The 72,089-nt window shown below is 41.5% G+C and overlaps 1 non-coding gene and 1 pseudogene across 1 annotated transcript; both read left to right on the top strand.

Moving 5' to 3' along the window:
* Window positions 1–21,741: 21,741 nt before the first annotated feature.
* Window positions 21,742–52,563, top strand: LOC127199619 (heterogeneous nuclear ribonucleoprotein A1-like; annotated as a pseudogene).
* Window positions 52,564–53,272: 709 nt separating this feature from the next.
* Window positions 53,273–53,403, top strand: LOC127199677 (small nucleolar RNA SNORA17). Its single transcript, XR_007831955.1, has one exon. It is a non-coding gene; the product is annotated as a small nucleolar RNA SNORA17 (small nucleolar RNA).
* Window positions 53,404–72,089: the final 18,686 nt, after the last annotated feature.

The raw sequence follows: 72,089 nt of genomic DNA on the forward strand, positions 1-72,089 counted from the left end.
CAGAAGTGGATATTTGTTCTCACTCCCTTGAACATATTCATGATTTGAAAGCACAGATATGTCCTCATTTCTTTCTGTGTGTATGGAAAAGGGTGAACACAGGAAGTAAAGGAAGAAGGGTATAAACACAACAAAGGTATTCACAGAACCTATAGGGACTATTTACCACTGGTGCCCACACATCAACAACTGTAAAAGAGTGTTACACAGTGAATAATCAGGACAAAATCCCCCAAAGGTGAATCAGCCAAGCAAACTTGACCTCCCATTATCTGTGCAAAAACCTCTAGGTAACATCTGGTTTGGTGTATCCCTGGTGCTGACACTGAACAATACATCACAGTGTAGAACGTGTCCGTTGTAGGCAGGCAGGGTTGCAGATTCTGAGAAAGTAGTCAGGATTTTAAAACGCCTACTATTAACCACAGTGCAGAAGACTCAACCACAAAAAAAAAAAAAAAAAAAAAAAAAAAAAAAAAAAAATGCACCTAGCTTGGGTGCGTCCATGGGCTCTGCAATCCACTCTGGTGTTCTCATCGAGAACCAGTTTGCATCGCAATTTAGTCTCAGAATGTGCGAGACTGGGGCAGGATGATTAAGGCTGTAGAGGGAGACCCTCTATAAGTGAGTTTGGATCCTGCAGTCTTATATAGTTTTCCCCCTACACACACCCATGCCTGCTAATATATAGTTCTGCAACTAGGAAGATTATTGCAACTACAGAAATAGTTTCTTCTTCTTCTCCTCCTCCTCCTCCTTCCTCTTTTTTGTTTTGTTTTCTGAGATAGGGTTTTTCTGTGTAGCCTTGGCTGTCCTGGGCTCACTTTGTACACTAGGCTGGCCTCAACCTCACAGAGATCCACCAGCCTCTGCCTCCCCAAGTGAGAAATAGTTCTTAATTAGAGCACCCAGGAAGGCAATCCTAGAGAAGTTATAAAATAAAAATTAAGTAAAGGCATGCACCGTAGAGGAGAAGCTATTGTCCCTTCACTAAACCAGTGTAACTTCTAACTGCATTTTAACATATAGCCACCGACAAGCACAGCTCTCAGCCCTCATCCAAAGCTTCTTTGTAACAGGCAGAGATCATCCACATCGATACAACAGGAACAGAGAACAACCAAAATATGGGGTTCTCAGAACCCACTGATCTACCTGGAACACAGCTGCTACTCCTAAGTGTCAAGGAGCACCATGGAAGATGGACTGGAAAGATCATAAGAGCCAGAGGAACAGGAAGTGGGCTGAGAGATGTGTCTTCTAGGTATGACAGGAGATTTGCTCCCATGAAACCTCAACAGTATGGTCACCTAAACAAGGTTTGCACAGTGACATCAACAGTGGGCATGCTCATGTGGCTAGGGGAACTCTCATAAGGCCCTCGCTTAGATGAAGAGCTACAGGAAATTAGTGGCTGTTGAGAGAGAGAGAATCAGTCTTCTCTAGCGATTAGGACCCCAGCTGGTTATCAAACGTCAAGAAATCAACTCTAAAAGCACATGCACCACACACACACACACACACACACACACACACACACACACACACACCACCACCACCACCACCACCAAATAGAAGCAGCAGGTTGTATTTGTGTGTGTGTGTGTGTGTGCATAAATGTGCAGCAATAATTCAAAAGAATAGATCGTAAATTTGAGAGGGAGTTGGAGGACATGGGGAAAGAAAGGGGAGCAGGAATAATGTAAATGCAATGCTCGTGTATGAACTCTCCAGACCAATTTAAATGTTTATAAATGGGAAAAAATTAAAGGACAACAGTGGGAAAGACACAGTACTGACCTGACACTGCAAAAGGAGGGCAGGAAGGAACAGGGGAGTAGGTAGGGGGAGCTGTAGACTGACAGGTGAGAAGCTCAGCGAGGTTTCAGCCAGGACAGGGACACAGCAGAGCTCAGAGTCCTGCGGGCGGGTTCTGCACCAGCTGGCATATATACATATGCAGAACATTTCAAGGGGTTCTTTGCCTTCTAGGTTTAAATTTTCAGACATTTTGGGCAAGCCACTCCCTGGTAGGCACACTCTTATTATTGTCCACTCGTAAGTCTCACATCAAAAACCTTAGAGCAGTTCTTAAAGAGCGAGGACCCCAAAGCTGAGGACACCCCAAAGCTGCACAATCTGGATGCTGTCCGTTACTCTCACAGACAGGCTTTCTTGACAACACTCTCAACGGCACACCTCCAGGGCCGCAGAACCAAAACAAGCAACTCTTGCTTCTAAGATGAGTGGTCCACTTCTTTCTGCATGAACTCTGTGAGCTTTGTCTTCTTGAATGCAAGAGGACGTCACTTTCTTCCCTTTAGAAGTTTTTAGGGGTGGACTGAAAGCCTTTTGCTTGTAAGACTGTTTTACTTCAAGGACACCCCTACGTACTATGTCAATAAAGAGTACAAAGCCATGCCACCACCCTTCAAAGAGCTGCCACTTGAGCACAAAGCTTGCAGTAAATATTACTGGCTTGAAAACCAAAGCAGCCATTTCTTTCTTTCCATACTTAATTCTGATAAGCTTCTCCCCACTACTGACCCAAAGAAAGGGATAGAATACATCTAAAACTAGTTATGTACTTTATAGAAATGTCGTTTTTAAAATACAACAATTATGTGCTGCTTTACATATGAAAATCAATGATGAACTACAAATACAACCCTGCAATGTTTTAGAGAAAACAGAGCTTATTTCCAGACAGGAGGGCCAGGGGCAAGTTGCACGGAACATAACATTTAACCTAGTTCTTGAAGTATGAATAAGTTTAGACCCATGAATGATGAGGTGAGCAGCGGGCAGAATTATGTGCTCAAGAGCATGGAGCCAAGAAAGCCCGGTAGGTTAACAACTAAATGAAGCAACAGAACAACAAAACCAAAAACAAATGAAAAATTCCTGAAAATCAACACTTTTTAGAGCCAAAGAATTGAACAACGATCCTTTCAGGCAGCAACTTGCTCCCTAAGCTTTAACTCTCACATGCCGTTCCCAAGTTAATCATGGGATCCACTTTTCTTACCCTTTGTTCCTAAGTGTCATGTCAGAGGAATTTCTCTGAAACGCAGACTTGAAGATGGTCTCCTGCTTCTGAGGACCATTCTGCCTCAAGGGTAAATTTTATTAGCATGTGTGACACACATTAGAACCCACAAAGTATAGTAGCTCCCACATGGAAGGCAGAGTGTTTAAAAATAAGTGCAGGAGGTGTCATTAGTTCAGGTGGTACTTTGACACCGCATCACTGCTCTAAGAACGAGCCCATTCTCTCCGTACACCGCTCCATTAGTGATTTTAATTGCACGCTAAGCTTTATAATTTGTTGCTGTCACTTAGGTTCGTGTACTGTACTAATATTTATTCTGCATATTATATAACACCTCATTACATTTATTGCCCGCTTTTTATAAACTTTCGCATCCGACTTGCACATTAGAAACTAACTCACATATCAATTAAAGGTAGTTGAACACAAAGTCCTCCATTTGCTCAACAATTTTTGACTGAATCTTTGGAAGGAAAATAGAGGGGTTTTTTTCCTAATCAGAATAGATGAAATAGGTGATCAATAAATAGATGATAGATAGATAGATAGATAGATAGATAGATAGATAGATAGATAGAGGTATATGATAGGTAATAGACATATAGATATCTCCTACTGTTTAGTAGTTATGCTTTTATAACTACTGAGTTCAGATAGCATCCTAACGTATTTGCTCCTTTTCATGCCCTTCACAGAGCCTTCAGTGACATGATAGCTAATTGTCTTCACCTTGCCTGGACTTGGAACTGCCAAGAACATGCACTTCTGGATGTATCTAAGTGTTTCCAGAGAGGTTAAAACAAAAAAGCAAAACCCTTTCTGAATGTGGGTGGCACCATTACCGGGCTAGGATCTTGACTGAACAAACATGGAAAGGGGGAAATGGAGGGGCATCAGCTTTTATCTTCTCTCTGTCTCCTGCTGGTCTCAAGTTCCTAACACCTTGCTTTTCCCACCATGATGGACTAAACTCTCAAACCCTGAGCCAAAATAAACCTGGCCGCGCTTAGGTTGTTTTTGCCAGGGCTTTTATCACAGCAGTAAGGAAAGTATCTATTCCAGCTGGTAAGTGGAACCAGAATATGTGCCCTGTTTTAACTCACAGCCAATGAGTGAAGGCTGCCCCACTTTCAGCATCTAATGCAGTATCTCACGTAGAGGAGATCATCAAAGTCTTACGGAGGAAATGAAGATGTCGTATGGGAAGACTGGCTCTCTGAACATCTGTATCCTCTCCTCTTGCATCCCACGGTACATCCCCAGGAAGCCACAGAGGTGGTAGAGTCAAATCCAGAATGAATGGCACAGCAATGACAGATTTCTCATCATTTGTCCCTGCATATCCTGGCCTTGCCCATCTAGTCCCTGTAACCCTTTGACTGCTCTTTTCCAACCTTGCTGTTTAATGCTCAATGCCTGCTAAGATTTGCAACATGCATAGTAAGAGCACATGGAAAGTGCAGAAGCAATTTCTGAAATGCCTACCTTTCTTCTTCTTTTGTTGTTTTGCAATTAAAAAAAAAAAAGCCATGTAATCCAAGCACTCAGTGAGGCAGAGGCAGGTATATCTCTGTGAGTTTGAGGCCTGCCAAAACTACACAGAGAAACCTTCTTCTGAAAAAACAACAACAACAACAACAAAACCCATCCAAAACATAATTATGATAATTATGTGTCCTATCTTCTCCACTAACCCAAAAATGTAATGGAAAAGTTTTGGTTTTTCTGGGCCACAGACAGGCATTGGCACTGTGACCATTCCTTAGATGATTGCTGTCTTTTTTTTTTTTTTTTGATGATTGTTGTCTTAACAAAGATATAAGTGCAGACACAGAGACCCACAGCCAAAGAATGAGCAGAGCTCTGGGAGTTCTGTGGAAGAGTGGGAGGAAGGATAGAGGGAGCCTGAGGGGTCAAGAATACCACAAGACCTACAGAGTCAACTACCACGGGCCTATGGAGGCTCACAGAGACCAAACCACCAACCAAAGAGCTTGCACAGCCTGGACATAGACCCCTGAGCATATGTAGTTGATGAACAGCATGGTAAACAGTGGGATCGGGGCCTGTCTCTGACTCTGCTGCCTGCCACTGGATCCCTTTCCCCTGGCTGGGCTGCCTTGTCAGGCTCTAGTGGAAGAAGATGCTCTTAGTCCTGCTGTGACTTGAGGTGTCTGGGTGGGTTGGTACCCCTTGGGGGAGCCTACCCTTCTCTGAGAAAAAGGAGAGGAGGGGAGGGGGAGGGGGAGGGGGCACGAGGGCAGGGCCAGGAGGACAGGAAGGAGAAGTCTGGGATTAGGCTGTAAAGAGATTAAATTAATAAATAAACGGGAAAAGTGTGTAAGTGATTATTTTGAGGCACTGTTACAATGATTTTTTTTCCATGGTTGAGTGGCTCCACTCAGGCCATTGTCTCTCTCCTTGCTGATCTGTTTTGTAAAGGTCCCATGGCACGTGGGCTGATTCACGGGAGTCTCCGGAAGCCATATTAGGGTGGTGCGCCCTGGACTCCGACATCAAGCACAGCCATTCTTTCCCAGCCTCCCTGTGCCTCTGATCCTTGAGCTAACAGTTGACGATGAGACTATACACACCAAGGTGACTGGTCAGGTTAAATAAAAATGTGTCACCATAAAATGTCTAGCATAGAAGAGACACGCAGCAAGCGCTCGGTTTTATCCCTGCGTTACTACGTTTCTTTTTCTTATTTTCACTCAGCATCTTTTTGAAAATGCCCTAGAGTGATCTGTCACATTCATACGCAGTGACAGCATTCCTAGGAAGCACTTGACTCCTCACTAGCAACACTCAAGTCAGGGAGAGTAGGACCAAGCAATGCAACCCAAGGAGGAGCCAGTCTGTTGCCACTGTGTATTTCTAAAGGTGACTTGTATTTTTTACAATAAAAAGCCCCAAATCTAGATAATCAATGAATTACTACTACTGTAAAATGTCGAGGTTTGTTATTGTTTGTCTTTGTTTTCTATTTGTAATTTTAAAAAAATTTTTTTTTGCCTGAGTACATGTGGGTGCACCACGTGCATGCTTGGTGACCAAGGAAGAGAATGTCAGATCCCCTCTAGCAGCAGTTACTGATGGTTGAGAGCTGCCACGTGGGTGCTAGGAACTGAGCATCACTGTCCTCAGAACAAGCATTAAATGTCCCTTGACAAAGGACCTTCATCGGTTCTTTTTCTCTGCCAGTTAAAAGAATTAAAAGGCAGGACCGCTCTTGGTTACAACAGGTAGCAGCAGAAAAATCTCAGACACCACAGACAAAACCAGCACTTGAAGGGAGGTGAGTTGGAGGTAGGGAAACACACACACACACACACACACACACACAAACACACACACGCATGCATGCACGCACATATAGCAGGCACATGGAGGAAAAGACCATTCACAAAGCAGGCTTGGGAAGATGAAAAAAATCCAATCTCTTCTCAAGAGCTCTGTTAGCATACCTGCCTCTAGGTTGCTTAGCAACCCCTGACGTCATCACCTGCCACAGCCAGGTGTGTGTGCTTCAGCTGCGCCACAGATAAGTTTTCTGTGTCTGAAGAGTTTTCCTCTCCTAATTTAGGGTTGGTCAGCTGGAAGAAGGAAGGGATGATTGATTGGCCCAGAACTGCTGTGTAACATTCCTGGTCCAGACTTGGTTTAGCTGAGCTGGTCCTTCAACAGGGTCCTGCTACTGGGAGACAGTGTAAGCCTCCAGGCCTTTGTTTTTGGCTGCCAGGCTCTTTGTCTCAAGTCAGGAGCACAAGAAGAAGCCAGCTTTCTACCTAGCCATGGCTCCTCTCCCTATTTGTCTGCCTCCCAGGGCATCCAGCTCCTCAGTCCCTCTGCGGACGGGAGCCATCTCTCCAGACCCAGTTTGTCTTGTTTTTCTTTATACTTCCTATTTTAAAAGCTAGACAGAGGTAATAGAAGAAAGAGAATTGGTAGCATTGATAAATGACGCCATTTTATTTGTAGTTAAGCACAAATTTAACAGAGTGGGTAGAGGGAGAGTTGAGCTTGACAGTTCAGCACATTAGTATCTACACTCATTAAAACAAACAAAAACAAAACAAAACCTACCAGTGGAATGGAAGAATAGGGGGATGGAAGGACCCACAGGGTTCAGGAGCCCCACAAGGAGACGGTCAAGGCTGTCCAATCGGGATCCAGGAGAGGCCTGCACAAACTGCTGCATCAACCAAGGACAAAGCATGAAGTAAACCTAGACCCCCTGTTAGTAATCAGGCAGCAGTAGAGCCATGCCAAAGGCCCTGAGGACCATGGGAAAACAGGTAACCTCAGAGCCACACCGAAAATACGTCATAAGAGCATGTCACCATCATAGAAGCATGTCATTGTCACCAGAAGCATGTCACCACCAGCCCAGGATTCAGGTCCTCTAAGCCACGTGTGCACTTTCTGACAGGTCACTTATAAAAGTGGCTCACCCCATCCCCTCTCTCTCCCTCTTCCTAGTGTCTCCCCAAAGACCATCTCTGTATATCCTCCCCCCCCCCAATAAAGTCTACATGGGTCTGCCACGTGGTGTGGTTTGTATATCTATTGCATAGTTGTGCTGTAAACCCCAACACACTCTGTTCAGATCCAGCCAATGGACATTCTCCATGGTTGAGGGAAGAGTGGGCACTGCCTCTGACAGGAACTCTAGGAGCCCTGAATTGATCACTTCCCCTGGGTGGGGAGGCCCAGGGGCACACAGAGGAAGGGGAAGCAGGCTAGATATTTCAAACCCAAATACACTGCTGCTTATAAACCTGGAAATTTCTAGCAAATGTCACGTCTACCAATGTAGCTCACCTAGGATATAGAGTCTCGTGTACACTTAGGTCCACTCGAAGCGCCAGAGAGAAGCAAGCTTCTGGTCCTATTGAAAGCAGTGCGAGTACTTTGGTGTCCTGTCTTGCCTTGGAAGCAACGAAAAGGCTATTCAATGATTTGGCAAAAAATAAATAGCTACTAAAATCTTCAAGCTGTGCCCTCCTAATGTTTGTTTTGGTGGTGGTTGTTTCCCCACCACTGCTGTTTAGAAGCAAAGTTTGGTTTGTTTTTTTTTTTAAAGATGCCCAGGAAGATCTGAGAACCAGACCTCATCACAATAAAACACAATGCCTTCAAAGAAGAGCTCTCCCCACACACCTAAGCAAACATCAAGTTCATTGTCCCAGGGGTGGAGCAATCTGTGACTGTAAAGAGGAACGTGTATCCTCAAGGCCAGTGAACCCCGGCCACAAGCATAGCTAATGACTTGTTTTTACAACAAACCCCTGCTTTTCCTTTTATCCCCGAGACCTTGGTCATTCTGACATTTCCATATTTGATGCTACCCTAGCAGCTAATGGGTGTTTTCAGATGGAATAGCTAAGGAAGAATTTTAGAATGAAAGTACAAGCACAATGAAGCTTTTAAATACACTTTCAACTATTGTTTGATCTTTTTTTTGCGAGGAAAACTTCTTAGGAACTCTGAACTATTTCTTTCATCTCTTGCTCCTTAGGTGACCTGTTCATTTTATGTCTATCTCCATCATGCATATCCATTGCCAAAAAACCACACATGCTTTGTTTGTTTTACCAGTTCATTTTCAACTGGAATTTAAATTCCCCTTCATTTTATATGATGTCAGGAAGGCTCATTTGCTTGTCTGGCTTGACTGGCAATTAGGGCTATTAGCAGCGCTCTACCCAAGAAAGTTCTGAGCTGCGGGGTAACATTTATAAAGAAGAAACCCAGGGGTGTTCCCACACAACCTGCTCTCTCCATCTTGGAGTCTTTTGTTGAGTCTTTTCCTTTTAGATTTTACTTCCCCAGAAAAGGGGGTAGCAACAACTGTGGGCATCCCACTGCCTTTCATTAACACTGCAGTGATGGTGATCAAAGCCAGCCAATCAGAGGCGTGCTTGAAGCTGTAGTAGCTCCGTTTGAACGGTTCTGTACACATCCTCTGCTCCTTGTTCCAAAAATCCCTCTAGAAACTGTAGATTTGGTTTCCAGTTCCACATCTCTCACTGAAGGAGAAATCAGGAGGTTTTCAAAAATCAAAAGAGGACATTGCGGGGAGGCGGGTTTCCTGTCTTAACATCTAAGAGCACCACCATTTTGTTTCTTCAACCTTGGTCCTGCTTGATTATACATAAGACTCCAAAGCGCTAGCCGCCAGGACATGTTCTTTGCCGAAAAAAGACAGGAACCTTGACTCTTGAAAATATACTAGAGGCCAGAACAGGGGCCCACGCTCAGCTTCTAGAAAGGATGAGATAGCAACATCCCCTAGAATTTACCCAGAGCATTTTAGTTTTGGAAATTTTCTTGCAGAAAAAATGTTTTAGTAAGGATTAGAGAAAATGCCTAATAAATGAACATAGGGTACATTTTTTTTTTTTAATTCTTTGGTTTTATCGTACTTTGGTTAATCAGCTTCCTCACATGGTAGTATATATAAACTGATTCTGGGATTCCCAGGAAGGTCCCACTGTAAGATGACTCCCTGTAACTTTTTTGTCTAACACTTGTTTATCCTTCATCATATTTACATCTATCTATCTATCCATCCATCCATCTACTCATATGGATTTAAGTGTGCATGCCATGTAGATAGGCTAAATAATGTTCAGTGTGTGTGTGTGTGTGTGTGTGTGCGCGCGCGTGTGACTGCACATGTATGTGTGTTGCTGCACACATGTGGAACTGAATAGTATTAGTGTGTCACATTTGCCTTTGTCATTCATCTTCTTTAGCTTTCTTGATCTAGTTTCTATACTTTTCATATAGTTTATTTTTTAAAGTGGCCATAAGACATAAAATTTGGGTGCTTAAGAGAGGGTCATTGAGGGCCTAGGTTCAAATGCCTGGGATTTACATAAAAAGGAGTTGTGGTACACACTCCTTTAAGCCCAGTCCTGGGGTAGAGAAGGAGGATGACATAACTGTGTTAGTATTGCCAAGATGGTAAGCTCCAGGATGAAACTTTGTCTCAAAACCTAAGGCAGAGAGCTACAGAGGAGCCAGTCTTGGTCTCCATGTTCATACACACACACACACACACACACACACACACACACACACACACATTGATGAGTGTGCCCACAGGTACACATGAGTATTACACACACACACACACACACACACTTTTTAAACAAATTATAAAAAAATTCAGATACGAAGTTGGTATATTTTACTAAGCAATGAGTTTTCTTTACCTTATTAATATAAAATATTTGATGTAATAAAAGCCATGGCTAATCACCAGCTGACACATTATTTATTTATAGGGGCTCATTTAATATAACCATATAATTTTGTTTAGACTTTTTTAAATGATAAAAATATTAAAGATGGTCCCCACTGTTTCTTTTCTGTGACCTCAGAGAACTAGATAGACTTAGATAAAGTCAAAACCATCCATTTCATACATTAGGAAGAGTCCCAAAGTGGTGCATGTCAGAGCCGAGGAGAACTGCATCTCTACTTCCTGGTCCTGTATCCATCATAACACAATGACTTTCTGGGTCTTCTTCTCACAAGCAAATGGCACTTAATAAACCACAGTGGCAGTTATGACAATGATAACATTAAGATGTTTAGAGTAAGGCTAACGTTACTAAGTATACCCATTTTAAAAGGATTAAGTCAAGCTAGCCAAGCCATTTGGAATCAATGATGTCACATGATACAGATCAAATGACACTTTTAGAGATTTCATTATTTTAATTGGTAGCAGATTGACTTTTATGACACTTATGGGTGATTTGCTGCACTAAGGAACCACTGAATTCTTTGAATCACTCATAATGCATTGCAGATAAAAATTAGTAACTTTTGGTGAGAGTGCTTTAATTAATGTGTCTGGTTAAAGGCTTTTGGGCCTATTTGTCAAAGCTAGCACAGTGGGGCAGAACAGTGACTGACAAGTGTCCCACACCCCAACCTTACAGCTTCTCATTAGCTTGTTATGACTCACAGTAAGCTGAATGGTGACTGACCAGATGTTACAAAACAGCGGGTCACAATGATTACAGGTTCTGCCATCTTGTCTCCAGAATTAAAACACTACGAGGAATGTGAACTTTTTGTTTTGTAGTCTTTCTCGGGTGATCTTTGAAATGAAGTAATTAATTAGTTAATCACGCAAAATGTCTGGGAGATGCACAGGGAATAAAACCCTGGGCTGATGTTTATAAAAAATTATGTATAAAAATATGTTTAAAAAAAAAAAAGGAAATGAAAACCAGAAGCTGGTATGATCTCTTTGGAAGGATCAAGTCCTGGTGGAAACCATTGGGAAGAGTGTTGGCTCCCAACTCTGAAAGGAGCCCTGGCTGTAAGGAATTTCTGTAAGACCAAATATGAAGATGATTCAGGAAAAATACACAAACAAACAAACAAACATAGCTGCTGTACGGCTGGGAAGAAGCAGAGAGGATAAAGGCCCAAGAGAGAGATGGCACAGCCATTAAAAGCACCCATTGTTCACTCCCAGGTCCCAGGTTAGATTCCCAGCACCTACCTGGCGGCTCACAACCATCTGCAAGGCCAGTTCCATGGAGTCAGATGCCCTCTTCTGGCCTCCAACGGCACTGCATACATGTGGTGCACAGACATGCATACAGGCAAAACACTCTCCACAGAAAATACTCATCAATACTAATCTTATAAGTCTTGAGAGATGTCATTTCTCCTCTTTTATTGAAAAAATGTTGAGAAATCACAGCTACTTAGAGCTACTTGGAAGAAGAGCCAGCACTGAGCAAAGTTGATAGAGCTGGGCCCAGAATACCTGTACCCAAAGGCCACCTATGCCCTTGTAACACCAATGGAATCTCTTTGACTCACTGAGCACCTGTGTCTTTATGAAGTGACAGGACACTGGTGGTTTTCAGATGAGACTGTGGGAGTCTGAGGACTTTTGGTAGCAATTTCTCAGTTAGCAGTGAATGGTTGAAAGGAAGTCCCAACTACTCCCAGCTCCAGCCAGGAAGTTGGTCAGCCTTCTCATTACCTTCCAAACACCGTTGCTGTTGCCAGAGTGTTTTGAAATCGCTGAACTAACAAGGGTTCAGAAAAACCAATATGACATCATGTACCCAGGTGGGCTGATAAATATTTGCTGGAGAGGAAGTCTAGAAAGCCCGTGTGGTCCTGAGACGTATAAGAACACCATCACTGCCATGAGAAGATCAGGTGCAGAAGTGGGGACTTTGTGCTGACCTCCAGTGAAGGCATCTAGATTGTTCCACTAGCCAGGCAATACCCAAAAATGTAACACAGAGGCAAGAAACCCTTGAAAAAGGGTCTGGGAAGATAGTCCAGTCAGTTGAGTGAAAGCTGAATCATGACAAACACACATACATGAACAGCACACATAAATACATGCAGGAGTACATGCATGCATAAGCAGGCACACACATAAGCATGAATACATGAGCATGCGCACACATAAGAACATGGCAAACACATGTCAAGATACATGAACACACATAAATATATGCACGTATGAGGATATGCACATACATGAGCATGCATGCACATGAGCAGTTGCGCACACATGAGCATAGCATCCATGTGATAACGTGCACTCATGAGCACACACACATGAACATAATATAAACATGTGAACATACATGAATACACACATAAGAATATGAACAGACGCATAAACACATTCACAAGTTCATATACTCACAGTCATGCATACACACGATCAGGAACACATATGAGCATGTGCACACATGAGCATAACATGCACATCAGTATGCACAACTGTGAGCAGGCACACATATAAGCATAGAATACACTTGTGAATACACGCATGAGTACATTCACACGTAAGCACGCACACTCATGAGCAGGCACAGGCATGAACACACATAAATATACACATGAGTATATGCACACACATGAGCATGCACACACATGGGCATAGAATACACTTGTGAATATATATGAATACATGCATGAGTGCATTCACACATAAGCATGCACAAATATGACCAGGCATACACATGAGCAGAGCATACACATTTGAATACACACAGGAGTCCATGTACATATCAACATGTACACATATGAGCACAGGATATACATGTGAACACACATGAATACACACATGACATGTACAAACATGAGCCTAATATACATACAAAGAAACCCTAGGAATTTAAAAGAATGTAACATAGAGACAAAGAAACCCTACTTATTTAAAATTGCTGCTTACTTTTCTTTTTTTAGTCTTTGTAATTTTTTTAAAATTTATTTAATTATTTTATGTGTAGGGGTGCTTTGCCTACACATACATATATGTACCATGTGCATGCCTGATGCCTGCAGAAATCTGAAGAGCACGCTGTATCCTCTTGGACTGGAGTTAGAGAGGGTTGTGAGCCAGTATGGGTGCTTAAAATCAAACCGGGGTCCTCTGCAAGAGCCACAAGTGCTCCTAACCTCTGGGCTGGGTGACCCCACACATCTCCTGACAGTTTAATTTGCAATAATACACAAGCAGTTCTTGCTAAACAGTCAGATCACGTAGAGCTAAATGAAGCACAACACTTCCTGTCCGCTGTCCAGTCCCGTCACACCACTTTTCTCGCCATAGGCAACCTGTGTTTTTTCATAGAACTTTTTAATATGAAAAATATTTTATTATGTTTATCATTTACATGTTTATGTACATAAAATCTCTTTAAAATATACAAATGAAACCATACACATTAAAGTTTTCTCTATTTACTAATATGTCTGGGAATATTTTCTTGTTCCAATTAAGTATGCCTTGTCATTCTGTAAACCATTAAGGAGTGTTGCCCTACATTGCTTTCTACGGCCGTGATAAACAGCATGACCAAAAGCCACGTGGGGAGGAAAGGGTTTCCTCCATCTCGGAGCTTACAGGCCATCACACGGGAAGTCCAAAAACTCAAGGCCAGAACCGAAACAGGCCACGGCAGAGTGCGGCTCTTGGTTTGCTAGTGAAGATACGAGCTCTTACTTCGTGCACCTGCCACACGGCCTGCCCTACGCTATCATGTCTCCCGCCACACTGGACTCTAACCCTCTGCAGCCATAAGCTAAACTAAATTCTTCTTTCTATAAGATGCCTTGGTCACAGGGACAGAAAAGTAACTAATACAAATATTGGTAACAAGTAATTGTTGACAACCACTTTTACCCATTTAAAATTGCAGTGAAGAAATGACAACATTTTCAGTGGAGGAGGCCGAGCTCAATGAACTAAATAACATATATCCATTCACCAAATTTTTCCCTTTATTTTTGGGCAGTTTCATACATATACAAAGTACTTTGTGATGATATTCCTCCATTATTCTCCAGGATCCCTCTTTCTTTCCTGCATCCTCTGGTTCTTCTCACCCAGTGGCCACTTTGTCCCCCAGTGGCCACACCATTAGGGAAAATAAAACCCCTCCATCCAGAAGCCATCAGCAACACACATGTAGCATGCAGCGGTGGCCATCAGGCCCCTGGGAAGGGTTGAAGCCTGATGGGAACTTCCTTTATTCACGATGGAACGTTGGACAACCCGATTCACAGGTGTCATCGCTATGTGCTCAGTTGCTAAAGCAATGTGACACTGGCACAGCAGAGCTCCATGGCACCTTTCCCCATCTGCTGGCTCTTGACGTTTTTCTGCTCTTTCTCCCAGCTCTTAACTTCTTTTCACCCTCTCTTCTGCGATGCTCCCTGGACCTCGGTGGTGGACAGTGATATAGATGTTGTCTGAGACATTTTCTACAGCAGCGCATATATATTTGTTGTGTTGTTCCTGAAAGGATCTCATTCTGTTACGTTTTTAAATGCATGTGTGTTAAAGTTTATTCCAACTTTTAGTTGCCTTCAACAGTAAGCATCATTGTATACGCTTCTTAATATACGAACATTTTCCCCTAAGAAGACTATTGTAAGTGGAACGGAAGTAACAGTGGAAATGTCAGAGAGACCAGCTGCATGTCTATACTCACTGGTCAACAATCATCATTGCTAATTTTCAGTTTCAATGACGTTGATAATGGGCATCTTCATAATTTTTTTATACTTACTTTATACATTGAGTGTTTTGCCTCGGTGAATGTCTGGGTGTCATCTGTGTGCCTGGTGACTACAGAGACCAGAAGAAGGGTCAGTTCATTTTATGTCACCATGTGGGTGCTGGGAATCAAACCTGGGTCCTCTAGAGGAGCAGGCAGTGCTCTTGACCACTGAGCCACCACTCCACAGCACTCCATCCCCTGCGTCTTGATATTTTAAGTGCATAATGACCACCAAGAGAACTGCCCATCCCCTCTAGTTTTTGATCACTCACATGTGTGTCCAAGGAAGCACTATGGAAATAGGGACCGGGTGTATGTTTATTTTTTTTTACATAACTTATTTAATTTTATTTCATGTGCATTGGTGGGAGGGTGTCAGATCCCTTTGGAAATTGGAATTACAGACAGTCTGTCAGCTGCCATGTGGGTGCTAGGAACTGAACCCAGGTCCTTTGGAAGAGCAGACAATGCTCTTAACCACTGAGCCATCTCTCCAGCCCCCAGGTTTATGTTTATAATTTCTTACTTTTCTCTGGACTTCATCATGCTAATTTGATAAATTTCAATTCTGCCTGATTCCAGAGTTATTCTGAATGTTCAGGAGGAACGTGGTAGATGGAAAAGATAGGTTAAAACTCTTAAATTCTAGATAAATGATATTTTTTCCATAGTTCTGAAACTGTACAGTTCCTAATTCTTTTCTTTTTTTTTTTTTTAATTTAGTCACTTTACAATCTGATCCCAGCCCCTCCCTCTTCTCCTCCCAGTACCACCCTCAGTCTCCCTCACCTCATCCTCTCCTCCCCTTCTTCTCAGAGAAGGGGAGGCCCCCAAGGGATACCAACCCATCCTGGCACCTCAAGTTGGAGCAAAATTAAGTGCATTCTCTCCTACTGAGGCCTGACAAGGCAGCCCAAGTAGGGGAAAGAGATCCAGGGGCAGGCAGCAGAATCAGAGACAGCCCCCACTCTCTTTGTCGGGGAGACCCATATGTTGACCAAGCTGTACATCCGCTAGAAATGTTGGCGGGGTCTAGGTCCAGACCCTGCTCTTTGATTGGTGGTTCAGTCTTCGTGTTTCCCCAAGGGTCCATATTAGTTTACTTCTTGTGGTGTCCTTGACTCCTCCGGCTTGCTCTCTATCCTTCCGCCCACTCTTTCACAGAACTCCCCAAGATCAGCCTATTGCTTGACTGCGGGTCTCTGCCTCTGTTTCCACCAGCTGGTGGATGAAGCCTCTCAGAAGACAGTTATGCTAGGCTGCTGTCTGCAACATAGCAGAATACCATTGATAGTGACAGGGGTTGGTTTTCTCTCATGGAGTGGGTCTCAAGTTGGGCCAGTCATTGATTTGCCATTCCCCTAATCTCTGCTCCATCTTAATCCCTACACTTACTGCAGGCAAGACAAGTTTTGGGTAGAAGGGTTTATGGGTGGGTTGGTGTCTCTCTCTCTCTCTAATGGAAGCCCCATCTGGCTACAGTACGCGGCAAGTTCAGGCTCCTTAACCCTCGCTTCTAGGCTGGAAAGGTCACCCCATAGACTCCTAGGAGCCTCCCCTGTCCCAGAGATGCCTCCCCACCAATTTTCATTCTCTTTCTTGCCTCTCCCCCTCCCCACACCTGATTCCCACCACCATTACCTTCCTCACCACCTCTCTCACTAAGCTCCCTCCCTGCATCTACTTCAGACATCTATTTTATTTCCTCTTCTAAGTGAGATTCAAGTATCCTCTATTGGTCCCTCCTTGCCTTCTTTGGGTTTATGGGTTCTAGCATGGTTATCTTGTACTTTCTGGCTAATATCCACTTATAAGTGAACATGTACTATGTGTCTTTCTGGGTCTTGGTTACCTCACTCAGGATGATCTTTTCTAGTTCCATCCATTTGCTTGCAAATTTCTTGACTTCCTTGTTTTTGATAGCTGTGTAGTATTCCACTGTGTAAATGTACCACATTTTCTCTATCCATTTTTTGGTTGAGGGACTTCTAGGTTGTTTCCAGTTTCTGGGTGTTATGAATAGAGCTCCTATGAACAAAGGCAAGCACGTGTCCTTGTGGTACAGCTGAGATCAAACACTCAAATAATGGCACGTGCTGGTAAGGATGTAGAGCAAGGGAAACACTTTCCCATTGCTGGTGGGAGTGGAGACTTACACAACCACAATGAAACTCAATCTGGGGGTTTCTCAGAAAATCTAACTCAAGACCCAGCTATACCATTCCTCGGCATATACCCAAAAGATGCTCCACTGTACCACAAGGACACTTGCTGGAAGAATCTATAGCTGAGAGTTTTGCTAAGCAAAAGATGAATGAAGTGTAACGCTGGTCCCTTCCAGACCTGCCTCAGAGCTTCCTCCAAGAAGCCCAAGACAGGCGAGAGGACAAAAGCACATACTTAGTTCCGGTCCTGTCCCTTGCCTCATCTGGTGATACACGAGACGGCTTACTCTTTCCGAGACCCTCACCTAGGTTTGTGGTTTCACCCACGTGGGTAGGGTGAGGAATCCCACTCCTCGGCTTCATCCATTAGCAACAACAATGCCATCTGGTCACCGGGGACCAGCCAGGCATATAATGCCTAGAAAAGCAGCTGTCTTTCCTTTTACCTGAGTCAGAATTACTAATTAAGCAGCTGATTTGCCTTTAGCTATAAGTGAAATTTCAAGCTTCGGAACCTCACGCTGACTCCTTTCTACCGGTACCACTTTTGTAGCCAAACCTCTCCACTTACCTAATCTTGTACTTTTCTCAAACAAGGTTCAGATGCTGCTCTGACCCCCAGCTGCTTTTTAAAGGAATGGCTGCAGTAATTCATATATGCCTTTCGAAGACACCTTACCTGCCATTTTTTCACTGAGGTAAAACTAAGTGGCCTGTTTAGTCTCCTCTCCCTGATGCAGGCCTCTAAGGGCCAACAAGAACATTTTCTGTCACCCTGCTTTCTGTCACCTTCCTGAGAACCAGGGCAATGTGACAAGGACTCTAGTACTGCCCTCCCTCAAACTTTATAAACCCCTATATGAATACAAGTTGACTGTCTCAGATGTCATTTGCAACATAAAACGAAAGCAGTCACGCTGACTCCGGCCCTCGGTGATCTATACAATCTGCAGTTACACGTAATGTCTTCTTGCTGGGTATCCCGTCTGGTTCTCAGTGCCTATCACATCAATTGTTCCACAGACAGAAGATTCATCCCTTCCCCTCCCCGGGGAACTCTGGTATCTCTCCTCTCAACAGAGGCATTCCCAGTTTGGTGAAAACCACGGAAACTGTGTCTCCTCCACTTTCAGGGTCCTTCTTTGTTAGGGGCAGTTTTGAGTGTATATGTAACACTTGGATCCCTTCTTTACATTAAAAGGACGCCCGGAGTTAAGAGTGCACAATAGGCATCAGGAGCCACCTGCTTAGGAACATTCATTACTCAGGACAGGGGCAATGGAACCAAACTCTACATTCTGTGGTGTAGTCAAGTCACTTTCCCCTGGATAATTTGTCATATACTTGCCAGGTCCCTCATCTTAACCAAGAAAATCAATGTTATGCCTCTTTTTTAAAAAAAAACTATTTGTTGATTCTTTGTGAATTTCACATCATGCACCCCAGTCCCACTCGTCTCCCTGTCCTTTTGTATCTGCACTCTACCTTTGCAACCTCCTCCACCAAAGGAAAAAGAAATATAAAATAAACAGCAACAACAAAAAGTATCACATGAAAGCTGCAGTGTGGCCCACAGTATACCCCTTTGTCTACACATCTTTACTTGCAATTGTCTTTTGCAATGAGCCATTGATCTGATTTGAGGCCTCTGGCTTCTTCTACACAATCAACACTGGACCCTCACCAGGACTCCTCTCGGATAACCTGTTGTCACCCTGTGTCATGGAGATCCTAAAGCTTTGGATCTGCATGACTAGCCTTCTCACGAGCTCCAGCAGCTCATAAATGGGGCAGATGTTGACATGGGCCAACTGGAAGCCCTGGATCTAGGCCTGGGTGGTACTGAGTCAGTCAGCCCTCCAGCTCTCTTAGACCTACAACAGCAGGGTGGCACTGTATCCACTGGTGAATGCCTCCAATTCAGCCCTGCCATCACCTACTTCAATGGTGGTAAGCATTCTGGGACACATGTATGAGTACTTGGAAAGACAAGGCACAATGAAAGATTCAATGCACCCTAAGCTAGGTAGCCAGATAGATACAACACAGGCCCACTAGGTCACTTGGGAATATGAGGTCATTCTATCTGTGAGCACCAAGTCTTCGTCTCCATGAATGTTTTACTGGGATGCCAAAGTTATCATAGTGCTGTGCAGAGTGGCGTTTTAGAGGCAAAGTCAATAGGAAGAGCGTTGTCAGCCAGTGCTCCCAATGAGAAGCAAGTTGCAGTGCCCCTCCCACTTCACTTTGTGGGGATGGCTCATTGGTTAGAAACTCACACTACTACAGAGGACCCAGGTTCAGCACACAGCTCAGTAGTCATCAAGGGGCTCACCACTTGCAACTCCAGCACAAAGGAAAGCATCTTCTGTCATATGTGTATAAGCCATATACAAACATGTATATATACATACAATTAAAAATAAAAATAAATATGAAGAAGGGGGAGGAGGAGGAGGAGGAGGAGAAGGAGAAGGAGAAGAAGAAGAAGAAGAAGAAGAAGAAGAAGAAGAAGAAGAAGAAGAAGAAGAAGAAGAAGAAGAAGAAGAAGAAGAAGAAAAAGAAGAAACACCACCTGTGTGAGGAAGAGCCCCTTGGGCAGCACGTGCAAGGTTGCTGATGTTAGGGCCGGCTGCTCAGCAGCCCACACTTGGAGCCACGAAGATAAGAGCATGGCTCCCACTGCTGAGAAAGCTTCTGACTATGGCAGAGAAAAAATTGTCAGACTTCAGACCAGAGTGAGACGGAAGATGGCAGAGCCCATCCTGTCAGTCTTGTTAACAAATAGAGCATTCACTGCCTCTCCCACAGAGGAAACAAAGCCTTTTATACAGCAGAGATGGGATCAGGATCTCAAAGCTACCTAAGATGATGTGAAAGTAGGAGGGGACTATTTGGAAAGAGAGAGAATAGTGGGCCAGGCACGCAGACAAAAGAGTATTAAGGGTACAAACACAGTCGAAGTACATTTGTATAAAAATGTCATAATGAAGTGCATCATTCTGAATAATGAAAATATGATGATAATTTTATTGAAAACTAAGGTTATCAATTTGTTAAAGCTACATTTTTAAGCAGAGAAATTTTGTCATTAGCAATATGGACTATAGACAAAAAAAAAAAAAAAAAAAAAAATGGTGCCCAAACCAACAACAAGCTCATGGGACATGCCAGGAACACTTAGTCCTCTCTACTATCAATCACCAAGGCACACCAACTAGTCCCCTGGTAAATGGGAGCTGAGGTCTGGAATGAGATAGGTTGAATTTCCCATGCCTTATTGGAGAATGGTATCCATCATATCTAACAAGGGCATTTGTTATCTTCTGGTAGCATCGAGCTAAAGAATACCTTTTACTGATCCAGGTCTGCGGCCCCAAGAGATTCTATCTGAGTCTTACAAATTAAGATCATTGGGTCAGGCAGTTGAACTGATGTATGTATCTCTACTTACCACAGGGGGTTGGGGGGGAGAAGAAGAAATTAGATGTGTTTTGGACCTGCTCTTTTGTTTTTGAGTGCACAGCACAGCACAAGAGTTGAAGGGTCTTATCAGCCTCTAAAGAAAAAGACCCTAGCAGACACTTGCAGATGGCCAGTGTGACTAAGTTCCAGAGCGGGTTCTTTTCTTCCTCACTGCCTGCTGCCAACAGAGGAGGGGCCAGAGCCAGACAAAGCAGGCTTGCTCTTTCTGTAGGGAATTATTATCAAGATTATTTTTTGAGGGAATAATCTTCAAATTCTCAATTTATTTCTCAGCAGCTGTAGGGCTTCTTTTAGGGTCCAGAGATCCAGAATATTTCCTCTGATGTCGAAAGATAAAGTACAGGGGCATTGCTCTCAGACTGCTTTCTGTACAACCACCAGTTTAAAAGTTCAGTTTCAATAGTTTCAATGAGAACCATCCCATCATCAAATTCTGTGAATCTTTCTGGCCTCCCACTCACAATGGGCCGTATACTTTATTCTTTAATATACATTAATTTGGCTCCAGCAAGATCGCCACTGCCCATCTCAGCACTCAACTTGAATAAAGAAGAAAGCATTCAATTCCCCTCCATGGCAAATTCAGCCTTCACAAGTCCGTCCTGCCACTCAGTGAGGGCCCCTGTTGTAGAAACTGCTTTGCAAATGTTTTGCTGGGGTTTGTTGCTAGGCAACGACTAAGGAAACTTTGCAACTCCCGCTGAGAGATTTAAGAAAAAAAAAAGTGCCTGTAACCACTTTCATATTAAAAAGGAGGGGAAAAAATAGGGCAGCCTGCCTGGCCTTGATTCCTCAAGATTTACTCCATGCTCCTCTTCCCTGTCACAGAGAGAAAAAAAAATGGCCACTAAGAAGTGTAAATGTAGAACCTAAACAGTGGGCTAGCATAAGGGTAGGTGGAGAAAGCAAGGAATAGCCAGGACCAACCCATACGCCCAGGAGTTTCCTCTGCTGTACATATGAGCAAATGCCCTTTGCTGGAGACACTGGTCTGAAGCTGAAGTCAGCTTCAGAAACCCTTGGCCCTAGCCAACCTCCAGCCAAACAGCAGGGGTTCCTGGGAAAGCCTCGGGGCCTGTCTGAGGCCTATCCCATGTCAGTGATTGATGAGGACAAGTGTGAGAGGTGACACACTGTGAAATCAGACTGAGTCACAAAGAGTTAATCCTTGGGCTTCTTCCAGACCAGTCTTTTGAGGGGGAAAAAATAATATTTATTCCTTCTTTTGTTAATTTTTGTATCTCAAACAGCAATCTTGATATTTTATTAACCAGGCAAAATGCCTTCAGGAAACAAACACGCACTGTGGCAGTAGCTGTTTGCCCTTCTGTTAGTGTCACTGATTTATTTTAAACTCCTGATTTAGTAAGTGCTGCATTGCAGCCAATAGAACGATAAGAAGGGTTGTTTCTGCGTATAAATGTCTTTTCACAAGTTTAAATTTTTACCTATAAATCACAGAGGAGGAAAAATGCCCTGGAAGAACAGCAACTTACCACATTGGCTTCTTTCTTCTCAAAAACTTGGAAACAGCTTGGGAGGAGAGGTCCGCCTTTGTGCCCTACACTGGCTCCTTCACTTACGCTGGTCTCCTGCTGGGCCCTCTCCTGGCAGGACGGGGAAGGGCATATGTGTGTTGGACTTGGCTACACACACGCACGGACGGGCAGGCGAGGTCCTTGTACTTTCACACTCTCCACAGCAGATGCACCAACTTTAGCCGGAGTCTCTTTAACACTTCATTAATTATTGAGCAGTGCCAAAAGTAATTATTGGGCTATGCCTGGAGTCCTTTTCTCCCACATCAGTAAACAGTAATTTAGAGAAGGGGGTTTATAACCGTAGGGCGAGAACCGTTTCCCCCCACAGCTGTGTGGTGAGGACAACAATGATGCATATGTTTCAACAAATGAGAAGGTCTTCAGCCTGGCTCTCGAGCAAGCAGGGAAGTGACGGCCAGGCCAATCATGGAGTCCATCACGCTAATTGTGTCACATGATTTAAGAAGAGCTCATTTGCCAGCATGTCTGTTCTGACTTTGTGCTTCTGCCCTAATTTAATAATAATAATAAAAATAATAAAAATAAAATAATACCTCAAAGCCATGAGGAAATTAGCTTCCAGGGTACCCCAATATGTTGTAGTAGAAACAGGCTAACTTTAAAGTAACACTTTCCCTAAGTTAGTAAAGGGTTCTTCTCTTTTGTCACTGCTCAATGTAACACTGACTCTCTACCCTGTCTTCACAGACATTGTTTCATAGCCACTAGAGGCCTGAACCAACACTGGGACTTGGCAAACCAGAAGCCTTTCCTTTGTATTTTCTTTCTTTCTTTTCTTTTCTTTTTTAAAATTATTTTTTATTTTTTTTGTTTTGAACATTTGGTAAATCGTTCGTTTGTTTGTTTTTGTCCCTTGTATTTTCAAAGCCAAACAAATAGAGAAAAGTCTTGCTGGAGTGGTGTTCATCTCCCTATTTGGGCTGGGTAAAGGCTTGCTACTTTAAAAAGCAAGCTCTTGACAGTGATGGATACCGGAGGTTAGACGCTTATGGATTGCAATGCTTTTCCTATATCATAGAATGCCTGAATTCCCTCCAAAGAACTTCCTCTAAAGTAAATTATTTGGGAACTATTTCCTTGGAAGACAGCTCATTTCCCTCAAAAACATCTTCCCATCTTCAAGTTAGGTTGTTTAACCTGAGACATCATAGAAATCTGTACTCCCAACTCCTAGCCCCCCAACCCTCACCTCCAATTCCCCTACCCTATCCCACGCCACCCCTGAGCCTCTGCCCACTGGTCTCCCCAAGGAGATGCAACATCCTTGGTAAACAGGTAATGGGAACTAGCAATCTTTTTTTTTTTTTTTTAGACAAGATTTCTCTATGTTATCTTGGCTGTTGTAGAATCACTTCCTAGACTAGGCTGGCCTCAAACTCATAGCGATCTGCCTGCCTCTGCCTCCCAATTGCTGGGATTAAAGGTGTGTGCTGCCATGCCCGGCTCAGGAACTAGCAATCTTGAACCCACTAGGTTTTTTTTTGTTTTGTTTTTTTATTGAAAAATAAAATCATTCATATTACATCTCAATCGCTATCCCATCCCGTGCATCCTCCCATTTCTCCTTCCCTCCCTTCCCCATCCCCCTTCCCTATGACTGTGACTGATGGGGACCTCCTCCCCTTGAATATGATGCTAGGGTATCAACTCTCTTCTTGGTAGTCTGCTATCCTTCCTCCAAGTGCCATCAGGCCTCCCCATCAAGTGGACATGGCCAAATAAGGGACACCAGAGTTCGTGTGAAAGTCAGTCCCCAGTCTCCACTTAACTGTAGAGAATATTCTGTCCCTTGGCTAGGTCTGGGTAGGGGTTTGATGATGACTGCACATATTATCCTTGGTTGGTGCCATAGATAGAGCAGAACCCCTGGGCCTAGATCTGTCCATCTTAGTGTTCTTCTTGTAGGTTTCTAGGACCCTCTGGATCCATCTATTTCCCTATCTCCTATATTTCTCCCACCTTTGGATGTCCTCACCACTATCCCATTTTCCTGGTAAGTGAAGACTTTCACGAGACATACCCCTTGGCCTAGTGTCCAGATATAAGTGAGTATATACTATTTGAGTCTCTCTGCTTCTGGGTTAGCTCACTCATTATGATCATTTCTAGTTCAATCCATTTGCCCACAAATTTCGGAAATTCCTTGTTTTTAATGGCTGAGTAGTATTCCATAGTGTAAATGTACCACAGTTTCTTTATCCATTCTTCTACTGAGGGACATTTAGGCTGTTTCCATGTTCTGGCTATTATGAATAAGGCTGCTATGAACATGGTTGAGCATATGTCCCTGTTGCATGCTGGAGCCTCTTCTGGGTATATTCCAAGGAGTGGAATAGCTGGGTCTTGAGGAAGCCCTACTCCCAGTTTTTGAGATAGAGCCAGAGAGCTTTCCAAAGTAGCTGCACTAGACTGCATTCCTACCAGCAATGAAGGAGTGTTCCTCTTTCTCCACATCCTTGCCAGCATGTGATGTCGCTTGAATTTTTGATCTTAGCCATTCTGATGGGAGAAAGATGGAATCTCAGAGTTGTTTTGATTTGCATTTCTCTGATGACTAAAGACACTGAGCATTTCTTTAAGTGTTTCTCAGCCATTTGATATTCCTCTGTTGAGAATTCTTTGTTTAATTTTGAGCCCCATTTCTCAGTTGGATTATTTGGTTTGGTGGTGATTAATTTCTTGAGTTCTTTATATATTTTGGATATTAGACCTTTGTCAGATGTAGGGTTGGTGAAGTCTTTTCCCAGTCTGTAGGCTGTCGCTTTGTTCTCTTGACAGTGTCTCCTGCCTTACAGAAGCTTCTCAGCTCGATGAAGTCCCATTTATTAATTGTTGACATTAAGGCCTGGGCTGTTGGTGTTCTGTTCAGGAAGTTGTCTCCTGTGCCAATGTGTTCCAGGCTCTTCCCCACTTTTTCTTCTAACTGATTTAGTGTCTTCTGGTTTTATGTTGAGGTCTTTAATCCACTTGGACTTGAGTTTTGTACATGGTGACAAATGTGGGTCCAATTGCATTTTTCTACATGTAGACATCCAGTTTAGACCAGCACCATTTGTTAAAGATGCTATCCTTTTTCCATTGAATAGATTTTGCTTCTTTGTCAAAAATCAAGTGACCATATGTGTGTGGATTCATTTCTGGGTCTTCGATTCGATTCGATTAATCCACCGGCCTATTGCTGTGCCAGTACCATGCCGTTTTAATTACTGTTGCTCTATAGTACAGCTTGAGATCAGGAATGGAGATTCCCCCAGAGGATCTTTTATTGTATAGGGTTATTTTTGCTATTCTGGGTTTTTTTTGTTTGTTTGTTTTTCCATATGAAGTTGAGAATTGATCTTTCAATGTCTTTAAAATATTGCATAGGTATTTTTATAGGGATTGCATTGAATCTGTAAATTGCTTTTGGTAAGATGGTTGTTTTTACTATGTTAATTCTCCTGATCCACGAGCAAGGGACATCCTTCCATCTTCTGATGTCATTTTCAATCTCTTTCTTCAGAGATTTAAAGTTTTTTTCAAACAAGTCCTTCTCTTGCATGGTTAGAGTTACTCCTAGATATTTTATATTGCTTGTGGCTATCGTGAAGGGTGTAGCTTTCTTAACTTCTCCCTCTGCATGTTTGTCATTTGTATATAGGAAGGCTACTGACCTTTTTGAGTTAATTTTGTATCCAGCCAATTTGCTGAAGGTGTTTATCAGCTGTAGGAGTTCTCTGGTGGAATTTTGGGGGTCACTTATGTACACTATCATATCATCAGCAAATAGGAACCCACTAGTTTTTAAACTCTTGAGTGGTTAAGAAACTCCTACTAGTATGAACTCAGATAGCCGAAGCACAAGTCTTAGTACTGGTTTTTGTCTTGAAGAGGGACCAGGTATCACCTTGAGAACCACAGCTCTAAGACGCTCAAGCTCCAGATGTCTCCGGGGCTTTTATTTTATTTGCTAGTTTACATCAGTTCTGACAAGGAAGGAACCATTGCCAATGAGTTCCATAGGGCCAAGTTCACTGTTAGCTCTCTGTGCTCATACTCAGCCTTTCTGTGCCCCCACCGTCCCCCACAAAAAAACACTTAAAAAAAAAAAGATCTGAGCCGCCTGCTTTTCCTCCGCACCACTAGCTGCTTCCAATACAACAGCTCCAGGGGCTGGAGAGATGGCTCAGAGGTTTAGAGCGCTGTCTCCTCTTCCAGAGGTCCTGAGTTCAATTCCCAGCAGCCACATGGTGGTTCATTTTCTCTTTCCATTTGTAATCCCTTCCCTTCGTTATTCCGTGTCTCTGATTAAATGGCACTTCTTCAGAGGGGCTTTCTCTGGCCAGCTCTCCTAAAGCTTAGCCCCGCCCATTACTGTCCCCACACAGCCTTATTCCTCTACGCCTTCATCATGACCGACCTTATAGTACACATGTATTTCTCATGCATTTACTTTTGTCATCTCTAATAAGACAGTGTGACCTACCACTTCCTCTGAGCTTAGTGACAGAAACTCAGATGTGGCCAGTGCAGTAGGGCTGGACATCTTCAGGAAGCCTGTAATGCCTGCATAGGCCTTCCGAAGCATTCGGTCCCATCTCCTCACAAGGGTTAGGTGTCCCCTGTTTTGAAGAGTAGACTTGTACTCTGTTTTCCTCCTGTTACAGAGCACTGGGTCTCGCTGTTGAATGTGAGCATATGCTGATCTCACAGCTGCTGGGCCAGGGTGTGACAAGCCACTCTGATAACTGCTCTTTGATGATGTTTGTTCCAGACTATCAAAATTATCCTGAGTCTGAATTCTGTCATTAAGAATATTGCCGTTTCAGGAGCTTTCTCTTATTCGTTTTCTTTTCCTGTTGACTCATTTCCTTGTTCTAATCATTAATGAAAATATAGACTGTGAAAAGGCATTAAAATAATGTTTGTACCTGGGCAAAGTAACTCCATTAGCGGTGTGACCAACCTGTCAAACACTTGTGTTCTTTTGCTTCCCTTTCCTCTAGGTAAAGTGGAGAGTTAAGTAATATTATATACTATCTAGTGTAGCGTCTTCTTGTACATGCCAGAATTAGTCTATCACTGGGCACACAGTCTGACTCAGAGCAGACACATGCAGCAGTGTTGGTTTTTAACTACGTTCTCACCCTTCCTGATGCTGCAGCTCCTTAACAGCTCCTCATGCTGTGATGAAACCCTACCATAAAGTTATTTGTGTTGCTACTTTATAATGGTAATGTTGCCACTGTTATAAATTGTAATGTAAATATATGATATACAGGATATCTGACATGAGACTCCAAAGGGGTCACAACTCACAGGTTGAGAAGCACTGGACTAAGCCAAGGCATAGTCAGGACAAGGCCATCATCCTGAAATTGCACAGTGAGGCCATCATCCTGAAGCTGCACAGTGAGGCCAGCTTCCTGAAGCTGCACAGTGAAGCCATCATCCTGAAGCTGCACAGTGAGGCCATCATCCTGAAGCTGCACAGTGAGGCCAGCTTCCTGAAGCTGCACGGTGAGGCCAGCTTCCTGAAGCTGCACGGTGAGGCCAGCTTCCTGAAGCTGCACGGTGAGGCCAGCTTCCTGAAGCTGCACGGTGAGGCCAGCTTCCTGAAGCTGCACAGTGAGGCCATCATCCTGAAGCTGCACAGTGAGGCCATCATCCTGAAGCTGCACAGTGAGGCTATCATCCGTCCATCCATGAGGCTTCTTTGCAACTCAGTTACTTTCTTGAATGGCTATGGATGCATCTACTGGTTTGTCTCTCCCATATATATAGTCCCTCCCTAAGTTCAAGAAAAACCAGGCATGGTGGTAATCACCTATGATTCCAAAACTCAAGAGACTTGGGCAGGAAGATTTCGAGTTTGAAGCCAATCTGTTTCAAAATAAAATTAAAAAAAAAAAACCTCAAGAGAGACTTCAAGGTGGAGTAGCAGACACTGTGCTCGATGCTACCTGTTGAGCTACCACGCTTTCCGATATCCCGCTTGACGCAGGGAACCCATTGCTTTCTCTCCGTCTATTCACAAGCCGTCCTGCCGTCCAGCATCGATGCCCGGCTTGTCATTAAGCCAGCGCTCCTCCCACTCTGAAGCTCCGTAGGTGCTAACCTTATGTAGTTTCCTTTAGTGCCCGGGATGGGGGCTCAGAGCAGGAAACCAGTACTGTCTGCCGCTGCCAAGACGCTTGCTCGTAAATTTCCCATGAGGCTCAGCTTGCAAGAATATTCCAGAACTCCACAGTCTAGTCCCGCCCTTGACAAAAAGTAGAGAGTTGTACACTGACCCTTGAGAATATGGATGAAAAACATTGTTCCCAAGTCTCCACCGCTCTGTCCTCTTTCTGTCACATTTCAAAGTGGGGAGAGCAGAAGGCCCCTTTCTGAAAAAAGATTCGGTGGGATTCCTTGTTCCACTAGGAGCTGGGGCGTAACGCCGCACTGCCCACGTCATTGGGACAACTCAGCCCAAAGGCAAGGCATTTCCCATCTGCCCTGGGACCCATCCTTCTTGAGCCAGGCTTTCCGTAACTGGCTACTTACCAGGAATCCCATCAGTTTTGGTTTTCTCTTCTGGGTTCTCACGACCTCGCATTCATCCCATATTTGGGGCCTATATCTGATGTTCTTTCCTGACTTCAGGAGTCTCAAGTAAAGAAACTGCAATTTGTTTGTCTGTACATTAAAAATGAATCAATCAATTAATATAAAGCTGGTGTGACTAACATTGTTTTCGTTTGCACTAGCTAAATGTCTATAAATCAAGCGGCGGAGTTTCCTTGATTGCTTTAAACAGTTCATCTTCATTTATTTGGTGGATTCTTTCTTTATGCATAAGTCAAAAAGTAAATTTTCTTTTAGGAGTTTCTGAATTATAGTAACTGTTGGAGGTTCGTGGGATACCACTGGCTAGATTTGATTTATTTATGTGGCTTTTGAAATATGTGTTCATTTAGCCTCAGGACTTACCACCAAAGTATACAAATTCTCCAACATTTTGAAAATTAATTAAATGAAGTAGAGGATAAAAAATGTTTTCCATCACAATGTAGTAGCTTTTTTATTCTTCTTAATAGATTTGACTTCGATAGAAAGAAGTCTGGGGGCCAGAGAGATTGCTCAGTGTTTACTGCTCTCTCATAGTACCGTTTGGTTCCCAGCACCACACAAATCCCACACCCATCAATAACTCCAGTTTCAGGGGATTAGTCACCTCTTCTGACCTTTAAGGGCTTCCGCATACATGTGGTGCACACATATACACTTGAGCACAAAGATACAATTTAAAAAGTAAATATTTTATTTTATTTTATTTTATTTTCCAAGACAGGGTTTATCTGTGTAGCCTTGGGTGTCCTAGACTCGCTTTGTAGACCAGGCTGGTCTCTCAAACTCCTACCTCTGCCTCCTTGAGAGCAGGGATTACAGATGTGAGCCACAAATAAATGTTTTAAAAGAAAATAGTTTGAACATTTTATTTTTACTCTGCAGTCATAGCCCAAGTCAGGTTACAGGGACCATTGCTACACTGAGCCATCAGCAGTTATGTCATTGCTCAGAACCTGTGGATCAAGGCAAGAGAACACAGCCTGCAGACCTGTGAGCAGTCAGGCCCATCAAAACACTAGCCACATCCTGAAAGGTACCACATGACTTTTTACTATTGTACTTTGGGTAATTTTATTCACTCTAAAGTCAACTTCAATCCAATTGTAGATTGCTATAAAAGAATGGTAATAAAGTCCTGGTAAGACAAATCAGCCAATTGATCAGAAGAGACAGCATTGGAATAAAACATAAACTCTTGTGCTCGGTTGAGTTTTGACAAAGGTGTAGAGAAGACAGAAAGGGGAAAAGAATCAATAAATGGATGGGAAAACCAGTTATCTACATGCAGAAGAATGTGGTGGGTTCTTCATCATATGTTGTATTAAGAAATCAACCCCAAAGAGATCACAGACTACATATTAGGCTTGAAACCTAGAAAAAAACCATAAGACAAAAGTTTCATGACATAAGAGTGGACAACTATTATTTTTTGATTATAATATCCAAAGGAAAAAATGTAAAAGATATCTTAAGTATGGCCCCATAGAAAACAAAACTGAAAGTAGATAGTGAGATTGCATCAAACTGGCCGGCTGTGCACAGTTACAGAGATAATAAACATGGAGTCAAGATGCACGTTGGAAAAAGTATTTGCAAACCATTGTGGAGCCATATGGGGACTCTTCAAAACCAGAAGTAGAACTAACTATGACCCAGCATGTCCCAACTGGGTGTGTGTATAGAAGAGATAAAATCGTAATGTTAAAGAGATAATCGCATCCCCATGTTCACTACAAAAATATTCACCATGCCTACAACAGATGAACAGTGAAAGAAAATGTGGCAAATATGCATAACCACAAAGGGGAAATCGTGTCATTGGCAACATCTGAGGCGACTTGTAAGAGAAATGATGCCAAGCACAATGAACCAGACAGAGACGTACAAATATCATGTGGTCTCATTTACACGTGAAGTCATAAAAGTGTTGGCTCACAGAAGTCAAACATAGACTGGTGACTAGCAAACACAGGTGGGAGAAGGCGTGGGAAGGCATTGTAAAGAGTATGATGCTTCATTTAAGGGGATTCAAATTTAGAGACTGGTTGACTGCCATAGACATATGTAATAGTCATAGTAAACAGTAGTATGATATACAATTCAAATAGCTAAATCAAATTTTAAGTGTTTGCACTGCAAAATATATATGGGAGGTAATAAGTATGTTATGGCCTAATATAATCCTTTCATAATATATACATATATCAAAAGATCATACTGTACCTCATAAATATGTTTGTAAGTTGTTTTTATTATTATACAAGATGCCCAAGGGTAGATAATTAATAAGAATATAAGTTTAGGAGCAAAGAGATGGCTCAATGGGTTAAGGTCTTTGTCTCCAAGCCTGACAATCTAAGTTCAGTCCTCAGAACCTATGTACTAAAAAGGAGAAAACTGACTTCAAGTTGTCCTCTGACCTCCACACAAACACACACACACACACACACTAATTAATTTTTATTTAAAAAATTAAAATTGAATTTGGCTCATAGTGTGGAGGTTAGGAAGCCTGTAGCATGCTGCTGACATTACTCAGCATCTGGTGAGGTCCACATTCTTGAACTCTAGAGTAAAGGAGAGAGAGGGAGAGAGAGAGTAAGGTGCTGCTGTGAGCAAGATCCCAATCACAAAGCCACTATTAACACATGGTGATATTATCTGTCACAAAATGGCAAGGAAAAAATCTGTTAAAATTTACTACTTTCACGATAATCACCGAACTTGTGAGAAAAGACAACAAAGTTGAATTTAACCAGGAAGTTTATATCTGATGATATTTTCATTTAAGAATGTAATAAAAAAAAGAATGTAATCAATTTCTTTAAAGTTCTAACTATAACTTGAGTAAAATTCTGATTTCATACATGAAGATGATAAAAAAAACTTTTCCAAACCTTCTTAATGAAATCAAGGAACAAATGAGCAAGTGATTCAGAACTATAAAATTTTCCTCTCTTAATACCCAATATCTTAAATAATAAATAACTTAAAAAGAAGTTTTAAAAACAAAGAAAGAATAGCCCCCAAACATACAAAGTATGTCATCCTTTAGAATTTAGCAAAAAGTTTAGTAGGTAAAGAAGGGCGATTTGTCTGTGGCAGATCCCTGCATCTAACTAGAGCTGCCATGGGAAGATTCCACAGGGACCAGCCCTGCCTACCACTACTCACAGCTCCCTCTTTGCTGCATCCAACCTCCCCACCCAGGCAGATTTCCCATCTCCATCTCCAGGATGTAGTCCTGTGAATCCTCCTGATCACGCCAACCTGCCAGAACTAGTCTTGGTCCCACATCAAGGGTCCTGGTCTAGTGTGGCCTCCCTGCCTTATCAAGACAATCTCTAGGCTCCAGCCAGTACCATTTCTGCCTATCACCCAACCCATGAGACTCTTCCATGCCACATTCAACTTTTCCACCAAGACTCCATGCTTGGACCAGGGAACACTTTCTGTACACCAGCCCAATTTCATCTGACTTCATTTTACCCAAGTTATGTCCAGCCAGCACATCCTCTGTTCTACTTTAACCGCCACTGTCTGTATCACACTTAGAACTAACAACAGAAAAAAAAGTTCACATGCCCAGATCTCATCATGAAAATAACAATATGAAAAATCAAGACAGTATCTTCTCTCCAAAACTTAACAGTGTTGTAGAGGTGTTTGCCAATGGGAATTACCAAGATTAAACCCAGGACACAGAATTTAAACAATCATAAACTTCATCAAGAATTCAAGGAGTTGAGCCGGGCCTGGTGGCGCACGCCTTTAATCCCAGCACTCGGGAGGCAGAGGCAGGCGGATCGCTGTGAGTTCGAGGCCAGCCTGGTCTACAAAGTGAGTCCAGGATGGCCAAGGCTACACAGAGAAACCCTGTCTCGGAAAAAAAAAAAAAAAGAATTCAAGGAGTTTAAAGAAGACACAAAGAAACGGCTCAATGAAATTAAGGGGAAAGAATTTAAGAAGAATAAACATCTGCATGATAATCAAGAAAATGTAAATATAGGCTGATGTGAATGATGAAGACAACCCAGGACTTGATGGAGTTCAATAAGGAGACAGAAACACTGAAGAAGACTTGACCTGAGATGAAGATGGAATTAAAAAGCCAATATCTCACCAAGTAAACTCAAAGGAAAACACTAAAAATAGAATGAATCAAACAGAAGGAAGACTATCAGGACTCAAAGATAAAGTAGAGGATTTAAATCAAATAAGCAAAAATTATTTTTTAAAAAATTTAAACCACAAGAAAGGAACACAGAAGAAATATGGGACACCACGGAAAAAACAAACCTTTGAATTATAGGTGTACTTGAGAAAGAAGCCCAAGTCCATGACATAGACTGGATTTTCAATAAGATGGTGCAAGAAAACTTCCCCAAACTAAGGAAAGGCACATATATACAAAAACAAAACAAACAAGCAAACACAGAGCACCAAATAGACAAGAAAAGGTCCACATCATATTATAGTTAAAACACTAAATATACATAACAAAGAAAGTGTATTGAAAACTGAAAGAGAAAAACACAGGTCACATAAAGGAAACCCCATTAGTATAATAGCTGATTACTCAATGGAAATTTTGAAGGCAAAAGAGCCAGGAACAATGCATTCCAAGTCCTAAAAGACTGGACTAATATGGGCAGCAAAACTGTCTACCATAATTTAAGTAAAAAAAAAAAAAAAAACCTTACTACAACATAAACAGCCTAAGAAATTATATCTAACAAATCAACTCTAAAGAAAATGCAGGAAGCATTATTTAGGGGTAAACAAAGATTGTGGCAAGAAGTATGAAGCCAAAATTATTAAAGGACAAAAATACCACTGAGAACACAAAGAACACCAAAAACCAACAACACAGTGACCACAATAACAAAAATATTTTAAAAAATAACTTTAAATATACATAGCCTCCTTTTTTAGCTTTTGTTTTTGTTTTTTTCCGAGACAGAGTTTCTTTGTGTAATAGCCCTGGTTGTCTTGAAACTCACTCTGTAAACCAGGCTGGCCTCGAACTCACAAAGTTTCACCTGCCTCTGCTTCCCGAGTGCTGGGATTAAAGGTGTGTGTGCCACCACGCCCACCTTCCATCTATTTTGTGTGTGTGTGTGTACACAAAACACATACTAGTTTTAAAGATAGATAGTTTTAAAGATAGACACTGCACAAAAATATTGTAATCAAATGGGACCAGGAAGCAAACAGGTATCACTACCCTAATTTCCAACAGAGTAGACATCAAACTAAAACTAACCAGAAGAAGTAAAAAAGGTCACTGAATTCTAATCAATGAAATAGCTAACCAGAAAGGTATTTTATCCTAAATATACAAACTCAAGGGTGACCAATTTAATAAAAATTCTGCTACTGGATTTAAAAATGGATATTAACATCAATTCATTAATAGTAGGTTATTTCAATAATCCACTTTTTCTAATAGGCAGGTCATCTGGGCAAAAATAAACAGACAAACATCAGAATCAATTGACATAATAATTAATGAACATAAGAGATATCTACAGAATATTCTACCCAAACACCAAAGAGTATATACACTACTCAGGAGTACATGGAAACTTTTCAAAGATAAAACACATCCTGGGATGCAAAACAAATCCTTATAAGTTTTCAAAAATATTAAAATCACACATATTCTGACTACAATAAAATACAACCTAAAATTAACAGCGAATAAATCTTTAGTAAACACACAAACTTCTGGAGAGTAAAGAACTCATTCATTACTGTATAAAGAATGGTATAAGAAGAAGTCAAGAAAGAAATAAACATTTCCTGGAACGAAATGAAAATAAAAACACATTATAATGAAACTTTTCAGACACATTAAAAGAAGTCCTATGAGGGAAATCTGTAGTTTTAAGTGTCTACATTTTAAAAAATCAGAAAGGGAGAGGTGTCTGGAAAAGCCACAAGGAATAATACTATTAAATATTCACCCTCCAAAAATGCACGCTACATGTAACTCAATATATAATTTTACATAGAATTTTGATGAGCCTTTTATATCTGGCCTGACAGTGCTCTCTCCAACAGCCACAGATGATCTAAAAAAAAAAACTCCAATACCAAACATGAGAAGCCTCTTTTGAGTTGTTAGCCAGGGCTGTTCAAGAGACTCCGAAACAATACAGCCGATGCCTGGTGCCCTTGGTTACCTCATAGCGGTGGAAGGTAAGTCCCTGTCATTGAAGACATTACCTGCTTCGGGCAGGATTCAGAGGCTCCTGAGATGGAATGAGCCTGAAAGCTGAACTCCATGAGGACTAGTTTTCATACTACCAGAAGTTGTCATGCAACCTTCCAAAGATGGGAGGCAACCAATGATGCTGCCTGGCTATGATGCCTATGAAGTAAATTAGTGACTAACCCTAACAGAACCTTAATCCTAAGGTGCAGTAGTGGCACGCATACCTTGGTGACAACTAAGAGGTCTCTAATTGGACTTAAGACCCATCAACAAGAGGGAAACTGTGCCTGGTATGGGAAACCCATTTTAGTGACTTTTTAAAATATTCCCGGCATTTTTTTTTTTATTTCCTCGGTATATAACAGCAAAGGGTGAAACAGCACAGGATTAGAGCCCAGAAAAGGTAGAAGATGCAGGAGCCGTGGCCTCAGTCTTTTCTTTTGATGAGTATCCAACGTGATTGGAGAGGCTGCAAATTTTGATGGCTGAGGCGGGTGCAAAGGAAGTGGCAGAGGTGCAGATCTCTGTCTTCAAGTCAATGGAGGAAGTCCTGGTATAATCAACTGGTCTTGGCATCCTTAAAGGTGGTCAGCATCCTGTGGAAACATACAAAGCAAAGCTTCTCCCGAAACAAAACATCTGCTCCATTCAATTGTTTGGTTAGTCTTTTTATTTTATTAGAGGGTTAGGAGTAAATTTAAAGTATGATGAACATGTATTTATAATCTCCATTTTGTAATTTAGATATCTGTGCCCTTAAGGTGTTATGAGCTCATTTTTATAACATCCCATCCCTGTGGATTACAGGAAATTCTAGTTGAGTGTGAAATATTAAAAGTTAAACATCAATTCTTTAAAGGTTTTGAAGTATAAACAAGGCCATTGTCTGTCTTTAAAGTCCTTGTCATTCCTAAACTTGCAACGTGGTAAAACAAATGTTGCACCACATCCTTGAAAACCTCTCCAGGTTTAGCAAAGGTGTAAATAATATAAAAATGAGTATCCACATATTTATGAATAGTTTTCATCAGGACAGCATGCATGGGAGCGGGACACTCCGAGCACTTACCTCGCCTCAGGCCCCTGTTTCAAGGCGCCAGAACATCCAGGTCCTGTTGTTCAGGTGCCGGAAGTCCAGCTTCAACATCAATTGAGGAAAACTGAGGCGGGACATGAATGCTGTGACTGGCTGATTGGTGACCCTGCAGACTTTCTCTGAGGTTGCAACCTTCCAGGCCGGAACTGATAGTTACTGGCAATAGCTTCCACTGATGGTGGCAGGCTGGGGCTAAGGCTGATGGCTCCTAGCGGGGCTTCCACTGTTGCTGGTAAATGTCTAAAAAAGAAAGGGAAAGAAGGAGAGAAAAGAAACACACACACATACACACACACACACACCCATACACGCACACATGCACATACACACACACACGCACACACGCACACACACACACACGACGACGACGAAGTAAGACAAACTCCAGCAGGTAGGTTTTAACAAGCTGCTTGTTCTTTGTTTTATTATCTTTTTATTTTCATTCTTGTCTTCTGTTCTTCTTCTCATCCCTCTTCTTTTACTTCCTGTTCTTGTCCTTATTCTCACAGTTAATATACCCCAACTAAATCTTTCAAGCAGTACAAAACTTACAATGTATTTACATTGTATCTCCCTGTAAATAAATGATTACAGTGGATACACATCAGAAACTCATGTTCCCCAATACCTTCACATGATCAAATGTTTTATGTATTATGGGTGAGGAACAAACACGAATAATAAAATATTTCCAAGAACCCACATACATCTGCACACAAGCAACTTGTTACATATTAACAGAGCATAAGCAAGCAAGGTCATTTCTCAGCCAGCTTTTCTTTACTGGCAGGCTGCAGTTTGCAGCTACAAAGACGGAATCAATTACCTTAAGAAGTAGTCGTATGAAGATCTTAAAAGAACCACTAATCTAAACTCCTATATAAAAATAACCAGCCATTTCTGTTTTAAGTCCTAAAGGTGCTCATCCACCCATTAATATGTTTTACTAAATCATATCAGGAAGCTGAGGGCAGGAAAATAATTTAAGGAAGTCAATCGTCATCTCAGTCACCAGCCCTGATTGAAAGAGTCACATCAGCCAATGCTGCTATGGGCCATTGTTCTGGCTCTGCCAACCTCAAAAAAAATCCCTAGCTTTACTAATAAGTGTATTTTCTCTTAACTTCAATTGTCCCCTAAGATTTCCTGCATCAGGACCACTAGCAAAAACACCTTTACCTTACTTTGCTAAACAATCCATTTTTCCCTAAGACTTTCTACATCAGAGCCACTAGCAAAAACGTCTTTACCTAACCTTGTTGAACGATCCGTTTTTTCCAAATTCTTTCTAAGGGTAATGATCATCGTTAGCCATCTACATCTGCAGGTTGTTTTCAGAAATGATGGTTGAATCATTAGTCTGCTCCTAGGAGCAATGCCTAAAAGAAATCAAGCATTGTTATTGGGTATGCCAATGATGCTGCCCAGTGAGGGGCTTGGAGCCCCCTCTATAGTACTCACACAATTCACACATTAAGGGGATTATAAGGACTGCACGGGTAACAAGCAGAGCTGTGCTCCATAACAGCATGAAGTCCTCAGGACACGCAGTTCTTAGGGCTATGCCTCGCCGAGACACACCCATAGTGGGTTTGCTAACTGGTGGGCCACATTCCATGAGTTCTAGAGCTGTTTTGCTCTTTCTCTTGCACGGACCCCAACAGAGGAGACTCTAAAACTACTAATTAACTGATCCAGCATAATTTTTAACAACAATCTATAGCATGTGTACTCTAAACCGCAGGTAAATGTAGTCTTCATCCTTCATAAAAGAACATTTCTCTTTGCAACAGAGGCCACTGCACAAGTCCAGTCCCATTGGACGCATCCAAAAACCACCCCTGTAGCTAAGGCTTAGGGAACACTGTGGATGATGGGTCAGAGAGATTGTAAGAGCCAGAGGATCGGGAAGTTTGCGTTGAATTGTGTCTCCAAGTAATGTGAGAAGCTACAGCCGTAAAGTCTCACCAATATGACTGCTTGATCAAGAGTTGAACAATGACCACAACACTAGTTATGCCTAAGTGAATGGGGAAAGTCTGGAATGCCTCAGCCATACACAAAGGACTATGGGCAACTAAGGGATGCTGAGAGCAGGAAAGATGGTCTTCCCTAGGGAAGAGCACACCACTTAGTCACCCAATACCAAATGGTCAGCCCTGAAAGCATACAAGTAACATTACACAGACTGAGCAGGTTATATCTATATCTGTATCTACCTATATATGTGTGTGTATACATATATGCACATAGCAACAATAAATGAAAAAAGAAGCTACGGATTTCAAAGAGAGCAGCTAGAAGTATATGGGAGGGTTTGGAGGGAGGAAAGTAGCAAATGATGTAATTACGTAATAATCTCAAATTTTTTACTTTAAAAAATCATGAAGAAAAAACAGTCTTGAGAATACTGAATAGCATCCTGGAAGCAAAGGAAATTAAAGCAGAACCGAGAACTCTCCAGGAAGAACACTTCAGGGTAAAAGCATTTTAACACCCAGCGCCAATACTAAGTGTAAGTGGTAACTAACCTAGCAGCCATGGCAGAGGGTCTCTGTGGTACATAATCGCAGATCCTGGCTTTCAGAAAGGAGCACTAAGGAGCATCACAGACTCAGACAATCAGGCTCCATGGAAATGCATCACAGCAGCATGCAGCCTCACCTGAGGAGAGCAAGAAAAACCAGGAGCAGACAGGAATGGTGTCTCAGAACCGGGTCTAGCTTTAGCATACTTCCTCTTGCAGGAGGGGTATAGTTCAATGCTCAGGAAGTGTATGCTGTAGGGGAAAAAATAAGTAAACAAAATAGTGGCTAAATATCTTTGTAGTAAGAGCTGACTGATAAATACAGAAACAAGACAGAGAAAATGGATGCCAAAACTAGCTGTCAAAAGTTTGCTATCTCAGAGACTGTTAATTAAGCTCAGAATACTTCGGGTCAATACATCTAATAATAATTGAAGAGGGGCTGTGTCATTGGGCTTTCCTCTCGCCATCTGAGGAAAGCCAGTGTTACTGGTGCTAGGACAGATAGACATCTGCCTGTGAATTCAGTCCACAAGAAAGACCACTACGTGGGATTGCTACAAAAAATAATCCTGGACCTAAGCATAAACAAACAGTAGAGAAGTCCAAATGGACACCCAATCTGAAAAAAAACAAAACAAAATCTAAATCCCTGGTGTGAACCTCCAATTTATCAAGAGTGGAAAGTACTAATTAAGAGCCTTTTGGACGTACACAAGGAATTGAAATAAAAGAAGTTTATGATTAGCGTGAGGGAGGACTCTTAACTTAGCAGCGTGCCTAACAAGGTACGTGGTAGAAATGGTTGCAAAATCCTGAATTTTGTTTTTCTAAGTAGATATTTTCAAATGCTTGTCACGACTAGGCTATTACTGTGAATTTTTTGAAGGAAGAAAAATGAAAAGATTCTGATGTAATGTCATCTTTATTTCATAAAAAAAGATAAGAACACTAATTGTTAAGACTGACAAAGAATTAATTTCTAGTTGCATTGAGAGGGAAAAAATTAACAGACTAACAAAATTATAACCTTAACATGATTGAACTCATTACTCTTGAAGTGTGATGCAGATACTTTTGTTGGTTTTTAGTTTGTTTATGGAACTGGAAAAGACTTCAGCGTGCTATATTTCATCAAATTAAAATTAATATTATTATATTTAGAGAATCAGAATATAAATGTCATCCTATATGCTAGGGTACACGCTGTATTTTTAAATTAAAAAAAGATATATTTATTTATGTACCCGAATCCCAAGCAGTATGAAAAGTACAAAGACATAAAACATATTTGGTAATAACCCATAGTATCCGGTGAGCATCACTCGTCAGCTTCTCATCATGGGTTCATGGAGTTTGACAGAGCTACCCAGCAAAGCAACGAAAACTCACACTACAGAGAGAGCTACAGAATGATAGGACTATTCCCTACCAGCTAATCATTGTATTTTGATTTTCTAGAATTTGAATTATTTTTTTCCATGCACGTCATTTCTTATAATAATAAAAATAAATAAATGTTGTCTTTGTTTTTAAAATTTTTATTGACTGTGAATTTCACACCATGCACCCCGGTCCCATTCATCTCCCTGTCCGTACATATCCACCCTTTGCCCTTGAAACCTACCCCCCAAAAGAAAACAAAAAATAAAAATAAATAATGTAAAAAAAAAAAAAAGAAACAATCTCATAGTAGAAGCTGCAGTGTGCCACAGTGCATCACAGTGTGCCACACAGTATGCCCCCCCAACACACACATACACCAAACAACTTTATTGCAGATAGATCTTCATTGTAATGAGTGATTGGTCTCTTTTGAAGCCTCTGGCCTCCGCTGCACCATCAATACTGGATCCTCACTGGGACTCCTCTTGGATATCCTGTTGTTGCCCTGTGTCATGGAGATCCTGCAGCTTTGGATCAACAGGACTGGCCTCTTCACACGCAGCAGCTGTTCATAGAATTATAAGGTCTTTATTGTGTGCTTTGCACATGTTACACAACTGCCTGGCCATTGCACTTCATCTTCAGTCTCTCTAACTTACCTTTTACAACCAAGTGGTGAGTGAGTGTGTGTGTGTGTGTGTGTGTGTGTGTGTGTGATTTTATTAATAAATTTCCTGCCTTGCATGTTTTTTATCTTTCTTCTTATTTATTTGTGTTTTACTTTGAGGTTTTTACACTAATTCAATTTGATTTTAATATAGTTTCACTTACTCCAATATTGTACAAAGTGAAAGTCCCTATTTGCCCAATTACTAATTTTTAATATTATATCCATTTTTAGTCTCTGTAGATTTTATATCACATCTTTTCCCAAGCAAGTGGATATTTCCAAATAAATGAGGATGTCCGTATAATCCCAGTGCAATTTTATTTTTTTAACATTTATTTTTACTATTTTAAATTATGTGTATGTCTATGAGTTTGAGTATGGGTATATGCTTATGAGCAGCCAGCAGTGTCAGATCCACCAGGAATTACAGTTAGCTGTGAGTTACTACAGGTCTTGCGAGACACCCAATTGGGCACTGGGAACCCCTTTGGGGTCCCCTACAAAAGCAATATGATATTTTAGCCTCTGAGTCATCTCTCCAACCCCCTAGGGAAACTTTCAAAAGCAGGAAACAACATTAATAAAATAGTATTTACATTCATTATTTTAGTTTTTTAAAATGCTTTGTATGTTGATATCTTTTTCCTAATATTGAATAGTCTGAGATGAAATTATGTTTAGTTTTTTTATCTCTGAAAATCAGAAACAAGACAAGGACTTTTCCCACACCTATTCAATATAGTGCACGAAGTCTTAGCTAGAGCAATGAGGCAATGGAAGGAGTTCACGGTGATACAAATAGGAAAGGAAGCTGTTGGAGTGTCTTTATTTGCAGGCGATATGATTTTATACATAAGAGCTTAAAGACTCCACCAAGAAACATTCACAGCTGATGATCACTTTCAGCAAAGTAGCAGGGTACAAAATGAAAGGCAAAAATCAATAGCTCTCCTAAATGCAAATGACAGACTGTAAGGACTACTTACTTTTTATAATGCTCTCCCACAGACAATCTATCTATCATCAGGCAAGTCAAAGAACTTTATTTTTTTTTCTTTTTTTTTTTTTTATTAATTTATTCTGGCTACATCTCAATGTTTATCCCATCCCTTGTATCCTCCCATTCCTCCCCCCCCCCATTTTCCCATTATTCCCCTCCCCTATGACTGTTCCTGAGGGGGATTATCTCCCCCTATATATTCTCATAGGGTATCAAGTCTCTTCTTGGCTACCTGCTGTCCTTCCTCTGAGTGCCACCAGGTCTCCCCCTCCAGGGGACATGGTCAAATGTGAGGCACCATAGTACGTGAGAAAGTCATATCACATTCTCCACTCAACTGTGGAGAATATTCTGACCATTGGCTAGATCTGGGAAGGAGTTTAAAGTTTACCTCCTGTATTGTCCTTGGCTGGTGCCTTAGTTTGAGCGGGACTTTAAAACACAGAAAAAGGAATGAAAGAAAAGAGCAGAAGATGGGCATGTTTGGGCAGAATGTCCTGTGGATGGCTGCTACGTCCATGTGACTTATGATGTTACTCAACCCCAGCATCTCTCTGTTTAATTTTCATCTAGATGACCCATCTATTGGACACATTGAAATCTTCACTATCACCGTGCGAGGTGATGTTGGTGAGGATTGTCTCTGAAATCTTTGTTTGATTTCTTGAGTTTTTCTTTTCAAGTTTTATTTCAAGTTTGAATTTTCTTCAGAGATTCTATTTCTTTGCTAGATTCTTAACTTTCGTATTTTGAATTGTTTTCATTATTCTATTCAACTGTGTTTTCTGTTTTCTTGGTCTTAATTGAAGCATTTATTCATAACCTCTTGAAGGTCCTTGTACATATTAATAATGGGCATTTTGAAGTCCTTGTCTTGGGATTAAGTTATATTGATTCCCCCAGTGCATATTGCAATTGGGTGATGGCTTATATAGGAGCCATATTGCCTTGTTTGTTCATGTCTTGGGATCTAGACATCTGGAGTTATGAAAATTGTGGTGTCTTCCACATGTTGGCAAGGATGTGGAGAGAGAGGAACACTCCTTCATTGCTGGTGGGAATGCAAACTAGTACAACCACTTTGGAAAGCTATCTGGCACTTTCTCAGAAAAATGGCAATAGGGCTTCCTCAAGACCCAGCTATCCCACTCCTTGGAATATACCCAGAAAATGCCCTACCACACAACAGGGACATATGCTCAATCATGTTCATAGCTGCTTTATACATAATAGCCAGAATATGGAAACAGCCTAAGTGTCCCTCAGTAGAAGAATGGACTAAGAAACTGTGGTACATTTACACTATGGAATATTACTCAGCTATTAAAAACAAGGAATTCCCAAAATTTGTGGACAAATGGATTGATCTAACAATTATAATGAGTGAATTCACCCGAAGCAAAAAGAGACAAACGGTATATACTCACTTATATCAAAGCACTAGTCCAAGGGATACGTACCATGAAAAACTTTACTTACCAAGAAAGTGGGTCAGAGGAGAGGATACCCTATTGAGACTTTAGGCGAGAGTAGCATGGAAGAATGGGGAAACAGTAGGACCCACAGGGTCCTGGAAACCTACAAGAAGAACTTTATGACAGGCAGATCTGGGTCCTGGGGTCCTCCTCAAACTAAGGCACCAGCCAAGGAGAATATAGGCAGTAGACTTCGAACCCCTACCAAGACCTAGCCGACGAATAAGATATTCTCCACCGTTGAGTGGAGAGTGAGATCTGACTCTCACATGAACTCTGGTGCCCCTTTTCTGACCACGTCCCCTGGATGGGGAGACCTGGCGGCACTCAGAGGAAGGATAGCAAGTTACCAAGAAGAGACTCGATATTCTAAGAGCATATATAGGGGGAGGAGGTCTCCCTCAATCACAGACATAGGGGAGGGGAGAAGGGGGGAAGTGGGAGGAAGGGAAGAATGGGAGGAAACAGGGGAAGGGCTAACAATTGAGATGTAATATGAATAAATTAATAAAATTAATTTTAAAAATTGTGGTGTCTTTTGACACAAATATCTAGTGTTGGCTTGGTTGGGTGGATGTTCAGTTTTTTTGGTTGCTGATGCCCAGTTGGACAGGTTATAGACCAAAGGAATGAGGCTTGGTTTTCAATCTTGGGGTCTTTTTTGGCTATGGAGGTCAAATTCTGATATCCTGGGCTCTGATATCCTGTAGCGCTGGGCTCACACATACACCAAGCATCCCCACACTGGTGCAAGAAGTGGAGTGGCTCATAGGTTAGCAAGTGGAGGAAAGAGATTGACTCTGGAGTTGTCTTAAGCAGAACATAGGGTCCAGATTCATTAGGACAGCAGAAGCAGAACCAGGAGTACAATGACTCTGGCCAAAGAAGGCAGTGAGTGAGTCGAAGGAAGATGGAGTGGGCTGGGAAGAAGGAGTGAGGTGGGCAGGCGGCGGCAGCTCTAAGAACACTCTGGAGAAAGCAGAATGCAGAAGAGAAAGGCGGAGAGTATAGTTAGACCACATGGCAATAAACTGTGATGGCTATGGAAGTCACAATAGAATGGACATGGGCTAAAAGGAATGGCCAAAGAAGGTGGTGAGAGAAGTGGCTCATGACTTTGAAACAAAGCTCTTTACTCTGATTTGCCATATTTTCTCCAGAAAAGACATACCTCCTAATCCTACCCAAACTGTGAAACCTACTTAGGATTAAGAATTCCAATGACCAACACAATAGAGGCCAAACTATTCAAACGACCACAGCACTCGAGCTTATAGACACTTGTGGTGCTTTGAATGAGAGTGGCTTCCACAGACTCACATGTTTGAATATTTGGTTCCCAGTTAGAGGAACTGTTTGAAAAGGATTAAGAAGTGTGGTCTTGTTGGAGGAGGTGTATCACAGGCTTTGGGATTTCAAGGGCTCAAGTCATCCAAAGATAACAGTCTCCTGCTTTGGGATGTAGGTGGCGAAGTGAGTTCTCAGCTGTCACTCTAAGCCCCATGCCTGCTTGCCGCCATACTCCTTGCTATGGCCATGGACTCTAACCCTCTGTGACTGTGAGCCCTAAATTAAACACTGTCTTTGATAAGTTGCCTCCGTCATGTTAATTTGTCACAGCAGTTGAAAAAGTAACTGAGAGAACACAGAGAAGGACTTGCTAAACAGGACACCAGTAGTGCAGTTATTTAGACCAACAGCTGGCAAATGGGACCAAACAAAACATAAATGGCTCCCTCCAGCAAAAACCAAGATCATTAGAATGAAGTGGCCACCTATGGAATGAGAAAAAATATTTTCCAACTGTGCATCTGACAGGAGATGGGTATCTAAAATATAAATAAGCAAATAAATAACAAAACAAAAACCTAAATATTAAGGAAAAAACAACTAAAAACTGAGGCATGGTACTAAATAGATTTATCAAAAGATAAAATATAAATGGCTGAGAAATATTTTTTTTAATGTACAACATTCTAACCATCAGAGAAATACAAATTAAAATAACTCGGAGATTTCATCTTACCCAAGCCTAAATGGTTAAAATCAAAGAACGAAACAACAACAACAAAGCAAGAAAAACAAATGAAAGCAAATTTTGGCATAGATGTGGGGAATCAGATATGAGTATGGAGATTTCTAAAAGAGACAGAAACAGAGAAGCCACATGGTTCCGATATACCACGCTCTTGGGTGTATACCCAAAGGCCTCTGTATCTTATTATAAAGATACCTACTCATCAGTGTTTTTTGTTTACCTATGTACAATAGGGGGAGACATGGAAACAACACAGATGTCTATCAACTGATAAATAGATCATGAAAATGTGGTATATTTACACAATGGAATATTACTTGTCTATTAAGAAACTGAAATTATTAAATTTACAACTAAATAGATAGAAGTGGACATGGTCATCCCAAGTGAGCTAACCAGACAGAGAAGCATCTTTTCCCCTATGTGGATGTTAGCTTTGAATCTTTAGATATGTATGTTTTATTTAGAATACTCCTAGTGTTTAGGAAATTAGTAAGAGGCCATGGGGGAGGGGAAACTCTTTCAAGGAACAGTAGATGCTATACAGTATTACGAAGGGGGAAAGGGGAGCAATAAGGTGTGAAGTAATGAACAGGAAAAGGAGGGAATGTGAAGAAACTATAGATAATTAAAGTCCTTTGCAAAAGGCCATATAGAAATCCACTACTGTAGAAACTTCTTAATCTATGCATATACATAGACAAAAAAAATTCAAGCTGAGCATGGTGGTGCATACTTTTAATGCCAGCACTTGGAGGGGGTGGGGGGATGGGAGGATTTCAAGGTCAGACTAATTTACATAATGAGTTCAAGGCCAGCCAAGGCCACATAAAAGAGACCTTGTCTCAAAAAAAAAAAAAAAAAAAAAAAGGCAAGAATTTAAATGGAGGAAACAATAGAATAGAATAATATTCTCCTCCATCCTATAATGGGGGTATAATACCATAGCCACTAGGGTCCCATAGACCTCCCAAACATTACAGGCTGTTGCTGTTGGTAACTTGATGGTAAGACACTATTGCTAAAAAAAAAATACCACCTACTTGGCATGGAGAAATCTAGCATCTACTTACTGGAAGCTTCATCCCTACTGACTAGCTTTCATAGTGACATAATTTTCTGCGCACACTATCAGAGAAGAAATATAATCATCAATTTTACCCAGCAACAAACCCTATGAGACTCTATAAAGATTGGCTGGGCAATGCCTACTGCTACAAAAGTGACATAAACTTTATGGGTGTAACCAACCACTTTCTGCTTGGATCTAAGTCTGACTGCACAAATGGAACCCATATGCCTTATGGTGATTACATAGGTCAGGCATGTCGCGACCCTTCCGACCAGCAGAAAATAAGGACACAACCCGAGTGTTCTTCTCCAGGCAGTTATTCAGGAACTTTTTCAGCAAGTTTCTTTTTCTGCACCCCAGCGCCCCTCTTATATCCTCTGCCTCACCCAATCAGCAGCTCTTACGTCGGTAGCTCCAATTGGTTCCCAACAAGGCGGGGTGCATACATCAGAGCAAAGCACGGCCCACAACCCAAATAAGGACTTGTTTACCAGCCAGGAGCAGAATTGCAAGTCATCTTGCCTGGCAGGTTGCCAGGAGCTTCAGCTTCCCACACAGGGACATTCAGGAGTGAACCTGTTTCTATTATTCTGCTAAATAGAAAATAGCCTAATGAGTTATTCTGAACTCTCAGCAGAGAAGCTTCTTCTAGCAGACCTACAACTTCTTGACACCTAGAGAATAAAATATTGTGACCTGCTCATCTCTAAATGGGACATCTGTGTCATACCCCTCCTTCAAAGTCTCAGGAATCTTCATGAAGAGCATAGAGGACGGGGAGAACCAGAGGTAGTGGATAGTTATAAGAATATGGTGTTCTCTGGACACAATAGGGCAGCTGCACATAAGAAACTAATTGTGACAGCATGTACAAAACCTGCACGGCTCAAGCCAGATGAAACCCCAGCATGGAATCAGAGAGGTCAGCATGATGTCTCATCCCTGTTTGAGGAGCTATTGGGTTTTTATTTTTCTGCTGCTATAAGAGAGCCACAATGGGACCACTGATATGTTGAACATGACCAAGGGCAGGCTCCACACCCAGAAGAATTTGGGCAACACAAACTGGACTTGATGAATTCACACAAAAACAGTGACCTTGAAGTTGGGTAGACAGGGAGGCAGGAGTTCTGGAAGAAGGTTAAAATAACTATAAAGATGTCTGAAAAAGTTATAAGGAATCATACTAGTAACTCTCAAAAAAAAAACCTCTAGTGTACATGTGGTTCTTTGTATAGATATACATACATAGTCTAAATAAAGTTTTCTCATCTGGGCTGACAATGCTTCCTCCAAGAACCAAAGACCACCTAACAAAACCCCCAATACCAGACATGACAAGCCGGCTTTTGAGTTATTGGTCATGGCTGTCCAAGAGACTCCCCAAACATACAGCTTGTTCCTGTTGTACCTAGAAGTGAAAGGTCCCCATTGCTAAAGATGCCATGCATGTCAGAATCAGAAGGGCTCAGAGGACCTTGAGCTGGAACTGAACTGAAAGCCGCTCCCTGAGCACCAGCTTTCATTGTACCCAAAAAATATCATGCAAACTTCCAAAGGAGACAACCAGCAGTCCTACCTAGCTATGACACATATGGACCACGTCAGGGACCAACATGGCCTGGTAACCATAAAAGTGCAGTAGTGGCATGCATACCTTGGCAGTAACTAACAGCTCTCTAATTGGACCCCAACCCCACTAGACAAGAAGGCAACTATGCCTACTACTGGAAACCTGACTAACTACTTAATACTTGTGAAGTCATGGTTCTTGGAGGAGAAGCTACAAGCAGCATAATGCCTAACAATTTAAACATCTGACCTTGTACCCACAGAAATGGATCTTTAAGCCTTCATCAAGAAAACAGTTCTTTGCAGCAGTCAAACACTACTACAGAAAACTACACCTGATCAAAACACAGAGTTTTGGAGCTGGTCCCAGTGGATTCATCTACAAAACAATTCTATAGCAGAGGCTCAGGGAATATTGTAGAACAGGGAGCAGAAAGAGCATAAGAACCAGAGGACTAGGAAGTTTATTATGAGATTGTGTCTCCTAGTAACGTTAGACCCAGAAAGCCTTACCAACATGTCAACGTAAACATTAGTTGGACAAGGGTGGCACCAATAGATATGTCAAAGTGCACTGGGAAAAGCCCACAAGACCCCAGGCCTATAGAAAAAAAAAAACTACGGGAACGCTTAGAGCAGGGGAAACAGTCTTCTCCAGGGACAAGTACATCAATTTAGTTTTCTAATATCAAATGATTAGCCCTGACAACATATTCATTAATAACATTATACAGACTGCACAAGTTAAGCTTAGGTGTGTGTGTGTGTGTGTGTGTGTGTGTGTGTGTGTGTGTGTGTGTGTGTGTAATAACAATGAAAAAAGGGACATGAATTTGAAACAGAGTAATGAAGGTTTATGGAAACGAGAAGAGAGGGAAGGGAAAATGTTATAATTATCTTATACTCTCCAAAAATTAGAATTAGAAAAAGAAATATTTCAAAGAGAACTGGAGCCTCTGTGCGTAGAACAAGGGAGGAAAAGAGCAAATTGAAGTCGGCAAATGTTTAAGGAGATAGAAAGGTAGCCTAACATAATTTGATAAGTACATACTGAACACATTTATTAAATAATCATTCTTCATTCCGTGGGTTTATATAGATAAAACACTGGGTTTTAAAAACCCAAGTGGTCAGAATAAAAGAAATAATATAGAAGATAGAAATAAACTAATTGAAAACATTTCGAAGACAGAAAAAATAAAGAAAACAAAAACGTGGCTGTTTTAAAAAGATTGTTAAAATTAAGAACACTGTAATTAGTTTGATTAGGAAATAAAACAAGATACAAACGACCATGACAAGAGGTAAGAGCCACTTGTGTGTGGACATACTCTTAATCCCAGGACAGTGAGGCAGAGGCAAGATGATTGTAGTTTGGAGACTAGCCTGAGATATTTACATTATGTGAAATATGATATAATGAGTGATACAATGGCCAATAAAAAGACAGAGAATGTTATAAACAACTTTACACCAGTGAATTCAATTAATTATATGAAATGAAAAAATTACTAGGAAACATAGTAGAATTCACTCCTTAAGGAACAGACAACTTGAGTAGTTCTCCTCGATTACATAAATTAAATGTATTGTTTAAAATTATGTCACATTGACATCTCCAGGCACAGAAGACTACACTGGTGAACTCCACCAGTCATTTGAGTAAAAAGTAACATTAATTCTATTCAAACTCTTTTAGAAAACTGAAGTGAAGTTAATACTTCTGTATTAATTCTCCAGGGCTAGTATTGGCCTGCTATTGAAACATAACAAAATCATTGCAAGATAGTAAAATGACAGATCAATTTCCCTCATTATGATAAATTAACAATTCATACAATTTTCCACAAGTGAAACAATGTAACTAGAAGGGATACTATATCATGGCAAAGTAGGGTGGAATAGTCAATGAATATAAGATTGCTTTACCATTCAAACTCAATTAATATAATTTACTACATTAAAAACCCAGAAGGCCATATGGCGATCTCAATAAATGATCTGTCCAAAATAATTTGAAAACTATCCAACATCTGTTGTAGATGGGAAAATAACCTCAGAAAATTCAAACTGATAAAAAGAAACTACAAAAAGATGGCACTGGGATCCACCTCAGTGGTAGAGAGCTTGCTTAGCCTGTGTGAGGCTTAAGGTTCAGTCCCCAATGCAATAGGAATCTGAGAACACATAGTTTCCATCATATGTAATAGTGAGGCATTGAACATCTCCCCGTACAGATCAGGAACAAGATAAAGATGCTCAGTATTACCACCTGCAGCCAACTCTGAACTAGAGATGACAGCATAGCAAGGCATGAAACAGAACAAAAGGGGGCGCTAACTCACTGCAATGGGCTTTAGGAAAAAAGCTACCAGAACTAACAAGTAAATTCAGCATGAATTTAAGGTCGATGCATAAAACAAAACCCAAACAAAAAGACACAAAGAAAATCAGGAGCTGAAAAAACAAAACTGCATCACATTGCTCTTCTGTTGCTGATATAACAAAATACTCAAAGCATTGTGTATGGCCTATTACAACACAATTTATTATCTTAACTCCACACTCAAAACAAATAGACAACTTTTGTTGTGGCAATGAACCAAGGATTACCCCCACACTCTCAGGCTCAGCTCTGGTTTATATTGGCCCAACCTGAAGCAAGCTAGAATCCTACATCAGACACACAACCAATGAAAGAAGTCTGTCTGCCCAGGTTACAACATAAAGCACAGACTATGTAAAACGCCAAGACCATATGCGTTTCTCTAAACACCCTAGTCCTATTGAAGTATTTCCCGATAATAATTAACCAGATGAACCCTACTACATAGAATTCAAAAGAATAATCATGAACTTGATCCAAGATTTCAAAGAGTTAAAAGAAGACAGGGGAAAAAAAATCTGTGAACTTAAGCAATGAGGTCCTGGATGATGCCCAAAGAGAGACAAGCATGTGTTTTGGACAAACTGGGGTCTAAAAAATGAATTCAGGTCAGGCAGTGGTGGCACACATCTTTAACCTCAGCACTTAGAAGGCAGAGGCAGGAAGATCTTTGTGAGTTCATTTCTAAGACATCCACAGCTACACAGAGAAACCCTGTCTCAAAAAAAATTGGGAGAAAAAAAGAAGAAAAGAAAACCGAATTTATTAGAGAGATAGAAACATTGAAGAGAGCTCAACCTTCAATGAAGATGAATTTGAAAAGATCAATGACTCAATTAGAAAATTCCAAGTAGAGTGGGTTGGGTAGAAGATAGAGAGTCAGGATTTGAAGATAAAATAGAGGAGCATTCAAAGAAAAATGTAAATTAAAAATACATAAAAAGAAGCTGGAGAGATGGCTCAGATGCAAAAAATATTCTCTACTCTTCCAGAGGACCCAGGTTCAATTCCCAGTACCCACATAGCAGCTTACAACTGTCTATAACTCTAGTTCCAGAGGATCCAATACCCTCACACAGACAAGCATGTAGGTCAAACACAATGCACATAAACAGAAAAAATCAATAAATTATTTTAAAATGCAGAAATTATGGAAAGACTAAATACTCTAATCACAGGCATAGATGAAAGTTAATGATCCCAGGCCAATGACATAGATTAGATCTTCAACAGGATCATGAAATAAACCCTCACCCCAAATTAAGAAAAGAAATACAAGAAGCCCACATAGTACCAAACAGACAGGACCACAAAAGAAATATCCCATAGCATATTACATTTAAGACATTAAACAAAGAACAAAGAGAGAATATTGAAAACTGCCGGGGGGAGGGGGGAGCCACAAGTCACATATAAAGAAAAACGTAATCAATAACAACCTATTTCTCTATGAAAACTTAAGCTTTCCAGTGGTTGGCATGGCCAAGGAAACATCTCTGATGGCTCCCATCTCCCTGCCACCATTTCTAAGTCAGAGTCTCCCAAGGAGCCACAACAGCTGCTTCATTGGAGGGCTGAGCTTCAAAACAACCGACCAGAGCCCGAGGAGCCATTCTGCGCAATGGGGGACCCTTGCCGACTGTGTGGTAATGAAGGATTCATACACGAAGAGATCCAGGGGCTTTGGGTTTGTCACATTCACCACTGTGGGGGAAGTGGATGCTGCTATGAATGCCAGACCACACAAGGTAGAAGAAAGAGTTGCCGAACCCAAAAGAGCTGTGTCGAGAGAAGGTTCTCAGAAACCAGGTGCTCACTTAACTGGAAAGATTTTCGTTGGTGGTATTAAAGAAGACACTGAAGAACATTGCCTACGAGACTACTTTGAGCAGTATGGGAAAACTGATGCCATTGAAATCATGACTGACAAAGGCAGTGGGGCAAAGAGGGGTTTGCTTTTGTAACCTTTGATGACCATGACTCTGTGGACAGATTGTTATTCAAAAATATCATACTGTTGATGGCCCTGTCAAAGCAAGAGATGGCTAGTGCCTCTTCCAGCCAGAGAAGTTGGAGTGGTTCCAGAAACTTTGGTGGTGGTCGTGGAGGCAGTTTTGGTGGTAATGACAATTTTGGTCAAGGAGGAAACTTCAGTGGCCCTGGTGGCTTTGGTGGCAGGAACAATGCTTAGCAGGAGAGGAGAGCCACAGAAGTGACAGGGAAGTTACAGGTTACAACAGATCTGTGAACTCAGCCAAACACAGTGGTGGCAGGACCTAGCTGCTACAAAGAAGACATGTTTTTAGACAATACTCATGTGTATGGGCAAAAAGAACTCCAAGACTGTATTTGTGACTAATTGTTTAAAATTGTTTAACATTGACTAAAAGTGTTATATTAGTTTCTGTTCTATGGAACGTGTAAAGCAATTCAACAAAGAGTTTTACTGTATATCTTTTTCACCTATGTTGTTGATTGCTAAATGTCTGATCATGTCCCTGAGTAAATGTGTCTCTTAAAGAAAAAGAAAAGAAAACGTGAAAAGCTATAAGAGCTAAAAGAACATGGATGCCAATTATTATACCCAGCAAAACTATCTGTCATGGTTGAAGGAGAAAGGAAAAAAGCTTCCACATAAGAACAGGCAAAAAGAATTTATGTCCACAAAATTAGGCCTACAGAGAATTATGGAGGCAATACTTCAGACCAAAGAGAGCAGAGCCCAGAGACTATAGGAAGAAAACAAACGCAGCTAGAATTGCTGACGCATAAAATAAGACTACGAGTGCAATGGGGAAAAAAACGGTACAATCAACACACATCTTTAACTTAAGTATTAACAGCCTCAACTCCTCTGGCAGAAGACACAGGTTAGTTGAGTGGATTAACAAACAAAACCCCCTTCTGCTAGAGGCGTTGCAGGTGTGGCTTCTGTGTCACCAGTGTGTCACTAGGTAGCGGAGAGGAGAGAGGCAATTCTACACTCAGTGTTCTGACCTATGAACATCTGGATGATTAGTAGCCTAACATTCCCTGGGTGGGGGTGAGGGGGGTGGGGAGCCTGAAAAGAGCAGCAGTCAGGTACCATGGGGCCTGGACAGGGAGATAGCCTGAGACAATCACTAGTCTAACACATGCAGACAGTGCCGGAGATGACCTCTGCCCGGAGCCATAATGCATGAGCAGGGCATACCACTCCTGAGACAACCCCTGAGATGACCCCCGACACTCAGAGACTGTGGGCACCACTAGGAGGAAGAAGTAAGTGGTGGGAAAATGGAAGAGAAAGAAAAAGAGAAGCATGTGGCCACAGTGAAGAGAGGCAGAATTGAAGAGTTGAGGGTAGTGAGGAACAACAGTGTGATGTGAGTAGTCTGTGATGCCACCTGGGACCATGGTGGGGTCCTGGCCTGTGCTGCCACCTGAGGGCCCATCTGAATCCATGGCCTTGCAGGGATCTGGTATCACCAAAGCCCAGGCAGATGTCCCTGGCCTGGTGGAAGAGCTGGCCCTGGGGGCATGAGATCAGCAGAGCTGACCCCACGCCAAGCCACCTACAATATTCAGGAGAGAGAGAGTCAGACAGACAGACAGACACAGACACAGACACAGACACAGACACAGACACAGACACAGACAGATAGACAGACAGACAGACAGACAGACAGACAGACAGACAGACAGACAGAATGCTCCCACCCCCACCCAGATGCTGGTGAGCCAGACTTGAGGGTATGAACACAGGAGAGCTGACCATGTTGAGGTTGCAATGGTGGGGAGAGGGTGTGAAAGAATAGGGAGATGTGTGGTATTGGGGTGCATGATGTGAAATTCACACACACATACATAAAAAAAAAATATTTTTTTTTTTTTTACAAAAGAAACAAACCCCATCTTTTTATTATCTATAAGGAACTCAGCTTAACTTAAAGGTAAGCTCCACCTTAAAGAGAAAAAAATAGAAGGAGTTTCAAGCAAATGAGGCCAGGAAAGAAGCAGGTACAACCACCCTAACTAATATCTGACAAAACAGAACTCCAAGTAAAATCAATCAGAAGAGACAAAAGACACTTCGTTCTAATCAAGGGAGCAATTAATCAAGAAGACATCACAGGCCTAAATATATATGCACTGAACTCTTGCTGTACCTGATTTCATAAAAAGCAAACTACTAAACTTTCACAGATCACCTCCAGCCCAAGAAGGGCAGGTGATCCCAGTGCCCCACTTTCTCCAACAGACAGTTATCAGGACAAAACCAGATGCATTAAAAAGCACAGTGCAGTGGCAATGCACACCAAATGGGCTTGACAGACATCTGCAGACTATTTCACACAAGTACCAAGGAACATGCAATCTGCTTAGCAACCCACGGGAGCTTCTGTGAAATACACCATATGCTAGGACACAAAATACCTCTTAACAAGTTCAAAAACATTGAAATAACTCTGTATATACTATCTGACCTCAACACAATAATGTTTCAAAAATACCTCTAGTAAGTACAAAAACTCATAATAATGCATTACTGAACTATGAATGGATCAAAGAAAAAACATTTAATTCCATGCACTAAATGGAAGTGAAAGCACAACACAAAGAAACCCCTGAGACATACTAACAGCGGTTTTAAGAGGGAAATTTAAAGAACTAAGTGCCTGCAAAATAAATAAATAATAAAATTGGAAGCCGGTTGGTGGTGGTGCACACCTTTAATCCCAGCACTTGGGAAGCAGAGGCAGGCGGATCTCTGAGTTTGAAGTCAGCCTGGTCTACAGAGTGAGTTCCAGGACAGCCAGGGCTACACAGAGAAACATGTCTCAAAAAAGAAGGAGGAAGAGGAGGAGGAGGAGGAGGAGAAGGAGAAGAAGGAGGAGGAGGAGGAGGAGGAGAAAACAAAAGAAATTAGAAAGAGTACAAATAAGTGACTTAATAATGCAACCTAAGATTGAGGAAGAAGAACCAATCAGCCATTCCTCAGGGACTCTGCCACTACCACGGTGTACACTGAGCTTTGTCCTTCATGTGACCCTTTGAGCCCTCTCCTCTAGCCTGGAACTCAGAGAAACAATTTTCTCTCTCCATCCTGTCTGACATTATGCTTTTTCCTGTCTTGCCCAGGCCTGTAGCAGCCTACATACAGATGCCATTTCTCCTACCGCAAATTCGTGTGCTAGAGACTCGAACTCTTGGTACAAACCCAGAGGCACCCTGACCTTTTCATCCAGATCATTCTTTCTCTTACTGCAACCTCCTTGCAAGAATCCCTTCTCTCACCACATCACCAGCTTCCGGAGACCCCTCCTCTCAGTGTGGACTGGATCCCTTAGCTCTCTCCTACAGCCCCTCTCAGACTCTCCCAGCCATCGCTAGTCCTCTTTGCCACTCACCAACTTGCAAAAGCGCTCTCTACAGGAACCCACAGCTATCACATTTTCCTAAGATCCACCAAGGGCAAAAGAAACCACTGAATGGAGCACCCCACAAAGAAGACAAGATCAGACATCAACACCTAGGATCATCTCAATTATCATAACTCCAAGTGCCTAGGCACCAACACAAAACCACAAATACTGACCACCAAAACAATTTGGCTCCACCAGAACTCAGTAAGCCCACTACAGAAGACCCTGAGAAATGTAATATTGCTGAGCCACAAGGCAAGGACTTAAAAATAGAAATTGTAAATATGTTCAAGGCTTTAAAGGCAACATGAATAAATCTCCTGATGACATCTTTGAAAACAAATGAAATGAAATAATAAAAGTTAGATGAAGTTAAATGAAATAATGAAAAATCACAAGATGAATATATCAAAGAAATATAATCACTAAAGAAAAATGCAAACTGAGGTAAAACTGGAAATGAAAACTTTAGAAAGTCAAATGAAAACATCAGACTGAAGCTCCAACCACGGACTGTAGGACATGGAAGAGAAAATTCTTAGGTGCTGAAGACAAGGTAGAACAAATGGATAGCTCAAAGAAAATGTCAAATCTGAAAAACTCCAGGCACAAATCATCCTGAAAATCTAGGACAGTATGAAAAGACCAGATCTATGAATATTAGACACAGAGAGAAAAGGCCTGGAGAGATGGCTTAGCAGGTAAAAGCTAGGCTCACAACCAAAGAGATAAGAAACGGAGGAGAAGAAGCCCACGTCAAGAACACAGAAAACATTTTCAGCAAAATCATAGAAGAAAATTTCACCAACCTAAAGAAGGAGGTAGCTATAAAGTTTCAAGAAACATACAAATATCAAAATGCTACATTATAGAACAAAGAAAGAATATTAAATGATTCAGAGAAAAGCAATATGAATGCATACAAATTAGAATAACATCTAACTTCTCAGCTGAGACTCTTTATTTCCTTTTTTTCTGACATATTTTTAATTAATTTATTCATATTACATCTCAATTGTTAGCCCTTCCCCTGTTTCCTCCCATTCCTTTCTCCCTCCCACTTCCCCCCTTCTCCCCTCCCCTATGTCTGTGATTGAGGGAGACCTCCTCCCCCTATATATGCTCTTAGAATATCGAGTCTCTTCTTGGTAACTTGCTATCCTTCCTCTGAGTGCCGCCAGGCCTCCCCATCCAGGGGGCGTGGTCAGAAAAGGGGCACCAGAGTTCGTGTGAGAGTCAGATCTCACTCTCCACTCAACGGTGGAGAATATCCTGTTCGTCGGCTAGGTCTTGGTAGGGGTTCGAAGTCTACTGCCTATATTCTCCTTGGCTGGTGCCTTAGTTTGAGGAGGACCCCAGGACCCAGATCTGCCTGTCATAAAGTTCTTCTTGTAGGTTTCCAGGACCCTTTGGATCCTACTATTTCCCCATTCTTCCATACTACTCTCGCCTAAAGTCTCAATAGGGTATCCTCTCCTCTGACCCACTTTCTTGGTAAGTAAAGTTTTTCGTGGTACGTATCCCTTGGACTAGTGCTTTGATATAAGTGAGTATATACTGTTTGTCTCTTTTTGCTTCTGAGTGAATTCACTCATTATAATTTCTAGATCAATCCATTTGTCCACAAATTTCAGGAATTCTTTGTTTTTAATAGCTGAGTAGTATTCCATAGTGTAAATGTACCACAGTTTCTTAGTCCATTCTTCTACTGAGGGACACTTAGGCTGTTTCCATGTTCTGGCTATTATGTATAAAGCAGCTATGAACATGATTGAGCATATGTCCCTGTTGTGTGGTAGGGCATTTTCTGGGTATATTCCAAGGAGTGGGATAGCTGGGTCTTGAGGAAGCCCTATTGCCATTTTTCTGAGAAAGTGCCAGATAGCTTTCCAAAGTGGTTGTACTAGTTTGCATTCCCACCAGCAATGAAGGAGTGTTCCTCTCTCTCCACATCCTTGCCAACATGTGGTGTCATTTGAGTTTCTGATCTTAGCCACTCTGATGGGTGTAATATGGAATCTCAGTGTTGTTTTGATTTGCATTTCTCTGATGACTAACGAGGGTGAGCATTTCTTTAAGTGTTTCTCGGCCATTTGATATTCCTCTGTTGAGAATTCTCTGTTAAGTTCCAAGCCCCATTTCGCAATTGGGTTGTTTGGTTTTGTGGTGTTTAATTTCTTGAGTTCTTTATATATTTTGGATATTAAACCTTTGTCATATGAAGGGTTGGTGAAGATCTTTTCCCAGTCTGGAGGCTGTCACTTTGTTCTACCGACAGTGTCTCCTGCCTTACAGAAGCTTCTCAGCCTCATGAGATCCCATTTATTAATTGTTGACATTAAGGCCTGGGCTGTTGGTATACTGTTTAGGAAGTTGTTTCCTGTGCTTATGTGTCCCAGGCTCTTCCCCACTTTTTCCTCTAACTGAATTAATGTCTCTGGTTTTAAGTTGAGGTCTTTAATCCACTTGGACTTGAGTTTTGTGCATGGTGACAAATAAGGGTCTAATTGCAGTTTTCTACATGTAGACATCCAGTTAGACCTGCACCATTTGTTGAAGATGCTATCCTTTTTCCATTGAATAGATTTGACTTCTTTGTCAAAAATCAAGTGAGCAAATGTGTGTGGATTCATCTCTGGGTCTTCAATTCGATTCCATTGATCCACCAGCCTATTGCTTTGCCAGTACCATGCTGTTTTAATTACTGTTGCTCTGTAGTACATCAGCTGAGACTCTTAAAGCCAGAAGGGCATCATTTATAAACTCTGAGAGACCACAGATGTCAGTTCAGACTACTATAATACAGACTATACCCATAAAACTATTAATCAGATGAAGAAAGAAAAATACCTATGGTGCAATCAAATTTAACCAGTATCTATCTTCAAATTCAGCCCACAGAAGGTGCTAGAAAGAAAACTTTAGCTTGAAGAGGTTAATCACACTCAAGAAAATACAAGGAATAAATAATAGTAGATCATTAAATAAAAATAATAGAAGGACCCACATCATAAACAATTAACAGAAATCAATAAACATTGCTCATTGATAGCTCTAAATATTAATAGTCTCAACTCCACAATGAAAAGATGCAGCAAACAGTAAATTGGAAAACAGGATCCATCTTTTTGCTGTTTACAAGAAATATGCCTTGCCAAAAAGGATAGATACAGCCTCGGGGCAAAAGAATAGAATAAGGTATTCCAAACAAATGGATCTAAGAAGCAATCAGGTGTTGGTATTTTAATATATGATGAAATAAACTTAAAACCCAAAATAACCAGAAGAGATAGAGAAGAACACTATACACTCATTAAAGGAAAAACCCACCAAGAGGTTATTGCAACCCTAAACATGTATGCACCAAGCAAAAGGGCATCCACGTTCATAAAAGAAACACTATTAGATCTAAAATCATATGTTGGCCCTCATGCAATAATGGTGACTTCAATACTCCACTTCCCTAATAGACAGGTTATCCACACAAACACTAACCAGATATGCTTTCGGTAAATGGCATCATAAGTGAAATGGAACTAACAGATATTTACAAAATATTTGACTCAAACACAAAAGAATATACTTTCTTCTCAGCAGCTCATGGAACTTTCTCAAAAATTACTAAATACTTGGACACAAAGAAAGCCTCAAAAGCTGTAAGAAATTTTGAAATATCATCTTCCATCCTTTGTGAGCACCATATTAAAGATGGATATCAACAATAGAAAGCATACCAACTCATGGAAATAGAACAACTTACTACTGGATAAAAACTGGTCATTATAGAAATGAATGAAATGAAAACGTTTAGGATTTAATGAAAATTAAAACAAAACATAATTAAGCTTAAAGGATACAATGAAGGTAGTTGAAAGAGTCAAGTTCATATCACTAAGTGCCTAAATAAAAAATAGATGATAGATAGATAGATAGATAGAAAGAAAGAAACAGTGAAGAAATTTCATATTAGCAAATTACCAGCAAGTCAGAAAGCTTTAAAACAAAAGGAATAAACAATACCCAAAAAGAGAGGATGGTGAAAAATAAACTCAGGACTTAAATCAATGACATATAGACTAAGCAAACAAACAAACAAAATAAACACAAAGAATCACTGAAAGAATTGGTTCTTTCAGAAGATCAACAAGATTGATAACCTTTAATCCAACTAACTACAAGATGGAAAGTGAAGACGCAAATTAATGAAATTGGGGTATCACATTAGATACCAAGGAAGTCCAGAGAATACTATGACCATACTTTAAAATTTTGTACTATGCAAGTCGAAAACCAAAAGAAATAGATGAAGTTCTTGATACATATTACCTACCAAAGTTAAATCAAGATCAGATAAATAATTTAAACATATCTATAACACCTGGTGGGACTTGGGAGAATGGAGCCAATAAACAAGTCATCTTAAAGTCTCTTACAATTGTCAGTTTTATTCAGAGCATCAGACAATTTATACTCTGAGGATTAAGGGTAGTCATGTGAGTAAAGTATACAGTCACACAGATAAGCCACATGTGGTTGACAACATGCAGATGGTAGACATGTTTTTTTTTTCTCTAGAGGCATATAATAATTAACAGTTGTAATGAACAACTTGAAGTAAACTCACTCTTATCTGTTACATGAGGGAGGGACACGGAAACACATCCCAAGAACAATTCCAGATTTTGAAGAAACTGAGATCATAAGACTTTTGTCTTTTTTTCTCACAGCACTCAAAATTCTCCTTGCATGACTCCATTCTTGGATAATGTTCTGGCACTCCAGTGGCAGGACTGGTCTATGTCTACTAGAGCCATTGGCCAAAGGGGCCCCATGGGAACCCCAAAACATCCTAGTCTATTGACAAGGCTATTAGTCACTCTCTACAAACTGTTGGTAAGGGCTGATTGCTGAAGAAAATGCTTACATATCTCAGAGATGTCAACTGGTGCCTCAATAGAACCTCCACCTCTACTGAGAGACATGGAACTGAAAGGCAGTCTTTATAGTACCAGACAAAAGTAACCACCAAAACAGCTACAAATCCTTAGATCTACAACAGGGACCTGCCCACATGATATGTTGGTTCAATAGTGGCACAAAGGTTATTAGAATAGCCAACTACTTTCTGATGGATTTAAGGCCTCCTCCATGAGATGAAACCAATGCCTAACACTGCTCAGGCAGCCAAGAACCTGAGACTAGATAGTCTCTGAGCCTGGGGGGAAACCAAATACTATTGTTTTGCTAAAGGGACATAGTAATAAAAGGACTCCTAATGATCCTCTGCTATTCCCATAGATCAGCGCCTCATTTACCAACACCAGAGACACTTCTTGTAGTAGATGGGACCTAATAAAGAAAGCCACAACTGGACAATGGGCAAAGAGTGAGAGATTTTGTAACACTCAGTCTTTTTGTTTTGTTTTTGAGACAGGGTTTCTCTGTGTAGCCTTGGCTGTCCTGGACTTACTTTGTAGAGCAGGCTGGCCTCGAACTCACAGCGACCTGCCTGCCTCTGGCTCCTGAGTGACAGGACTAAAGGCATGTGCCACCATGGCCAGCTTGCACTAAGTCTTAAATGAGGTGTCTTTATCTACCCATACCCTCAGGGCTCGGAGAGCCATGTGGAAGAGGAGATGGAAATACTATAATCGTGACTCCAAGACAACAGTGTCTTACAGAAACAAGACTGAGCTGCATAAGAATTCACAGAGATTGTGGCAGCATGTACAGGACCTGCACAAGTTCAAGCCAGATGGAGCCTCAGTACTCAGAAGGGGAAGGGGGCTCATGCTCTCACCTCTAACCAAGAAGCTATTCCCACTTGACATCCACTTGCAGGGGAAGAAGGACTTGTATCCAACCAAGTCTCACTGAGTGTGTTAACCAAACAGAAGGGAAGGACCTTTTCAATTTTTTGCCTTGTATTTGTTTATATATTTTCTATCTTGCTGGCCTTTTGTTTGTGTATTGTAGTTTCCAATTTTGTGCTTTTATAGATTGTGTGTATGTGTATCTTGTATTTTATCTTTTTTATTAATTATAGCTTGTTTGAGTTTTTGTTTGCTTATTTGTTTTCTAAAAAAAGAAAGGACATGGAATTGGGTGGGTAGGAAGGTGGGTAGGATCTAGGAGGATTTGAGGGAGAGGAAATTCAGAGCATAAATTAATGAGATAAGAAAACTAACAAAAATCATACAAAGAGTCAAATAGCTAGTTCTCTGACAAGATAAACAAAACTTATATTCCTTTTGCCCAACTAACCAAAAGAAAGGACAAGATGATCCAAATTAGCAGAATCAGGAATAAAAAATGAAACATTACAAGAGACATTTTTTAAAACCCTCAGAATAAGTGAATACTTCTAAAACCTATATTCAACAGGTGGATGCATTTCTAGATTTATACAAACTATCAAAATTAAGCAGAAGGGATCAACAACCTAAACAGACCCGTATCAAAGAAAGAGATGGAAGTATAATAAATAACCTCCAAAATTAAAGAAAATCCTTAGGCCCAGACAGACTCTCAGCAGAATTCAGCCAGACTTTCAAAGATTTTCAAGCAATATTTTTTAATTTTTTATTATTAATTCATTCTTGTTACATCTCAATGGTTATCCCATCCCTTGTATCCTCCCATTCTTCCCTCCCTCCCATTTTCCCCTTATTCCCCTCCCCTGAGGGGGATTACCTCCCCCTGTATATGCTCATAGGGTATCAAGTCTCTTCTTGGTAACCTCAAGCAGTATTTTTTAAATCACTCAAGAAAACAGAAAAAGAAAGAACATTTCTGAACTCATTTTTGCAAAACTGGCATAACAAGTAAAGACACACATGCCCATAAAAACAACACACTACAAGCCAATATCCCTGATGAGCATAGACTCAAAAATGCTTGCAAACAGAATACAGACCTACATAAACAAGAATACACACTGTGGCCAAGCTGACATTATACCTTACATGTTGGTGTGGCTCATTATACATGAGCCAATAAACGTAATCAGCCACAAATGAACTCAAAGACAAAAATCACATGATCATCTCAATAGGCTCGGGGGAAAAAAACTTTGCTAAAATTCAACATGCTGTCACAATAAAAGTCCCAGAGAAAGACTGGAGGGAACTTATTTCAACATAATAAAGGCTATGTATGCTCAACTCAAAGACAAGAGCATCCTAAATGGAAAAAAAAAAAACCCTCAAAACAATCCCATTAAAATCAGAAATGAGATAGAACTGTCCATTATCCCTAATGAGTTTTAGTATAGCTTGAAGCAGTAGCTAGAACAATAAGGCAAGAGAAGAAAAATAAAGAAATATAAATAGGAAAATAAGAAGCCAAAGCATCCTCATTTGAAAATGATATAGCATACATAAACATCCCAAAAATCTCACTAGAAAACTCTTAAAACCAGTCAGTATTTTCAGCAAAGGGGCAGCATACAAAACAAACTTAAAAGAAGCAGTGTAGCCTTTCTATGTATCAGTGAGAAGTGTGCAAATTAAGAAAGAATGGAAATTCTCTCATTCCTTCTCAGTGGTCTCCAGCTGAATAGCATACCTGCGAATAAAACTTGACCAAGGAGATGAAAGAACTTGCAATGAAATATGTAAATCTCCCAAAAAGAGACTGAGAAAGACACAAAAAGATTGAAAGATTTTTCATACTTATAGATTGGTAAAATTAATATTGTCAAAAAAACAACCTTCTTACCAAAAAGAATTTATAGACTCAATGTTATCCCTGTCAAAATTCCCATAGCTTTCTTCACAGAAATAGGGAAAAAACCCCATGAAATTCATATGGAACCACAAAGGACCCTGGATAGATGAAAATAACAATGCTAGAGGGATTAGCATTGCAGATCTTAAGATATAGAGTCATATGAATAAAAACAATATGGCACTGGTACAAAACCAGAAATGTTGACCAATGGGACAAAACCAAGACCCAAACATGAGTCATACAACTTTGGACACTTAATATTTGGCAAAGATGTGAAGAAAATGAGCTGGGGAGAGAGAGAGAGAGAGAGAGAGAGAGAGAGAGAGAGAGAGAGAGAGAGAGAGAGAGAGAGAGAGAGAGAGAGAAGCATCCTCAACAAATGGTGCTAGGAAAACTGGATGACCACATGTACAGAGTGAATTTAGACCCGAGCTGATCACTCTCCAGAAAGTTCAATGGCTCCAAGTCCTCAAGGTAAAACATGAAATGCTGAAACTACTAGAAGAAAAAACAAAGGCAGTTCTCTATAAGACATAGGGCTAGCACAGAAGAGGAAATAAAGCAGTCTATGAAGTAGATGGAGGGAGCTGTGCAAGAGGAAAGGAGGGAAGCAACAAGGACAGGGATCAGGTGTGCGGAGGCGGGAGGCGGGAGAGTAAGAAGGGGAGGACTTGGAGAGAGAATGGAAATCAATGGGGGAGCATCTCTAGGAGAGGGGAGGCCCCTGGGAGTTTATGAGTGTAACCCTAGCTGAGATCTCTAAAAGTAGGGGGGAGAGTAGTGGGGGGGACAGGACACGGAGCCTGAACTCACCACTTCCTGTACTCAGGTGGGACATCCAGTGGAGGGAAGGAGACACTAACCCACCCATAAAACCTTCAACCCAAAAGTTGTCCTGCCGACAAGAAGTGTAAGGATTAAGATGGAGCAGAGACTGAAGAAATGGTGAATCAATGACTGGCCCAACTTGAGACCCGCCCCATGGAAGAGAGCCAACCACTGTCACTATTAATACACTCTGCTATGCTTGCAGGCAGAAGCCTAGCACAACTGTCTTCTGAGAGACTGCATCCAACAGCTGAGGGAAACAGATGCAGAAACCCACAGCCAAACAATAGGCTAAACTTAGGGAATCTTGTAGAAGAGTGAGAGGAAAAATTGAGGGAGTCGGAGGGGTCAAGGAAACCACAAGAAGATCTACAGAGTCAAGTAACCTGGGTCCAAGGGGGCTCACAGAGGCTGAACCACCAACCCAAGAGCTTACATGAGCCAGGACTAGACCCCCTATACATATGTAGCAGATACGCAGCTTGGTCAATATGTGCATTTCCTAACAATGGGAGTAGGGGCTGTCTCTGACTCTGTTGCCTAGCTTTGGATCCCTTTCCCATAGCTGGGCTGTCTTGTCTGGCCTCAGTGGGAGAAGATGTGCTTAGTCCTGCTGTGACTTGAGGTCCCAGCGTGAGTTGTTAGCCCTTGAGGTCCTCCCCTTCTCTGAGAAGAAAAAAAAAGGAGGAAATGGGGGTGGGGTGGAGTGAGGGCAGGACTTGGAGGAGAAAAAAGGGGAGGCTGTGATCAGGTTGTAAAGTGATTAAATAAACAATTTAAAACAAAAAAAAGACGTAGGTGTAGAAAAGGACTTTCTGAATAGGATCCCACTTGCCAACAATTCACAAGTGGGACCTCATGAAGCTAAAAAGCTTCTATCCATCACAGGAAATAATTGACAGAGGAAAGATGAAGTTCACAGAGCGGAAGAGAATCTTAGCTATGCATCTGATAGAGAATTAAGATCCAGAATATAGGAGGCACTCAAAAATCACAGACCCAAGGGAACAACAGACCCAATAAATAAAACTCTTCAAGACATATCTTTAAAGTGTTTAACACCCTTAGTAATCAGGGAAATGAAAATTTATACAGCTGTGATTTCATCTTATCCCAGTCAGAAGGGCTAAGGCCAAGAAAACAACTGACAATAAACATTAACAAGGAGGGCAAACTAGAGTAGCCATTATCAAAATCAGTATGGAGAATTCCCAAAATTAAAAGTAAATTATCTTTATGATCCAGCTATATTGCTTCTTGGCATATGCCAAAATGACTTGACATCCTACTCCACAAATACTTGCTCAGCCGTGTTCATTGCTGCACTCATCACACCATCCAGGAAGTGAGACAACATGATAAAGGTATGGTGGAAACGTGGCCCGTATACACACTAGGATTCCATCCAGTTTTAAGGAGGACTGGAAGGTGGCAATGCTCACCACTATACCACCAACACAGATAAGGAAAATGGAGTAATGTCCCCCTACTCTAACTAATACAGTGACGGGTGGGTAATTGCCAATTAACATAGTCTAGTCTCTTGCCAATCAAGGTCTCAACCCGGAGAGTGCTCGCCGTCGGGATGGCGGAAGGCAGAAACCAGCGCCAAGTCAGGGCATGGTACTTCACAGCTCTCTATATTTTGTCCATGTTTGACGAAACAGGTGAGAGTAGAGGTCTGATCTCCAGAGGGCACTGATATACGCAGGGCTGTCAACCCTGTGATCAGCCCCTATATGGCCACTGATATGCTCAGAGCTTAACTGAGTGCTCGGCCCCAGCCTGGCTCTGGATCCGACCGACACCTTTTGGCTGGAGGTGGGACATTGGGTGTCAACCCACATGCAATCAGACATGCTCCCCAGGAGGCCATTAACAGCAGGCAATGTACCTCCTGTGCAGTGCTTTGCCTCGCACCCCAAACGTGATGAGAATTAGGGCTTAAAGGCTGTCAGCCAAGCCTAAGGAGGCTACCTGGCCTTAATGGCAAGAAGGCATGAATAATAAGGGCATGGTCTCCGTCTGTGTGGACACCAGCCTGTATTAGAAAACCCGACTGTACAGTAGAATGAGGGGAGATTTTAGGGAGGAGCCACTAAGAGGTGTCTTTGCGGAGCCCTGCCAGCCAGTGGCCTCCTAGCCACTGCTTTTTGTCCAGCGCCCTGAAATTGAGGGGGCGGCCAAACAAGACTGGCCCAGGGTTGGAGGAAGTCCTGGGTGTAAAGTCCGCTGGGGGGTCTTCGGTGTCCAAGCGATGATAATGGACCTGAACAGGGTTGGTAGCCGCATCCACCTGTGCTTTAACAAAACTGGAAAGGTGGTTAAGGGCCCAAGGACCAAAGGAGAGGAGGAGAATAATGCCCATAAGGGGTCCCAGTAGGCTGGGCAAGAGGGTGGTGAGCCAGGGGGAGGAGGAGAACCAGTTCTGATACCAGGACTCCTGTTTCTCTCTGGCTCGCTGGCATTCCTCCAGGGCCTTGGAAACTTTGTCAAGGCTCTTTTGTGCTAAGCCTGTTTTACTGACATAGAAGCAACATTCCTCTTTAAGAGCAGCACAGAGCCCCCCCTCCTTGAGGAAAAGGAGGCCGAGGCCTCTGCGGTTTTGAAGAACTACCTCTGCAAGGGAATCGAGGGAGTCTAAGGGAGGGAGCTCGCAGAAGGCCACAGGCAGCGAGAGGGTCCCATCTTCCGGAATTAGTACTGTTGAGGTGGTGGCACAGAGGTCCAGTCCTGGGCTGGGGGAGGGGGGGGCTGGACAGAAAGCGAATTGGCAGTGGGGAGAGGGATTAAGGGTGGTGAAAGGCTGGCTGGCAGCACCGGAGTCTGCTGGATCTATCCCATAGCAAGCACTGGGCTCAGGAGAACGAGGAAGAAGATGAGCAGGGACATTCGGTGCTCTGTCCCCTGACGCTGCCGATAGCCACTGCCCCCTGCCGCTCCTGATGCTGTTGCTGCGGCGTTGTCAGGTTTAAGGGAATCTCCAGGATTAACAAAAAGGACAGCAGGGGGCGCAGAAGACTTTGTAGTGGGTGAAGAGGCAGTCTTGGAATTCTTACTGTTAAGAGGGATAACAGGCGTGCAGAAAGGGGAATAGCCGCGTTCCATAGAGGAGGCAGAATCTTCATAAGCAGGGAGAGGCAGAGTTGAGTAGAGGGAAGAGGAAGGGGGGATAGAGACAGGGCGGGTTTGTTGTTGAGGAGCGACCTGGTCCGAGGTCTGCGCTAAAGAGGACAAGGAGTCGGGCTGGGAACTACTAGGGGGCATATCAATCAGTGCGAAAGAGGAGCGTTGGATAGAAGAGCGAGAGGAGGCACGAGAAGATTGGCAAGAGGACGGGAGGGACTCACGCAGGCATAATTCAGCAACAGAAAGAGGCTGTTTTTGGCCACTATCGTTTTCAGCCGATTCAATTACATCTCTAATAAGCCCCCAGTAAGAGAATACACTGTGTTTGACTGCATCATTGCCTTCTTTTTCAATTAAGGCGTTTAGTTCCCTGCCCACCTTTTGCCATTTTTTAGAGTGAATAGTAGGACCATCAATCATAAACCATGGACACGACGTATCAGCAATAAAAACAAAGAACTGCAAAAAGTTTTTCTTTTTAACCCTAATGCCTCTCTCTCTGAGAGTTTCCTTTAAGTCCTTAACGAATCAGACTTCCTTGGACATAGAATGGCCCATTCTTGAGAAAATGCTGATGGATGACTCACCTAATAACAAGACCAGCCGGGCACGCAGGACGAGTTATGAAAAACCAAACTGGATCCCTTAATCCATCCGGGGGCGATCCATGCCTCGGCCCCACGTTGGGCGCCACTGTCCCCAACCCGCAGGTTCAGTTATTCGTGGAGTGGCGAGGAGGGTCGCGACCTGTGAATAAAGACTAGGCGAAAGAAAGGCACGAGCCAAGGAAAACTCTGCTTATCAAGGGCCGTTTATTGTAAGGGGGTATCCAAATTTATAGTAAGCTTCTGAAAGGGCAGGGGGTGGGAAGGAATGCAGTGGAAAGTTACAAAATCATCTGGGCCAGGCCCAAGGACAGCAGGTGTGGAGTGGGGCGATTATACAGAAGTCTCAATACACCGAATGTTCTCTTTCTCAAGGTCAGGCTGGATCTTTGTGGTAGCCAGGCAGAATAATTATCTCAAGTATGCAGACAGCTGTGGCTTTCAGCCAGCAGGGCCTCTCAGCCACTGGGGCAGGTCAGGCAAGGTCCTATGGCTCCTGACAGTAATGAAATTAGCAACTCAATGAGTAGAACTAGAAAATATATGAAGTGAGGTAACCTAGACCCCGAAAGATAGATGCCACATGTTTGTTAATCCTAGCTCCTAAACTTGAGCTATGAGTCTGGAGTCACTGCAGGTACCAGGAAAGTAAAAAGGAACTGGGGGGAGGGGCTCTAGATAGGAGAATACTAGAACACAAGTGTTATAAAAAAGAAAATGGGGAAAACTGGGGTGGGAGGGACTTTAGTTGGGAAGGAAGGAAGATGCCAATATGGAAGGACAGGGAGGAGGAATAAATAACACTACAATTATTTGAAAAAGCACCAGGGAAACATTATTTCATGTTTACTTAAGATACATACATAGCATATAAATATTTTTGTCTACATATATACAAAATTTGAATGCAGCTACACTACTTGAGGCAATAATGCTCCTCAGAGCCATAGACTAACCAAACCCCAGACATGCAAAATTTCCCCTCAAGCTGGTTGTCAGAGGAGTCAAAGAGACTCCAAAAGTAACACCGGCTATTGCCATTGACCTTGGTACCTCCTAGAACTGGAGGGTCAGGCCTTATTTCTGAAGACATCATACACTTTGGAGTCAGGACTTGGGCAAATGGCCATAAAACAACCCAGAAGCCTCTTCCCTGAGGTGTAACTCTTATAGTATCAGGAAGTACTATGCACACTGCCAAGACAGAAGAGCAATTAACCATTCCGCTCAGTTTATGAAGCTTATGGACAACAACAATGAGCAAAATGGCAAGTATTCCAAAGAATACAACACTAGCGTTTATATCTTGGGAGTAGCCAACAACCATTAAACTGGACTTGAGGCCCATTGATAACAGTTCATGCCTACACAGTAAACCTAGTCTACTGCCTATGGCTGCTGAGGATGTGGACCACAGAGGAGAACCCTCTAGAGCTACCTCCCTAAGCCAGTAAGATTCCTAGCTGCATTCTACCCACAGACACGTGTAGCTCTTGCTCATCAAAAGGGTTCTTTTCTGCAGTAGACAGAGGCCATTACAAAAATCCACAGACACACAAAACAACTAATCACGCATCTCCAACCCCAACTGATAAATTTACGATGAATCCGTATGTCTAACTTTCTGAGAATACCAAGGGAGAGGGAATGGATGGAAAGATCGCAAGAGCCAGAAAACAACGGCGTCTTTTATCAGATAGTTTCTGCTACCTGTGACTGGAAAGCTGTACCCAAGAGATCTCAACATTATATTCACCTAAAGTAGACCAGTGTGATGACAGAACCTGTTGATAGGCTAATGTGGGTAGAAGAAATCACACAAAGCCCTGCCTTTGGGTGGCAGTTGATGGCTGCTGAGAAAGAGAAAGTCAGTCTTCTCCAATGATGATCCCTGAGAGTTTATCCAATCCTAAGCAGTCAGCCACAAACACACAACACACACAAGCAACAGGTAACACACATACACAAGTAAGTAAACTCATCAGGCTATGTTTATCTATGTAACTGTACATATTTTATGCAATAGTAATACTAAAGAAATAGTCATGAGTTTAAGGGGGAGCATGAGAACAGTAGAGGGTAAAGAGGGGAGTATAAACAATATAAATATAATACTCATGCCTGAAATTCTCAAAAATTTTAATTTGAGTTCCTAAAACTAGTTTCAAAAGAAATAAGCCAATGAAGTATATTTCATTTTAAAAAAATCTGTGGGCATTTGCCCTTCAAATGAAGGAAGATAAAGAAGGAAGAACAGAAAAAGAAAAGCCACAGATCAAAAGAAAATATTTGCAAAATGGTAAACAACTAAAAACAATTTACCAAAAGATTTATATAGCTATTTTACCAGTGAAGATTTTTGCACGACAAGTAAGATATTCAACATTGTCTATCATTTAAGAAATGCAAATTAAAATTTTATAGCACTATATAAACTATAGATTAACTAAATTTGGGAGGTTGGACATTAGATAAGATGCTGGGGATCTCACTATGAAAACAACCACTTTAGAAGCCATTTAACAGTCTTTCAAATGTTCAACTTTGATCTACGTGTTATTGCTATTTCAATGCTAGGTACCCCAGAGAAAGAAAAGTGAATAGACAGAGAGTTCTAATAGCCACAACATTTGAATGTAACCCTGATATCCACACATACGTGATTAGAAGACAGCTGGGATTACATCCATACAGTTTGATAAAGGGCTCATAAAATTATGACATATTAACACACAGCAACATGAGTGGGTTTCAAGGCATGCCAAAGTGAAGAGGCTAGATTAAAGCTAAAGCATTCTGCTTGAGTACATTTAAAAACGCAAGAAAAGGGGATAGTGTCACCAAACAAATTACAAAGGCATAAGGAAAATTTTAGAACTCACAGCAATGACTGTCTCTTGAGTTGTGAAATGCTTTTACAGACATGCACACAGAGACATATATTACACATTAAGTGTCAATTATATTTCAGTACAGCTGTAAAATAAATCCAATAAAACTTTAGGAAGTTGTGTTCACACATAATATTAGCAAACTAAGCATCGAACTGTAGAAGAGAGTATGACAGCAGCCAGATTCTGCTACAATGTTAGCCAGAAGTCAATTCTTACAGCATCTATCAATTAAAATGCACATTCTCTTTAAAAGAGAAACTCATTTTCCAATTAAATCTTAAATATTTTCACATGAAAATAAACATAAATGTTGTTTATAGGCACATAATAGATCATCCAAATGTCTATCAATAGAATAGTTAAATCAATTATGTTACACGGATGATGAAATACAATTTTAATGTTACATTTTATCTTACTGCATAAATATCTATTTTATTTGAACAGACATTGAATAACTGCGTTAGATTTTGGTCAACAGGTTATATATATATATAAAATTTTCTGACAGATGTGAGTGCTCAGAAGAGCTCATTTACCAGGTACATAATAATATGCCTTTCAAAAGAAAAACATGTACATATATATTTTCCTGACAGGTTGAAATGCTTTAGAACTAACACTTTGTTCTTTCAGGAATATATATGTGTGTATTTTTTTCTCTAAAAGTGCTCCTGGCCTAATCATCCAAGTAAAAAGTAAATCCAAAGGAGTTATTCCAGGTGCGTCAATAAATGTTGCTCATTTTATAACTTTTCATTAAAGTAAAATTAAAATATCACTACACTTTACATGCATGATGTATAAACCTGTAATTGGAGTACAGAGATATCTAAATTATTTCAACTTACATGCTCACACCTACTATCAAAAAGCCAAATAATAGTTAGGACATACGAGTGCAATTTCCCCTTTAATTCTAAGGTTTCTATTATATTTATTTTTTCCATTTCTCTATACTATGTCTAAAGCTGGAATACTGTAAACATTGTTTCCCCTTTGTTTGCACCAAGCCTTACTTTGAAGGTCAATGGGTTTTCATATGGCCTATGTACCCGCTCTTCCCTAAGAGGGCTAAAGGGAACCAGGAGGCTTTGGTGTCACTAAAACCTTGAGGAAAAGAGA

This window comes from Acomys russatus, chromosome 15 (genome assembly GCF_903995435.1).
Source record: "Acomys russatus chromosome 15, mAcoRus1.1, whole genome shotgun sequence".
NCBI classification, from domain to species: domain Eukaryota; kingdom Metazoa; phylum Chordata; class Mammalia; order Rodentia; family Muridae; genus Acomys; species Acomys russatus.